General features: G+C 31.2%; 6 protein-coding genes across 13 annotated transcripts; 4 read left to right on the top strand and 2 right to left on the bottom strand.

Annotated features, from left to right (window-relative positions):
• Positions 1-6,483: 6,483 nt before the first annotated feature.
• Positions 6,484-8,338, top strand: LOC114185916 (cationic peroxidase 1-like). Its single transcript, XM_028073871.2, has 4 exons — positions 6,484-6,767; positions 7,162-7,353; positions 7,485-7,650; positions 7,831-8,338. Exons 1-4 carry the CDS (start codon positions 6,534-6,536, stop codon positions 8,211-8,213), a joined length of 975 nt encoding a protein of 324 aa, XP_027929672.2. The 5' UTR covers positions 6,484-6,533; the 3' UTR covers positions 8,214-8,338.
• A 6,677-nt stretch (positions 8,339-15,015) lies between these two features.
• Positions 15,016-15,882, bottom strand: LOC114184069 (uncharacterized). The gene has a single exon (XM_028071307.2). It carries the CDS (start codon positions 15,750-15,752, stop codon positions 15,204-15,206), a length of 549 nt encoding a protein of 182 aa, XP_027927108.1. The 5' UTR covers positions 15,753-15,882; the 3' UTR covers positions 15,016-15,203.
• Positions 15,883-24,850: 8,968 nt separating this feature from the next.
• Positions 24,851-31,829, bottom strand: LOC114183081 (3-ketoacyl-acyl carrier protein synthase III). Its single transcript, XM_028069933.2, has 8 exons — positions 31,420-31,829; positions 31,065-31,213; positions 26,607-26,743; positions 26,242-26,347; positions 26,042-26,160; positions 25,787-25,851; positions 25,477-25,702; positions 24,851-25,294 (listed from the first exon to the last, which is right to left on the bottom strand). The coding sequence occupies exons 1-8, from the start codon at positions 31,575-31,577 to the stop codon at positions 25,073-25,075; spliced, it is 1,182 nt and encodes a 393-aa protein (XP_027925734.1). The 5' UTR covers positions 31,578-31,829; the 3' UTR covers positions 24,851-25,072.
• An 8,823-nt stretch (positions 31,830-40,652) lies between these two features.
• On the top strand, positions 40,653-44,057 carry LOC114183151 (WEB family protein At2g38370-like). Of its 3 annotated transcripts, none has more exons than XM_028070061.2 (2): positions 40,653-41,071; positions 42,356-44,057. In XM_028070061.2, the coding sequence occupies exons 1-2, from the start codon at positions 40,874-40,876 to the stop codon at positions 43,850-43,852; spliced, it is 1,695 nt and encodes a 564-aa protein (XP_027925862.2). In that variant the 5' UTR covers positions 40,653-40,873; the 3' UTR covers positions 43,853-44,057. The 3 variants fall into 3 exon arrangements, with proteins under 3 accessions (XP_027925862.2, XP_027925860.2, XP_027925861.2); XM_028070059.2 differs by having other exon boundaries at positions 40,654-41,071; positions 42,350-44,057; XM_028070060.2 differs by having other exon boundaries at positions 40,655-41,071; positions 42,353-44,057.
• Positions 44,058-48,327: 4,270 nt separating this feature from the next.
• Positions 48,328-50,898, top strand: LOC114183229 (saposin B domain-containing protein). Of its 3 annotated transcripts, none has more exons than XM_028070162.2 (6): positions 48,328-48,514; positions 49,142-49,261; positions 49,463-49,608; positions 49,718-49,915; positions 50,109-50,168; positions 50,426-50,898. In XM_028070162.2, the coding sequence occupies exons 2-6, from the start codon at positions 49,147-49,149 to the stop codon at positions 50,567-50,569; spliced, it is 663 nt and encodes a 220-aa protein (XP_027925963.2). In that variant the 5' UTR covers positions 48,328-48,514; positions 49,142-49,146; the 3' UTR covers positions 50,570-50,898. The 3 variants fall into 3 exon arrangements, with proteins under 3 accessions (XP_027925963.2, XP_027925962.2, XP_027925964.2); XM_028070161.2 differs by having other exon boundaries at positions 48,509-48,576; XM_028070163.2 differs by lacking the exon at positions 48,328-48,514 and adding an exon at positions 48,679-48,950.
• Positions 50,899-53,936: 3,038 nt separating this feature from the next.
• Positions 53,937-57,496, top strand: LOC114183600 (uncharacterized). Of its 4 annotated transcripts, none has more exons than XM_085673935.1 (7): positions 53,937-54,162; positions 54,263-54,362; positions 54,642-54,740; positions 54,927-55,072; positions 55,220-55,417; positions 56,670-56,729; positions 57,060-57,496. In XM_085673935.1, the coding sequence occupies exons 3-7, from the start codon at positions 54,647-54,649 to the stop codon at positions 57,276-57,278; spliced, it is 717 nt and encodes a 238-aa protein (XP_085530061.1). In that variant the 5' UTR covers positions 53,937-54,162; positions 54,263-54,362; positions 54,642-54,646; the 3' UTR covers positions 57,279-57,496. The 4 variants fall into 4 exon arrangements, with proteins under 4 accessions (XP_085530061.1, XP_027926479.2, XP_085530063.1 ...); XM_028070678.2 differs by having other exon boundaries at positions 54,631-54,740; XM_085673937.1 differs by lacking the exon at positions 54,263-54,362 and having other exon boundaries at positions 53,978-54,162.
• The last annotated feature ends 14,593 nt before the right edge of the window (positions 57,497-72,089 follow it).

The following is a 72,089-nucleotide window of genomic DNA, read 5'->3' as shown; positions in this document are numbered from 1 at the left end:
GTAACATGACTTACTTGCCTTCCTTCAATTCACTAACTTCCAATAAACCATCGCTTGCGCAATGCATGCTATGGACTGTCATCACCTTCATTTGTGGCCAAAAGAGGTTATGTGCACTTGATTCAAGAACAAAACCCTAGTAAAGCAACTCAACTTTGACTTCTCTTTGTACTTATATAAAGCTCACAAAATAGGTTTCATGCCATAAACTACCGTAATAGTTCTTTAAACAGGTTAAGTTAAAATAAAATGAACTGATTTTGATTTGATTATTTGATATTTAGATTAAACTTACATGTAAGCTTATGATTGATTTATTTTTAAATTAATAATTATAATCTAAAAAATAATATTATTTTATGCGATCATACAAATTTTAATATATATACAAATTTTTTATGTGGTTTATGTTTTCTAAAAGGGTTAAATTGCTTTTGTCCTTCAATTTATGGTAAAAATTAGAATTAGTCCCTTTTTAAAATTTTGATCAAATTTAGTCCCCTATCTTTAGAAATACGTGAATTTAACAAAATATTGATTGAAATTATTTGACGTTTCAAACGTATTTCAGATAGTATTTAAGTTATTTATACCGTTTAACATATTTTCGCTTTAATGTTAGTTGAAATGTTATCATGAAATGTGTTTGAAACGTTAACTAAACTTAATAAAATGTGGTTAAAAGAACTAAATTCATGCATTTCTATATTTTGGGGACTAAATTGGTTTAAAGTTTCGAAGATAGATTATTTCTAATTTTGACTGAAAGTTAAGGAACCAAAAATATATTTAACCATTTTTAAAATACATATATTTTTGTTTTAAAATATCTTTATTTTGTTATATGTTGAGTTAAATTAAGGGTTAAATATATTTTTGGTCTCTGAACTTTGAGGTGAATTTGGGATTCGTCCTTATTAAAAATTGATACATTTTGGTTTCCAAAGTTTAAAAATTAATGAATGTAATCATACCCAATTACCATATATATATATATATATATATATATATATATATATATATATATTGTATGTGTCAAACGTATTTTTTAATTAATATTGAAACGGAAACGTGTTAAACGATGTAAACGTGTTTAACAAAACTGAAATCTTCGCAGCATGACACAACTTCAGTTTATTTCCGTGTCAAATTGAAGATTTTGGTGAGTGATTAAACTTAATGAAAGTTGTCTCCAGGTACGATGACTTTCGACTATTCACATAAGGCATTACTACTTGATACGATTTCAATTTATCAACAATGAAATTGTCTTAGCTTGATATTATTTTTTCATTTCAAGATTTGTCAACTTGCCACAACTTGTGCATATTCAAATTTCTTTTAAAAGAGCACCATTATGATAATTTCATAATGAAATTACACATGAATAATAAATTTCCCTAATAAATGCCAAGTATTAAAATAGATTAATTTCCAAAGCTATCTTAATAGTAAAAAAATTATGTAGGCAAGACTCACTCTCCATATATAAGTTCCTTTTAGAAAAAAAAATATATATAAAATTCATTTTTTCATAAATTAAACTTATTACTGATTTAACTTATATGTATAAACTAAATGTATAAATTTCTTATTTTTTTAATAATTTAATTTTTAATACTTAATTTTAAGTTAATAATCTCTAAACAAGTTAGTTTCGAACTTATATTATACCAATCGGACACTGCAATTTGTTTTAAACTTATGTAAGCTGTGTTATCATTTTATTCTTTATCTCCTAATAAAATAAAATAATTTTACATTAATAATCTAACGTATTCCTTTTTTGTATATTATTTTTTTATATGTTTTAATTAAGTTTTAATAAATTTATATGTTTTTAATTAAATTTATTTTAAAATTTGTATTATATTCAGTACTTAAAATTTTATATTTTTTAAATAAATATTTATCATTTGATTTTATTGTCAAATGTGGTAATGTAATGTGTCATTTTGTACTGCTTATGTGTCTGGATATTAAAAAAAAAATAGTTTAATTAAATTTTGTTTCATAAATTTGAGTAGTTTAAATTGAATCTTATTATTAAAAAAATATGTTTTATAATTTTTTACATTTTTTTTAATTGAATATATATAGTTGATTAGGTTGGGTGACTTTTTTTATTTGAAAAAAAAATTAAGGAATTGAGTGCTTTAATCCATATAAAAATAAAACATTTTATGATTGGCTGGATCTTGACCTTGGTGGTGAATCTTTCTTCCTCTTTCACTACTTGATATAACAGTTTGATTTTTCCGTCTCAAACAAAACACTGAATTTAGACAATAAAACCACTAACATCAAATCAGTCCTGTAAACCTCCAAAGTAAAGACAAGGGTTTTAGAACTTTCTTAATAAATACTTAATTAAAAATACTTAAATTTATAATAAACTTTAAATTTTATTAACCTACATTTATTTTTATTTTCATATAAAAACACATAAATAACGATGATACAAAGTAAATCAAATTAGTTGAAAAATATATAATTTTTGTTACTCAATAAAATATATTCCTTTAATAGATACTCAAATAAAAATATATAAATTTATCACGAACTTAACGAAGTATTTCATATTTAATATAATTATGTATTTTGTACCATTAAATTTATCATATCATATTCTCTTTCTATATATATATATATATATATATATATATATATATATATATATATATATATATATATAATGTATGTAAACATATTTTCTATTAAATCATGAATTTCAACGTTTGGCTCTCCTTATAATCCAAAATTACGAAAACGAAATACTATTGGAACGAAAATAAAAAATGATTTAGCATGCACATTGTTCACTTCATATGGTTTCAAAAGTTTGAAAGAAACCAAAATAAAGAAAAAAAAGTTTTCAAATATTTCGGTGAGATAATAGCTGGAATTGGAAAATTGGTGGAAGAATTGTAGGGAAAATGCAGCTATAAGAATAGTAGCGAAATATGAAGGCATTTAGAAGTCAAAGTAATGTATGAAAAGGGGCTTTTTCCACCCTAACATGCCAAAAAAACAATTTCATCATTCTTATTATATGCATTCGGTCCAAATGATTTCGTTGTATCCTACCCAGAGGACATTTCTGTATATATTTAGAAATACACATTTCCGACTCATAATCAATTCTCAAGTGATACATAGGTGTTGAAGAATTAATTCTCTAATACAAAAACAAAAACAAATTATTTTTTATTTAACATGAAACTTTTATCCTTTAATTAATTTTAAAAATTAAACACGTAATGATTCTACATTAAAAAATTAATTTTAGTTATTTTTATCTTAATTTGACGCAAAATCAAATAAGGATGTAATCGATTGTCTACCATTCGATTCTGTCTTGCAGTGAACTCATTCAAAATCGATTTCTCCTTCACCAGAAACAATCTTCTCATGCGACAACCATGCCATAATCGATTTTCTCCCTCACCAAAAAGACTCACTCCACCTACTTCAAGGCATAATGAAAATTCAACATAAAAATAAAGGGTAGTTGTGTAAATTACAATATGATGACTTATTTTCTTTTCTCATCCTCAAATCATCCCTAACAAATCAATGATAATCAGTAGAAATAAATGGGCACATCACGTACTCTTCCATTCACGGAAACAGTAAATTACTAGAAATAGTATAACATCAGTAAACTAAGGAATATGTGTAACCATCAAACATAAAAGAAATATTTAATAAGCCATATTTAAGAACTTGTTACTGCCACAAATCCAATGTTTTTGAATTTCAATAAAGATATAATCGCATTAAAAGAGTGATGTACGTAATTTTGAATTTTTCTTCTTTTCAAACCTTTAATTAGTTATACATCTTCTTCGTAAACTTAAATATGTGTTGATTAATTCATGATTTTTCTTTTCTTTTGCTAATAAAAAAAATAAAGATTCATGATTTTTCAAATTTGAGTTGTTCATTATGAATATTTCTTAACCTTTTAAATTTTTAACAACTTTCTCTTTAATTTAATTTTATATATTTATTGAGAAAATAGATATTTAGTTTGGGTCAAAGTTGACTTAATAAATAAAATTCAATGTTAATTAGTTAATTACATTATATATATATATATATATATATATATATATATATATATATATATACACACTTTACTGATTAAAAAACATTGAATTTGTGCCATACGTGTAACAAAATAAAATCAGAGATTAATAATTTTTAACCTTTTTTAAAATATAAAAATATTTCTGTTATTATCAAACTCAATGCTACATAAAATAAAGATTAAATAAGGTTATTGACATAATTGATATTAATTTTGTTTATTTTAATATTTATATTAAGTTAGTATCAGTTAAATTGACAATAATTTTATTATCTTATTATTTATTTAAGTTAGTATCAATTACACAGACACTAATGAAATATATTTTTAATATTTACTTAAGTTAGTTTTAACTAAGTCAACACTAATTTATATGTGATGAATATACGTGTCTCTGTGATTATAATTAAAAACTATAGATCGTTTTAATTCAAAAGTCCAAATTTAAATATGACAAATATTATCACTTACAATTTTTTATTTTTTATTTTTTATATAAATCTCTTCGTACTCTTCTACTTCATTCCCACTCATTTCATCGTCTATTTCATTCATACTTATCTTTCTTCCCCACTCATATCATTTATCCATATTAATCTCTTACGTCCGTTACAATTTTTTTTTCTATTTTTTGCTTATATATCATTTGGTGGGAGATAGGACATTATACAATTTTTTTTTTAAATTATATTATTGACATTGACTAAGCTGAAAATTAAATTAATGTTAAAAATATAACATTTTTAGTGTAAACTTAACTTATACTAAATTAAATAAATTTTAAAATAAAAACACATTAACGTTGACTTGCTCAACACCAAATTGCTTTTGTTGTAAATTAATTTAAAAATTAGTGTTATTTAGAATCGGCCTTCAAAAATCGAAACTAATAAATTAACATTTATAATTTTAGAATTTGTTACACTTGTGGCACAAATCCAATGTGTTTTTTTTTTTATCACCAAAGTGTATATATATCTATATATAATGCAATTAACTAATTAACATTGAATTTTATTTATTAAGTCAATTTTGACCCAAACTAAATATCTATTTTCTTAATAAATATATAGAATTAAATTAAAGAGATAGTTATTAAAAATTTAAAAGGTTAAGAAATTTTTTAATGAACAACTCAAATTTGAAAAATCATGATTTATTTTTTTATCGGCAAAAGAAAAAATAATAAAGAATTAATCAACACATATTTAAGTTTACGAAGAAGACGTATAACTAATTAAAGGTTTCAAAAGAAGAAAAATTCAAAATTACGTATATCACTCTTTTAATGCGATTATATCCATATTGAAATTACACCACTTTCAGAAATTTTCTTTCAGTTGTAAATTTCGTTAACCCATCCTTTCGACAAGTCTCTAAATTTCTAAAAACCTATGATGCACGGATGCAATACAAGTATCGTCTAAATTTCTAAAAACCTATGATGCACGGATACAATACAAGTATCGAATACGACACGTATATAATACGTCGATATGTTTATTTTGAAAATAATAAGATACGATACGTAATATATGAATATTAAAAATTTTAGAATAATTCTTAAAAACATAATAAATATGTGATTGTAATTGTCTGAATCCAAAATAAAAGTATACGTTCTAAAGTTGTTAACATAATAAATATAAATTATTATCATCATAAAAGTATCACTACAAGAAAACTCTTAACTAATAATCAATTTTAGTAATCAGAAGTATGTTAGAGACCAATTTCCTAATTAGAAACCAATTTAGAGATCAATTATTTTGGTAACCAAAATCTTCATAACTAATTTTATTGACCAATTTAGAAATAAATTATTTTGATAGTTAAAACCTTGGTAGCTAATGTTAGTGACCAATTTAGAAACCAATTCATAATAAAAATTATTTTAATTATCAATTTAGAGACTAATTATATTTTTTTGTAACTATTTTAATTGTCAATAATTTTTAGTTTATAAGTTGTTACCTAAATTGGTCACTATATAGTGATTAATTATTTTTTGTCATTAAAATTTGTCATTATTCAAATATTTTTTTGTAGTTTACTACAACTTTATAAATTAGATACTTTATTGATAAGTGTCAATAAAGTATCCTAAAGTATCGAACACGAATACGTTTTAGACATAGATACGTGATCAAGTTGAAGTATCGGTGCATCATATCTTAAAACATATAATAATGTTTTATTAATTTAGTATTTTCAATGAATACTAACAAATGATTAGTAATATACATAGAAAAAACTAATATATATTTGATGAATGAGTCCTGATTGGCTACTTGCGCATGCATATATTGACTAATAAAGAAAAGTAGAAAAGAAAACCTCTTATATAAAGGTGACGCATGTTAAGACCTAATCACATTCAAAATCCCCTCTCTATCTGTTCTATACTTCGAATTTCTACTTAGAGTTTCCATTTACAATCATGGATACTACTCTTTTCTCCATGAACAAACCAACAACCTTAAAAATTCGCTTCTTCTTATTCTTATGTTTCTTCATTGGGATAGTTTCATCCCAATTGTCCTCTGATTTTTACTCCACAACCTGTCCTAATGCACTTTCAACCATTAAGAGTGGAGTGGATTCTGCAGTCAGCAATGAAGCTCGCATGGGGGCATCCCTCCTCCGTCTCCATTTCCATGATTGCTTTGTTCAAGCAAGTCAACTTATACCCTCATCAATCTTCTTCTTTTTTATGTTTTTCTAACCTAAACTTTCATGTTCCTCATGCACACACGCATGCATGTTTTTATCACAGAAAAAACCTTGAATTATATGACAGTGCTACTTTACTTTTATTAAGAAAAATAAAACCTTGATGGTTGAAAATTCGTAGCAGACTTCGTAGGTAGTTTTTTTCCTAATAAGGTAGCAGGTAATCACCAAGTCAACGTAGAATCTTCTCTCTTGAACACATATATCCACTGTTATATAAAGTATTATAGCTGTCATCAAATTACTATAATTATAGATGTCTACAACAATGTGTACCTACGTTAATATTTACATGATCTAATTTGTTTAACACATAATTTGATTAATTTGTTCAGGGATGTGATGCATCAGTGCTATTAAATGATACATCAAGTTTCACAGGTGAACAATCAGCAGGACCCAACGTGAATTCCATAAGGGGTTTTGGTGTAATAGACAGCATTAAGTCTGAATTGGAAAGCTTGTGCCCTGGTGTTGTTTCTTGTGCTGATATTCTCGCTGTAGCAGCAAGAGACTCAGTCGTTGCTGTGAGTAGTATATATCATAACATAACCCTAGATAATAAAAATACAACTTTTTTTTTCTTCAAGTTTACAATTTTCAATAATTAATAAAGTTAAATATGCAGTAATATTGAAATATGTGTGTCTTATTATAGCTTGGTGGACAAAGTTGGACAGTGCAACTGGGCAGAAGAGACTCAACCACAGCAAGTTTCAGTGGTGCAAACTCAGACTTACCTGGTTTTTCTTTCAGTCTACAGCAACTTATCGATGCTTTCTCCAAAAAAGATTTCACCACAGAAGAAATGGTTACCCTGTCAGGTATATATATATATCTACAATACTAAATTATTTTGGACCAAATATATTTATAACCTACCAAAATGCAACGTTTATTTCATACATGTAAACTAATTATCAAACACTTTGAACAGTGAAATATTTCATTATATATAGTTACCATGCACTTCATGTTCTTCCATTTTCTAAAACAAATTTCAGGAGGGCACACAATTGGGCAAGCTAGTTGTTCAACTTTCAGAACAAGGATTTACAACGACACCAACATAGATTCTTCGTTTGCAACATCGTTGCAAGCAAATTGTCCTAGCGTAGGTGGTGACAGAAATTTGGCTCCTCTTGACACCTCTCCGACCACCTTTGACAATGCTTATTTCCAGGATCTGCAGAGCCAGAAGGGTCTCTTGCACTCAGATCAAGAGCTTTTCAATGGAGGATCCACTGATTCTCAAGTAAATGGTTATGTCAGCAACCCTTCAAGTTTTCAAACTGATTTTGCCAATGCAATGGTGAAAATGGGAAACCTTAGTCCACTCACTGGGTCCAGTGGCGAAATCAGGACCAACTGTTGGAAGACCAATTAAGATATTGGGCCTTGTTGTACTAAGTATTGTCACTGTTGTTAGCAGTTCAGGGATAATCCCATTATGTTTCTTCAATTGTAATGTCAATTTTATAATATGAATCATCAATGTCTAGTTTTGTTTAATTTTGACTGGGTTATCTCTATGATACAGTTTGGTTTCAACAAAACAATAATTTGATGACTACCAGAGAAAAAGGTTGCCAATTTTTGTTCTTAAAATTGGAATTTTCTTCCCTTGTTTTGAGTTTTAATTAATTAGTTTAGTTACTTTAGATTGATGAAAGTTTCACTTTAGTCTTTTAAAGTGCTTATAAATCAAATTAGTCATGTTATCAATTTTCTACAATAACAGTGTTAATTTTGACTTACACGATATATCGAACTAACCAAATTAATATAATAAATCGATAAGAGACGAACTTCATCTATCAGAAACATTTTAAAGGATCAAAACAAAACTTTAGACTTAAAGTACCAAACTAAAATAAAATAAACGATCAAAAAAATTAATATTTGGTCCAACTTGCAAAATAATTTTTCAACTGAAACTAAATGCATGTTTTGACAGCATTAAAGTATTGAATCCATTTCCAAAAAATTTTAACACGAGTAAAAGTATAATATCTTTGTAAATTATGTTAATGGTATGAAATATGTGTTCGTGTTTTTTTCTTTTTTAACATGTGTGCAGAAGTTAAAATAATTAGTAATATCCAAATATCAAAAGTGTGGAGCCAAATATATATCCGACCTTAGCTCAGTTGGTAGAGCGGAGGACTGTAGTTGGTGATACCAAATAGTCATCCTTAGGTCGCTGGTTCGAATCTGACCTTAAAGTATTATAAGATTTTTTTATTTATTTTTTATTAAATTTAGTATATTAAGATTCTACTTAATAATATAGTTTATTCATTATCTTTATTATTAAAAGGTGTTGTGATTAGGGCAAAGATCTAAAGTTATATCTCCACTATTTTAATGTTATATTTTATTTCATCTTTAATTAAAACAGACCAAGTATAAAAAGAAGTCGTAGGTTGTTTTTGTTTTAGCATATATTCATATATTGTGGCAGCCTCATGCATGCATGGTATTAATACAGATGCATGATGCTTTCCTTTGTCGGAGTATATGGCTCCACTCTACTTAAAAAAACAAATCCAAACGTAAATTAACACTACCCCAAACATTATCCACATACATGAACCACATTCTAAACCATACGTGAAACCCAGACGGGAAAAGGAGGGAACTCAACAATAAACATATGGACGAAAAAAAATTATAATAGCAAGGATTAAGAAAATTTAAAAAAATAGGTATTTTATTTAAAATTTATTTTTTGAGTTTTTTTTATGTAAAATTATTTATTAATTTTTATAATTAATTTTATTTAACATTTCTTTTTCAAACAAATAAGACTAATCCATTTAATCTTTCTTGAAACATCGTTGACACTGGAATTGTTAACATTATTTTATAATTTATATACACATTTTGAAAAGAATATAATCTTTTTATATAATTAAGAATGTCAATTGGTTTATCATTTTTCCAAATCTATAATTTCTTTAAAGATATTTAATTATGAAATTAAATCAAATTCATCACTATCCAACAAATTGTCATGTTTTAAAATTTTTCAAGGTTGGAGTATTTTTTACTAAAAAATGTATAATCTAGTGACTTTAATTTTTTAACATTACATTATAAAAAAAATTCTTCATATATTTTAAATTGTTCAAATCTACCCTGAAGTGTGGTAATTTATTTATCTACAATATAAAAAAAGTAATCAATTCTAAACAACGATTCTTGAAGAGATTTTACAATTTCATTCTCAATGTTTTTCATCAAATTGTTTTTTTTTTTCGACTAATATGTTTTTCACAAAACTTAAGTTATTCTCAACTTGATAGTAAGTTTTTTTCCCTAAACTTGAGTTATCTTTCTACAGAAAACCTAACTTTGAATTATGCTACAATTAATAAAAGTAACCATAAATCTAATTAATAGTTTTGTAGAAAAATTTCAGCTTTTCATCAAAATATATACAAAAAAAACTCTTGAAACTCGTAAATCTAATTTTAGTACAAATTCAAAATAGAATAAAAATTACAGCAACACAAATAGAAAGGAAAAACATATAACCATAAAAGAGGATAAAAAATTGGTACATACGAACAATATAAGAGATTAAAAGAATGTAATCTGCCAAGACCCTTAAAAAAATTATTCTTAAAAGAGAATAAAATAAGGATAGGCAAGAGAAGTTACAAGGAGATAAAAAGAGAAGAGAATAAAAATAATTAAGTATTCTCTTATTCATAAACAAAATTATAATTTACTAAAAGAAAATTTAAATAATGTAATTTTCTCAAGTAACATAGGGACTATCTATATCAACTTACACAAATCATTGACTAAATTCTAGTTCATGATTTTATTCTTTTTATTTTTTTAGTAATTTTAATGTTTTTAATCTCAAAAATATCAAGAAAATTCCAATGCACAATTTTGTATACACTTATTTTTAATTCATCTATATCTTAAATTTTGATGTATTTTGTTTCCTAAACTTTAAAAATAATAAATATACTATTTTTAACTAATTGTGTTAAACTTTTTGACGTGTTTCAAGCTGATATTTAAATTGTTTCCATTACATCGTTTAACATATCCTAACTCAAATGTTAGTCAAAATGTTGTTTAACTCGAAAAAAAAATACTGTAAATTATTAAGAAAGCTTACACCAATTCATTTTAGTTTGAAAATAAAAATATATTAAATTTTAGAATAAGAACAAATTTTAATTTTGCATCCAATTTAAAGACTAAAAACTTATTAAACATATTATTTTTATAGTTCTTTAAAGGAATGAGGAAAAATCGGACCAAAAATTTTATATATATATATATATATATATATATATATATATATATTATGTGTATAAATTTGGAAACTAAACTAAAATCATTAATTTACCAAGATGTAAAGACAAAAATTGCAAAAATAAAGTACCAAAATCACGGTTCAAAAATGAAAAGATACCCAAAATTCAGAACCATTCAATTCAATACTTTTCTGTAGCTTTTTGGTTGGAATATCTAAGTATTTTGCCTCAACTTAATTAGGTGGGGACCTAAAACAACAATAGATGGGTTGTCAAATCTCACAACTTTCTTTCTACTTTAGGATCAACCAAACTTCTTTCTCCAATATTTAAATACATCAACCTACTCTTTCTTTCAATGTAAAAACTGTCCTATGATTTGCTTAAAACAAGAAGAAACAAAATAAACAAAATACATATATAAATAATAGTAATAATAATAATAATAATATTATGATATTGTAAAACCACTTTAGAATTGTTAACCCGTTTTCATATTTTATTTTATGATTAAAAGAAAAAGAAAATATGGATTTAAGAACATTATATTTTTCTTCTTCTGTTTTTTCTTCCATTTAAATTTGTTTTTATTTTTATTTCCTCTTAATTAATAGTAATTAATAGATTTTTTTTAAAATGATTAATAATTTGAATTCTAATGATCATATTAGCTATAGAATAGATTATAATTGGAAAAGGAATATCCAAAAATGTGGGTTATTTCTCTGAAACAAGTATAGCATATATATTACCAAACACAGGCTATCACACAATGTCTTTTACATGAGTTGTGAAACAGTTAAGGAAAAGAATTTGGCTCTGCAATTGTATCTCTTGTTCTATTGCACCAGAAATTATTAGATGCTCTTAAACTATACCTTACGCATCATTGTGATCAGTTTTTACAAATGCACACGTGGTTAATTAATACTATAATCATTTTATTTTTAGTTTAATAACTTAAATATATATCACTTACAAATTAGTCGAAATAATGAAACAGATGGTGTTCCATACTAATAATTTCCTAATTGCTTTCTCTTTTCTTGATTTATCAATTATGAAATGTTCAATTTATTAGGTGAAAATTAACTAAATATACAATATATTGACATCCACATATATATTAAATACAGCTGAAATTAATGCATTGCAGCATTTCAAATGTTTCTGCCCTCTAGTCATAATTTTGTCTGCAATACTTGAATATTTCTTTCCATTTTTTAGAATTGTTGTTTACTGTAGTTAGTTATTAATTTGTAGTTTTGACACAGTGAACGTGCATCTACCTACAATATCCATAACTGTATCTATAAATCTATATCTATGTTATATATATTTTTATTTTTTATAAATATATTTATACAGTGGTGCAAGAGTGGTCCATGTGCTCGTGGGCAACCTGGCCAGGTCAAGTCACCACAGTAGTTGCTCTGCCGACAGATTAGATTAATGAATGTTGGCTATCCCTTAATCTTTCCTTTCTGCCAACAACAGTTTCTTCCCATTTTTTTCATCATAATAAAAAGGGTAAACATATTTAAGTTATTCAGCTTTTACGAATATATTTTAGACCATCATATTCAAACTGCTGCAACTCCTTTGCCCATAGTTTTCTATGAAATCACAAGAATTTAATGGCGTGTAATTTGGTCGCACTTATAACCATTGTAATGCAAGTATTAATTAAAGTCAAGCAACTTAAAATCTACTCGCAACTTCTCGTTGAATGTAAGTATGATTAGACGTGAAACCAAATAAACTTAGGCAATATTTGTTTTGTTTAAAGTTAAAAAAACTATTTTTGTGAATTTCTATGTATGACGAATTCCAATATACTGTATAAAAAGAGGGTTGCTTCTAAAACAAAAAGTAGTTTTGTGTCTTCTGTACTCTAAGATAAAATCTCGATAAAAAAATTACTCTTAAAAAACATCATATTGCTAGAAGAGTGCAAATTTCTAACAAATGTTGACGTATCTGACATATATAACAGAGTCAAACGAATTTCCAAAGCAAAGTTTCACCCTTTAGTTATTTATTGCAGAAAAGCCATATATATATATATATATATATATATACACACACATGCATGTTTCTCTATGACTAAGGATATTTTGTATGAGAATCCGTGAGACACGAGAAAAGTTGAAGAAAAAAGGTAACGCTAATACACAATTGCGTCCTTTACAAACACGACAGTACCACAAACGAAGCCACTTTGAAACGGAGTAGAATTCGTGAGCTACTCCGGCCAATTTAATATAGCATGATAGTTACTTTTACCTGAATGTGCTTTTTGCAATGAATAATCACTTTGAGAAAGACAAAACTGAGAAGTAGTTGATAGGATACCAATATTGGCCTTATTTGGGAAGACAAAAACAAAATACAAGCTTTTTATTTATTTTTCTTCTCAAACATTCATGTTTCTTCTGTTCTCATCCGTTTAGCCTTCTGAAACCACAACACATGCATATATAAAAGCTCTCATGCAGCATACCGATTTGCCTACAAATCAGAATGCTGACTTTGTTTGACCCAACTCAAACTCATCACATGTGTTCTTAATTATAATCTCCGTTTTTTTAAGAGACAAATAGTTCAGGTTAATTACAAAAATAGGCAAATTTAAAAAGAAAGTTGAAAATAGACAAATCGTGTAATCCTTACGATTCCATCGGAAAGAAATCATGTACCCCTTAATGTTTTCTTTAATTTTGGTGGGTCAACCAGTCAAATCTATAAATTGTGGGAGCAGACGATCTTCATCCAGAAATCGCATGGGGCAGATGTTTTCGGTGTTGTAATTGATTACAAAAAGGATGTAATCGATTACCAGAGTTTTTGTAATTAATTACATACTTAATGTAATCAATTACGAGAGAGTTTAGGACATTTTTATTATTGATTACATTTTCAATCTGATCAAAAGAGTGGTAAGAAGCGTGATTAATATTTTATAGATGATGAAAGTCGTAAGATTTAAGATGAGAAGGCGACGAACATTACCCATGTCCCATGTCTTCTTCGAATCGATCAACCTAAGTATCTAGATTTTCAAATCAAATACCAACAGAAATGCGAAGATCGTAGATCTCATACATTTACTTGAGGCCAAATCTTAATCTCGTTCAACTAAAACCACTCACTTTGGAGTGACAAACCTAAATTACAATATTATATACTATTTCGTACAAAAATTGGTATTGTAATCAATTACATTTAATTCATAATGAATTACAGAAAACATCTTCAATGACCAAAACTTTCAATGACCAAAACTCTCTGGTAATCGATTATAACGTTGTGGTAATCGATTACAAAAATCCAAAATCTCAGTTCTAACATTTATAATTGATTACTTATATTTCATAATCAATTACAACTGAAATCATTTAGGTGTCACACAATTTGAGTTCAAAATGGTGCTGGGCACAATTTCTTCTTCTGAAAATGTGAGGACCGCACAATTTGTCCATTTTCAAAATTTTTTAAAATCCCCATTAACAAGACAGATTTGCCTAAATTTGAAAAAAGAAAATTCCTATAATATCCTTTGTTATCTCTATGATGAAGTTTTTTTATAAGTAAAAAGAAAACAAATTTCTCTTATAAACTGCATTCTTTCATGTCTATGTTCAAATTAATTTTCCCGAAAAAGTTTCTAAGCTTTTCAAAAGTACTTATTTTACGTTATTAATTTACCTTTTTCCTATAAATAGAGATGAAGATCTTTATCTAAACAAACTACTTACTGTCACAAAGCGGTAACAAAAACCAACTTAACAATAACCCACAGATGATACTGTTGTTCTTACTTAAAACTATGAATTTTTTTTTTCGCCGCATTCTAAAGGCAAAGAGAGAGTACATGTTTTTAACTGCATTATGAGTTTAACATGGTACACCTTAGAAGCAAAACTTTTATTTGGAAGAAACAACTTAAGAACAGTTCTATCCTAAAAAATTGGCTGCTCCTTAAACATGCATGAACAGAAGAAGAGCACAGCAAAAAAACATTTACACATAAAACTGTAACCAGAGAGCAACACAGCACCTTGGCGAAATCAAAGGCTTAATTACAGTAAAATTCATGACCTCCTGCTTGAGCCACGGAAGCTAGCCAGAGTGCTTGTGGAACGAGAAAGGCCGAAGCAAAGTGTTGAAGTGGGCGAAGAGGCACCCTCTTCTTCGTCCTCTCCCCTGAGGTCAAAAGATGAACCAAAGCTTAAGAACCGCCTCCGAGCGTGCTTCCCGACAGGGACAACCTTGGAAGAATCAGAGTGTGACCAGAGAGAGGGTGATGGAGAAGATAGAGAAGAAGATGATGAAGAGGGTGATTTCTTGAGATTTATCTTTGGGAAGAGTGCGAGGAAAAGTTTGGATCTTGAGCGTTTTTTGAGAGGGTTGTTTTTGTTGGTGGAGTTGGCGTAGTAGGAAGGTGGAGGAGTGAGAGGAGGGAGAGTGTTTTGGGAGAAAGTGTACTTGGGTGTGCCGGGTTGAGACTCCCACACGAAGGGAACTGCAACGGCCATTCTGAAAGAGGGTTTCGACAGTGAATTTTCCTTTGAGAGAAGCCTGCTGAAGAACTTGTCATCTTGCTTCATCTCCAGCACTGTCTCGCCTTTGCCACTGAACATCTTTCACTATAACTGTGTCACCTGTGTTTCACTGAATCTAAATGGGTTTTCTGAGAACAAAAAACTAAGTATGTGGAGGTTTTGGACCATGGTTTTTGATTTAAATAATAGTATTGTATACGTAGGTGAAGTCAGCATTTGAATATATCTTTTAATATCATGCTGTTTAATATCAGCAACTGCATTATTGACAGCAATTGATATTATATCATACTGTATATTTCATATCACAAACCCCATTTTTTTACCTTTTTCCTTAGCTTATTCCTGAATTCAATATTGCTAAATCGTATTCTAGAAAAAATTGACCATTATTTAAGAAGGTTAGTTCCTTTAAATAACTTACACTTGTTGGCTAACAATATAAAAAAAAGGCACTAACATTCCATCAAATTCCGTGGTAGGCATGTGCCTAGAGCAAGTAAATTAGTTAACAAATTTAATTTAAACTCTTAACTTCAATTGGGTCCATTAAATATGAGAGGCTCATTAATTAAAGTTATATATGCATAAATATAGATATAGATTATATAGACATTTACTTCCCTAAATGAAGTGCTTGATCAGGCACGAAACAGCCACAAAACATGCTACATTTACGGCTGCAGATCTTCTACCTCCAAATTCAAACTTGGAATTGGCACTAGAAAATGCATAGCCCTTAATAAGAGAGACAATGTTTGAATAAGTAGTAAATAGATAGACCTAACATGGGGCACACGTGCCACATTAAGGGACACCCCTTCTTCCTCTTGTATTGTATGCATTATTGTACTGTAATTTACTTGTATTTTTTTTCTTGTACTACGAGCTATCTCACATGGTGCTGGTTCCAGGAATTTACGCAATTTATTGCAGAGTGAAGAAAGCTATGGCCAGTAGTAACAGTTTATTCAAAATAAGGAAAAAGAAGAGGATACTAGACAAACATGTTTAATAGGTTGTGACTATGAATGGGACTGAACTAAATGAATTGTGAAGAAGATCACCTACCCGTGTGGTCCAAGTTCATCATTTATGACACAAACTGTGTGTCCTGTATCAGAGAGTATTATATAGGGTGAAGGGCATTGCTCATTGTGTTTGAACGTGACACGATTGTCTTTAGGGTTCTTGCAAAGTTTATGAGTGTGAATGTCATAATTAGCTTGCGAAACTTCGTAATTAATAGATAGGGATATTTTGAAAATCCTTCACCGCAAATCTATTTCCTTTTTCAAACAAGAAACAATATATAGATATGCAATCACTCGAATCTTTTTCCTTCTTCTCAAACACTTTTCTCTGTCAAATTTACATTCCATCACTGTGATTGTTGGTTCAGTCTTTCGAATGTTGCAATTCATGGATTTGGTGATTTGAGATTTTGGTGAAAGGTTTGTAACTTAGCTGAGTAATTGGGATTAAGAACTGTCAGTGGATAAGTTTCCCAAATTTTATTTTGGACCTGCCGATGAATGTTATTTAATATTAATTTCCACACTAGTTAAATATATATATATATATATATATATATATATATATTTATCAATATGATACATTTTTATTTATTTATTAAATATTTATTCGTTTTAATATTCATAAATTCTTTTTCTTTAATTTATGGATTGGACTCGAAGTGTATCAAAACTTTCATTGGAGAACAGTTTATGTACGGTGAAATACTCTTTATAGAGAGAGCAGTCACTTCAGAAAGTAAATTGTGTATGTATAGATAGGGATGGCAACGGGGCGGGGCGGGTACGGGTATCATGATCCCATCCCCATCCTCATAATAAAGATTCATCCCCATCCCCATCCCAAACCCAACGGGTATACAACTTTTGACTCATCCTCATCCCCACCGGGTAACGGATATTTTCTTATACCCATACCCATACCCATTTTTTTATTGTTCCATATATCAATTAAATATTTTTTATAAAAAAAATTTAAAAATCACACCAACGGAATCATGATACTATCAAAATATTCAATATTAAAATAACATACTCTTTTTGATTTTCATGATGTCAAATATTAAGAAAAATATTATCATAGTATAAATCTCAAATTAAAGTATCAAATAACAACTAAATAAAATTCAAATAATTATATAAAAGCTAAAAAATTACACATTACTAAAATTTTATAATAACCAAAATATTTATTAATTTTACAAATGATCAGTGGTTTCATTTGCATTCGATCCACCTACACATAGAAAAAAAATGAAAAATTAGATATGATATAATAATTGAAATTGAAAATTTTAATTACTAGAATATAATGTACCTTCTTCATCAGATTCATTTTCACTCATGAGAACATCTTTTCCTTTTAATTTTTTAACACCTACAAACACCAAACGTAGAATATTAGATGAGAATTCACAAAAAATACTAACAAAAAATATTATTAATAAATTTGAGTAACTTACCTAGATGGTTTGAGTTCCATATCCAACTTCTTGTACACATCAAAGCCTCTATAGTATTATCATGAAACAAAAAATAAATAATAAATAAAATTATCATAAAGGAGTAAAGATAATTAAATGTGTGACCCAAATTTGAGAATATCCATTTGAACATAACATAACGGAAAAAAAAATGTATAATTAAGATTATGATAAAAGGAAAAGTACCTTGAAGATCTGCTTAAACCTTAAAGAACAAGCCAAATAATTAAAAGAGAGTAAAAAAGTGTATAACCAAAGTAACAAAAAGAAGAGCTACAAAATAAGAGTCAAACATTTTCATGAAAATAAATAAATAAATAAAGATAATCAAATGTGTAACCTAAAAATTATTTCATAGAATGAAATTGAGGAACACCTATTTGAACATAACCATGTACAGAGAGTAAAAATTATGTAATAATAAGAAGAAGAAAAATTACCTTCAAAATTAAATCTTGAAAAACAAACCAGACAATTGAGAGAGTAAACAAAGTGTATAACAAAAAACAAAGAGAATGAGAAATATGTTATATATATATATATATATATATATATATATATTATATTATATATTATATTATATTACTATGTATATATATATTATATGTGTGGATATCTTATGTTTATATATATATATATAATTATTTATATATATTATATTATATTATATATTATATTATTATTACTATGTGTATATATTATATGTGTGGATATCTTATGTTTATATATATATATATATATATATATATATATATATATTTATAGATATATATTTATTTTAAGTATATATTATATTATTATGTATATATATTATATGTATATACGTACATATTTTATGCTTTTATATATATATATATATATATATATATATATATATATATATATATATATATATATATATATATATATATATATATATTTCTTTTAAATTTTTATAAATTTGTAATGTTATAAATTTGTTTATAAAAGATCTCACTAGTTAAATGATTAATTTGTTTTATACGTATATATTATATATATTATATTATATTATTATGTATATATATTATATGTATATTATATTATATTACATGTATATGTGTAAATATATATATATATATATATATATAAAAGTATATTTTATTTATATGTATATATACTATATTATATTATATTATATTATATTTTATGTGTAAATATATTATTTATTTATATATATTTTTTAGATTATTTAATAAATTATAAATAGTTTAGTAATTTAAGCGGGGACGGGTATTTGGGCGGGTATATATATATCCCCATCCCCATCCCCATCCCCAGTTGAAAATTTCGGGTATTACCCATACCCATACCCAGTCAAAGCGGGGATTCCCCGTCAAAATGGGGACGGGTTCGGGTGATACCCACGGGCACGGATTTATTTGCCATCTCTATGTATAGAAGAAATATCAGTGAGTTTCTTTCTTTCTTTTTTTTTTAATAAAATCTATTTAAAGTTTCTTTATTGGAACTTTTTTTTATTGAATTATCTAAAATAAAAAATAAAATTATTTCAAATAATAAAAGGGTATAAAATATTATAAAAACAGTATTAAGCAACTCGCATAAATATCACTAGCGTCTACACAGGCGCGAGTGTGTATGCATCTTTTAAATATGCGTGATATTATATTAATAGGTGATGATAATGTAATGTTATTAAGTTAATATATAAAATAAAATTATAAATTTATTAAAAATAAAGTGAAATATATAAGAAAAGATGACAGAATAATTGTTGATAAATAGGAAAAAAAGTTTGTAAAAATAACGATCAATTTTCAAAAATTTAATAAATAATTATATTAGAAAAGGTAAAATTAGTATTTTGAAATGTGGAGACAAAATAGGGAATCCTCTTTATTATTGTTATAGATAAAAAAGCTCTACTATATATGACAATTCAAAGACTACTTTGAAATAAATAAGAGATACTTTGACACCAACTTTTCAAAGTACATTCATTTCATAGTTATGTCATATATATATATATATATATATATATATATATATATATATATATATATATATATTCATGTAAATATGTAATATTTTGAACAACATTTTACTAAATATAACAAACCAATCTAGTAAGATTATTTTACTAATTATAATTACATAATTGATAAAAAGAACAAGCTTAAGTATATAAGTTATATATTTAGAATCCTAAACAAAACAAATTAAGCATTCAAAATATAATTAATCATTTATCAATTAGGAAAAATCTTTACAATATGAACATTACCAAAGTAACAGTTACTCCCTATCAACCTTCAACAATATCATCCATGCTCATTATTTTTACCTGTATTATTCTCTCTTCAGGCAAAATATAGGTGGACAAACCATAACATAACACACAACAAGGTAATGTAGAATAAATTTACATACTACTAGTTTTAAACACTAAACTGTAAATAGGCATACACCTCACAAGTCATACATCACACTCAATTAGGGATGTCAAAGCGGGGGCCGGCCTGCCAAAAAAAGGGCGGGTCGGGTTGGAATTTCCAACCCGTCAACCCGTTGTAACCCAACCCGCCTAACCCGCCAGTTTAGTGGGCCAAAACGGTCAGCCCATCCTGGCCCGCCAACCATTTTTTTAAAATTTTTTTATGTTTAAAATTAAAAATAATTAAAAAATAGTACTTTTTTTTGTTTTATATATATATATATATATATATATATATATATATATATATTAGATTTATAACAAAAATTTAAAAAAAGTTAAAAAAAATTAAAAACAAAAAATAGGCGAGTCAACCCACCCTAAGACGGAACGAGTTACAAGATCCAGCCCGTTTATTGGAGGTGGACCAGCTTGGCCCGACCCGTTTTTGGCGGGCCAGGCCAAAACGGGTCGGGTTGGCCCGTTTTGCCACCCCTACACTCAATCATCAATGTCTAAAGAATATCATATCTACAAAGGTCATCATGGCTCTTTCACACACAAATATACATCTGTCATAACTCACTCATACCTCTCAGGGGCAACAACTATATCATGGTTGGGCGGCCACATCCCCTACCAAATAGTATGACAGGGTAAATCCTATATCTGTAAGATTCAATCTCGTGCCAAATCTACATACATATAATAATATCCTCCAGCTCTCGCGTATCTTTCTATATGAGTCCAATATTAGTTGAGTCAAGATAGTCTTACTCCAACTATGATGTCAATACACTTCACTCATCATCACACATAATAGTATTCCCACCCTATGAATCATTACATTCTCATTCCACATCATTCATATCAAACCATAATACAATTTTCAATTATTTCAAACTATATTAAGCATTCCAATCATCCTCTTTTTCACATATAAACCATCCATTATTAATTGATCAAAACATATACAACATTGTAAAAGCTAAAATATGAAAATTCGTCCATTACACAGCTAGAGGGAACTCCTTGGTGCCCAACACCCTAAGCCTTTGGCACCCTTGAATTAAATTATAGGTGGTGCCTAGCATCACAAGGCCCAACACCAATCTCTCTAGAACTCACTGTTAAGTGAGTGCCCAACAATTTTAAGGTGGCGCCCAACGTCCTGGAGGATTGGAACTCACTGTCAAGTGAGCATCCAACAATCAGGAGGTGGTGCTCAACACCTTAATCAATGGTGCTCATTGACTTCAAATTTAAACTTAGCACATGATAGTTTTGTGATACCACACAACACCATACCCCAACATATCTTCTCTACAATAGGTTATCCAATCTTCCTATCTAGGTGATTCCATATCTTCCTTTGTTCATAATATCATGTTCAGGTTTAAAACAGACCTCGGGTCGAGCAAATTGGATAATCCTATATAAATGAGTTCCACAAATAAAAGTTTCCAATCAATCAAATAACTAAATCAATTCAATATACAAAAATCTCAAATTCATACTCAGAATCCACATGTCAAAAATAAATCAATCAATATTAATAAACTAGTTTCTCTTACCCAGCGTATAAAAATCCTTAATTCAAAGATACTTCTAAAGCTTTAGTTCTCATAAGATGCTCTAACTACCTACAAAGATATCAAATCACAATCTAAGGATATCATAACAATCACAACTAAATAGATATTCACTTTGAGTTATTTTGAGTCACATGCATAAATCCTAAAATCAATGTATCATAAAATGCTAAACTAAAAAATAGAGTAAAAATTGAACTTATCTTATTTTAGATTTTGATCGATCAAAAGTGCAGATATTCCATTGTGGATCTACTAATAATCTTTGATCGTTAAACATCAAACAGATGATATTCAAGTTCAAAAAATTAGAGAGAATGTAGAGACCGTAAAAAAAGAAATTGTGGAAATATAGTGATTTTTGTAAAATAAACTCAATTATCATAAAATATATTTATAATTAAACTTTTTATGAAAATAAATACAGTTAAATATTTTCTTTTCTAAGTTGACATGACACTAAGAAAAAAATATCAACTTCATATTTTTTTCAAGGATGAAAAGAAAGTAAGTTATTTTATAAAAACTAATGATTAATTAACCTTTAACTTTTAACTTAGTATTTGTCTCCCGGAAACTCTTAAAAACATTAGTTAATTTATTTTCGTCTTCTTTTATTCATCCTTGAGGTTAAGTCTAACTAAATTTTAACCGGAAAAGATTATCGTTTAAGTATATATTTCCTTTTTAGAGTAATAAAAAAAGTATAACTTCAATACAAAAAGTTTAATTTTATTAAATTCACTTAAATTATTTTAACTATTGAAAAGATAATATTTTTTATTTAATTAAATGTAAAATATATCAATAAGTATTATTCTCATATGATTATTATACAAAAGAATAATTACACAACAAAACACGTAATGGAAGATATTGAGTATGCCAGTGAGGCAAATGTCAGAAGTGTCCCACAGTGAAGTGCCCCAAACAAGTCCTCAACTACATTCAATTTTAATTCGTAATATCACTTTCACATGAAATATATGTACGAGGCATAATGTCTTTCCAACACTTATTTTATTTGCAGTTTATACTCATTTATTTTATCATATATAGATATTTTTGTGGGTGTTTCAGAAAATTTATGAAAATGATTATGATATGTTTCCAAATTTTCTTAAAAGAAATTTCAATAAACTCTTCGAGATAGTTTATGAAAACAATTCATAATTTCTACACAAATGTATTATTTAAGGAGGACGAAGAATTGGGTGGGTAGTATCTTAAATAATTAAAAGAGCTATATATCTTAAATTAAAATGTTGAGTTGAAGTTTTATATATCTCAAATTAAAATGAAACATTTAATAGTTAATTATAAATAAATGTGTCCATATTCATACGAAGAAAAAAAGTTCTAGAAGGAGAAAATCGTTCTCATGTTCATTTTCAAGCTCCTAATTTCACACACTTCAATGTTTCTGGAGGTCGACAAGTATCATGCCACTATTAATTATATCTTATCTTCTAAGCTCTCATGTCTTATTTCTTCAACAAAAATTATTGATACTAGCTGGAGCATAAGATACGACAAAACATACATTTGAATTGAAAAAAGGAAAAAAGTTAATGGAACAAAACTTTAAAATTTGTCTCTTCAAGTTGACTTTTCTTGTATTTTTCCTCCGACCAAACACAAGAATTTATATTATACATTATTGGATTTTTTCCACCAATTATGTTAGGTTTTTAAGGAGTGGTATCACTGGAGGAGATACAATACCAATGATATCTGAGTCCAATCACATAAGACATTGACATCACTCTCAACCTAAAACCTTAAGACAATGGGTTTATGGACCTTGATTCTTATATAGTGCTCTACTTTTTCATTTCTGGTCAATGTGAGACTTAGATTCACACTTAAATACCTAACAAATTAAGCATATTGTAAAATGAAAGATGTGATGAGAAGATTAATATATATATATATATATATTATAAAGGAACTGAAAAGAAAAGGATAACCCAAAACAGAAAAAAAAAATACAATTTTATATTAAACCCAAAGTATTACTCTATTTGAAAATAGATAAGATTCTGGATCCAAATAATAAGGTATTTTGCCTGCACACATTACATAAGAATGATTTATGTATTGAAAAAAAAAAATCGTATGATATAAAATTTTATTGAGCTAATCACAGTTCCATTACCACAGTTAGCGAATTAGGGAAATTCCATAATAATAAAAAAGAAAAGAGCTTCTACGTCATGTGCAGTAACTGTCAACTAACAACTAAATCGGTCACTGTACCTTCATTAAATTTGTTAAGTCCCTTTTGGTTTATGTTTTTCTTTTTTTCTTATTTAAACGAGGATAACGATTTATGACAATGATGAATGGTCCAATTGTTGCAAACATTTAAATTAACGTGTTCAATTTCTATCAATGAAATAGTGGAAACTTTTTCTTGAATAAAATGAAGATATTAACTATATTTCTTGAGTTTCTTGAATGAAAATGGCAGGCCTTTTAGCAAGTTGCATGTTTTCATAAGTTGACGATTGATGTCAACTTAGGCATAATTTCTGTTCATTCTGTTTTTGGAAAAGTTATTATGTATTTTGTTAAATGATTTAATAATATTGGAATCACAAAAAACAGTATAGAAACTACAAAAAATTGTTTGAAAAACTTAGTACCATTGAGAAACATAAATAGTGAGCCTCGTTTAAAATAAATCTGAATGACAAATACATGCCTTGGTAAAAGAAAAATTGGTAGTTGAGAAAAAAATTACACCAAGGAGAATGTAAAAAGTAAAAGACAAAATAAATTGATGAGAAAATGTTAATGATATCTATCCTTTGCTAAATTCCCCAGAACTCATGTTCTACAAATGTGTAAGAATGTGAAAGAAAAGCATTCAGCACCAACGAACAATCGCCGAACCCCAAGTAAGACCGGCGCCGAAGCCGGCGGTTGCAATGGTGTGGCCTGGCTGAACCTTACCACTTCGAACTGCTTCATCTAAAGCCAAGGGAATGGAAGCTGCACTTGTGTTTCCATAGTTAGCCAAATTTGATATCACCCGTTCTGAGGGGAGTTCTAACCGAGTGGCAACTGCATCAATGATCCTCTGGTTTGCCTGCACTTATTATCAAGGAAGTCGCGAATGTAACATCGTCTTAAAGAACTATATTCATTTATTTTTAAAGTTTGAAACCAAAATGTATCAAAGTTTCAGACACTAACAAATTTTGATTTTACATTAAAGTTCAGGACTAAAAACTTATTCAAGTATTTATTTTATAGATAATTTCGGCGTACCTGATGGAGAATTAGCCAATCGATGCTAGATGCAGGAAGACCAGCCTTTTCAAGGGCATATTCAATTGACTGTGGTACACATCGCACAGCAAAGCGAAAGACCTCTTTGCCGTTCATTTGAATGCATGAATATGAGGATGGCTTCGGAGGAAAGCTTCCAAGCACAGAACCGTTTGAATCCAATGCATTATCTGACTCGTTTTCTCTGATGGCAGCATTCAAGTGCCTAAACCAAGGAAGAGTTTGTGCTTGATTACATAGCTTAGAGGAAGATAGAAAATCACTCGAGAGTAATGTGAGAAGCACAAACCTCTGACCATTGCCATCACTATGCAAATCAAAACCAAATAAACCATCTTCTTCACTGTTGCAGCCCTGCAATGTAATGATTGTACAGAGCAAAGGCGTAAATTTTTAAAAAGATTCTAAAAACTAGTATTTATCTTGAATAAAGATAAGACAAACATAAGCAACAAAGCTAAGTGTAATAACCAAGAAACAAGATCCAAATTTCTAACTGACATTTGCCACAACTTTCGAAAATACCACGAAGATATACAATTACCTGTAGCAGTACAGCACCAGCAGCATCCCCAAAAAGAATACAAGTCCCTCTGTCAGTCCAATCAACATATCGTGAAAGAGCGTCTGCTCCAATAACTAGAACATTATTAAATCCCCCTCCTGCATTCACACAATAAAGGGCAATGGTTATTTTCACCATATTTAGGAATGATTAAGCCAACAAAAACAACCAATTCATACCCCTAATGTGACAAGCAGCTGATATTAAACCCAACACAAATCCACTACATGCAGCTGTAATGTCATAAGACAATGGATTTGTTTTGCAGCCAAGTTGTTTTGAAATCTGCAAGTTGTAACGACAATAAAATTATAGGAGAGGTTCCATAAAAGAAAAGAAGACACCCATCTTGGAGAGACGAGTACAATAATAACATAAAATCATTTCCAGAACAATTCTGCAGCATCATAATTGCTCAAATATGCCACTAATCCCTTAACATGTGCCAATGTACAGACACACACATAGAAATTACAAGCAAAAGGATAAAGATGATAGCAGAATGTAAAGAATTATTTTCGATACAATACATCTTAACTCCTACCTGTGGAGCACTACCAAAAAGATCCTCTGGCGTTGATGTGCACATCAATATTAGGTCAAGATCATCAGAGTCTACCTTTGCCATCTCAAGTGCTTTCCTAGCTGCCTCTACTGCTAAAGTTGTCAAGTTATCTTTGCCTGCAAGCACAGCAACAAGCAACAGAAAGCAAGCATATCAATATACTATAAATCTTCCAAAACTAAGCAAGTTTCGACAGGATTATCTTTTGAAAGCAAGAATTGGATTTATGCAGAAGGCAAAGCAACATAAATTGAAGCTTCACCCTCTTGAGATGCTAAACTTTGCCTGGCCAATTTATCATAAAGAGACTAAGTTGAGAGCAGCGAAGTTATCAAATTAAATTCTAACCACTGAACTGTACCTATCATCTGTTTATAGCAACTACACTAGAATGAAAGATGGGTCTAATGTCATTGCAATCTGCATGTGACTAGCCTAAAGTGCATGTGGTATAGTGATGGCATATGAGACAAAATAATAGCACATTAAAGAAAACCTCTCCAGTCTCATCCCATCTTCATGTTTCAACAATTCAACCAACATCAGTAATGCCTAATAATAATAATAATAATAATAATAATAATAATAATAATAATAATGTAAAGATCCCCCAAGTACAAACAGTATCATACTTTCAGTTGTATTTAGTATCCCTTTCCTTTTCCCTCCCTCATCTAAGTGATCCAAACCAATCATTTTACTTCAAAACTTCCTCTTTAATCAAAGGCAACTTGGATCCCAACCAAATACTTAAAGATGGCAACTTGGTTGCTGTTAAACATGTTGTAAGAGAGCCCCAAAATGAGCTTCAGATTCTCGGGATCACAATTTTTTATGACCCTTTTTGGTTACAATGTAGAAATTGTTATATGAGTATATGTTGGAAATTTCATATGGACTAGTAATAAGGCCGAATTATAATATATAAGTTAGGTGCGGTTCTCAACATAAGTTGGTTTGTGAGGCTGAATTAGACATAAGCTCACTTACTAAGATGGTATCAGAGTCATTCAGAGCCTATCCTAGTCAAGTTCTTTGGTGCTATTGTGATGTTATCGGACTCCTCCTGTTAGATCACTCATAAATATTTAATCTCATATTTATTCTTAGATGTGGAGGATGTGTTAAAGATCCAACATCGACTAGGAATAAGGTCGAATTATAATATATAATTGGAGTACCATTCTCATCTTACAAGTCAATTTTGTGAGGTTGAGTTGCCACAAACCCACTTACTAAGATTTTGTTTTCGTTTCCAACTATATATGCCAAACAGCTGATTGCAGTAGTCCTCATTTGAACTAGAGGTTGAGAATAGATGGAACTAAAAAAATTATGTAGATAAAGACTACGTAGAAAGGCTTGGTAGTGCTCCATTTCTTATTTGGGTACAAGGTTTAAACTTAGCAGACATAACAAGTGTGGAGAGGAGGGTTGTAAGGAACCTCCAAAAACAGAATTGAAATTTATTGATATTTTTCTCTCCCCTTCATGTCTGTTCAAGGCTTATATAACAGTTCAATACATCACCCATAAAAGGAGGAACAAAATAACTGAATGCCTATGTAAAACAAAGTTAGCAAACTAAGAATCATACAAAACTTAATCTCTATAACATATGGGCTTCACTATGGTTCTATTGGGTCTGTTTTAAACTTCAATCCCGACACTTCAGTAAATTCTTCAATATTGGCAACATTTGTCTCTCTATCAAGGGTGATAATGAGAGTGATCAAGATGGGGAGTTCAGCTACAAGAGACTGGAAGAAGAAAGTACTCATCGAAAAGTGACAGGAGAAGTAGAGATCTTTTCAGCCACAAGCTCCGCAGAACAACTAGCATGAGAGAGACACCAAGTTATGTGGCACCGAAATATGATGGGAGATATGTATAGTTTTGGAGTTTTAGTTCTTATTATTGTGTTAAGGTCCATGTCATTGTGTCAGGCAGGAGTCTAAAACATATTCTTGCATCGCCCACGATACTAGAGAAAGGTAACTTATTAAGTTGGTATAAACATTGGGGTCAATCTGCAACATTATAGAACTAGCAGATGAACTTGAAAGAAGATTACAAGAAGGACCAAGCAAGCATGCTCATCAACTTGGAATTCACTTGCTTCCAGAGCTGCAGCAAGATATGGAGGATGTTGTTAGGATTACGAAGGAGGAGATGGACCTTCCCTCCGTTTCATTTTAGTTCTTCCCTTCTCCACCTTCCAAGTAAACAGAAAATCAGAGAGAAAAGATAAGGGCAAGGCAGATAGATTTTGTAATGATGAAGGTTTCTTCAAAAGTCCCCTGCTCATCATGTTAGATCAGGTATGATGAATGCACTATGGGATGGATCGCTCAAATATGTTTGCATTTGGTGTCTGAATACTCTTGTATTGTTAGATTTATGTTGAATGTATATTGGATAAGTTATTTATGATTCTACAACAGAAATTGCATTAAAATGATTTGATGACTCAATTTCCACGGATTTCCTCAGAGTGGCTAAGAATACTAGATTGTCTCCCCTAAGCACAGCTGGATTGTGTATATCACGGATACTGGTTAGCTTAACTCTTCATTGTGATGGATAAGGGGAAAAGGTACCTCTTAGTTACTGTTACTTTTTAAGAGACTAAGTTATTTGGTAGGTTTGCCCTGACTTCTTGACAAAAATATGTTCTTACAGCTATAGCTTAGCAGAGATGGACTGACCTTGTTTGTTTGTTTTCCATATTTAGAAAGCATTTACTTTTGTTGTGATTTTTACTCTTGTCAACATACGTATCCTATTTAGCAAATTTAGAAGCAGTAGTTCATTTGAATCAAAATTCTAAATTCCATGATCCACCAAAGATTTAAACAATTCCTCTTGATGAGGCTGGAAGCCATGCATACTTTTTGTTATCTTTTGAAAAAATGGTACTTTCTAAGAAAAAGGACTTAAAATTAATTCAACCTCACAAAATTCATTTGTGAGGTAAGGTTTATACTCACTTATATATTATAATTTAATCATATCTCTATTCGATGTCAGGTCTCCAACACACACCCTCATGTAGAAGACTGAACTTTCGAGCATGATACTAGATATATATGGGTGGTTTGATAATAACCCAATAGCAAATGACACAATAGATCAAACAAACCTCATTAGGATAGATTTTGATATCATCTTAGAAAATTAACTTTCAGTCTAATTCAATCCTTGCTCCAATATTAATGAGACAATACAACCCAACACAAACCAAATTTATTTAATTCACATCATGATCTTTTAAATGTTCGGGAACCATCTCACATCACACACAGATCACCCCAACTTAAAAGCACCCATGGAAATGTGGGACAACATGAAGGGTTGACTCCTTCTATATATCACAATCAGCAAGGGTCCTACCATCCTCCAACTACTTCCTTTAACGATCAACCTCTGTTGGTCTGGTGGGATGCCCTCCTTACCCTGAATTTTCCCTTTCACATTGTGAATGGTGTCAGAGAGCTCTGGTCTTATCCATCAGAGTCTTAAATGGCAATCTACATTCCTCCTTTGAGATGAAGGACACGGTACTCCTTCTGAATCTTATAGTCAGCAAGGGTCTTCCCATCCTAAAGTTGGCGCCCAGTGAAGATCAACCTCTGTTGGTTTTGGGGAATAGCCTCCTTATCATGGATCTTGGCCTTGACGTTGTTTGGAATTGAACTAAATTATTGTGTTAAGAAGATGGTATCCTATCAAGAAGTCCATTTTCTAAGTCTATTAAATTGGCAGTTTATGAACCGCTAATTATAACAATTGTTTATGAAATGCTAGTTGTGACAAGAGGACAAAACAGTTGCACCACACCACTTTGGATTTGATGATCATCAACCAACCACACAAAGATTCATTGCAACAATGGTCTGTCTGATATTAGGAATTCAACAACTAAGCTGGTTTTTGGTTAACAAACAATTCCAACACCTAATAAATGGTATGAAACTGGCTGACGTTAAAAGTACCACGTGTTCATAATCGATTCATCGCGTAGTAATGAACCACAGAAGTCATAACAAAGACTAAAGCAAGCCACTATTGAAGCAGCAACATTAACTCCCCCGCCCCCAAAAGTGTGATTGTTCTAATCCTAAGTAAAAGTATGAGTCACAACATCGCTGAAACAGCAGTCTTCTCCATGATTTTGCAAGCCATACGATTGAAGTATTGAAATCCCTAGGCTTCCCATTTTAATTCATTAGATCAAAAAACAAACAACTACAATAAAGTAGTGAGCACATGTTTTTTAAAGTACAACCAAGCACACAACTTGCATGCAGCACTTTCAATTGCAAGCAAAGCAGGCAGTGTAATCTAATCAAATCCTAACCCCTGTACCAACCTATCTGTTCATAGAACCAGAATGAAACATTGGACTAACCACTAACGCCATTGCCAATGACTAACCTGAAAGAACCCGTCGTCTACGAATCCCGGTTCGAACAGATATCCATTCATCAGAAGTATCAACAATTTGCGAAAGTTCATCGTTAGAAATCTCAAGAGCTGGCACAGCAGAGCCACATCCGACTAACTTGCACCCTTTGCTGACAAGCCTGCACACTTCAATTATACGAATGATAGGAAAAACAAACAAACGAATTATTGTGATCCCAAATAGCAATAACAAACCTAGAACTAGAACCAAGGTTTCAAAGTCACAATGGTGCTAGCCTCTACAGATGGTAAAGAAAACCGAGTTGGGTGTGATTCAAAATCGAAACTTTAACCGAAATAGATCAAGCAGAGAGCAAAAATCGACCTGGGTGTCGAAGATTTGGAAGTAGCACGATTTTCAGCTCCTTCGATATTTCCAAAGCAAACAACTTTGGCGGAGAATCCATTGGCAGTAGCGAGTGGCCGAACCCTGACTCTGAAGTGGGGAACCGAAGGCGTGAAGAACCCAGATGCATTCGCCATTTACAACAACACGAAGAAGAAGAAGAAGCAAGTATATGTGTGGAACAGCAACAAGGGAATATGCGTAAATAAATGTGTTGAGATTATGGCTTTGTAGTATATAAATGAAGCTGTGAAGAAGAAGAAAGAAATGAATGCATCGCAGAGAGCGAGACGGGCAAACAATGATCTTCGGCAGCGAGCGATTACGGATTGGATTTGAGGAAACTCCAATGTTGTTTCTCTATATTTGACGGTAACTCCAATGTTCTTATTCTCGTGTTGTCTGCCAATTTTATTTTCACATCACTAAATTCTCCTACTTTCTTTTCATCAATTATATTATTATAATTATAATTATAATATTAGTGATAGTAAATAAAAAAAAAATGTTATCATAATTATTGTCCGATTGCAACCTGACTGAAATTTTTATGTTTATTTTAATAACTATGATTCTCATATCAAATTTTTATAATTTGTTTGATGGCTACATCCTCAGGTTAATATGAAGTTATTTAATTTGGTTTTAGTTGAAAAATCTATTGGAATTTTAACGTTACACAAAAATTAAGTATTTTAATTTTAATTATATATTTTTTTAATTTTATTTATGGTTGCTCTCACATAACTAGCTGATTTTTACCCCCAATAAATGTATATATCTAAAAGCAGTAATAAAAAAGTTCTGAAAAGAAAAGAATGGTTTGTATTGGCATATTCTAAAGTAGTTGACCGGTGAAGCCGTTTAAAGTTGGAGTTCGTGAAATTTATATTGAGGCGAACCAACTAAGATCGCAACTAATTAAAGAAAATTAAAGTGACGGAATTATTGGTGTGTGAGGCTTTGAAATTAAAGTTTATTAAATTATTAAGAAAATCGAACAGAACAAATAGTTGGTGAATTACAAGATCTGGGAGGTTAAAGACTGAAGCAATTTGAAAAACCCAAAGATTGATTTAAAGAGAAATTTATTTTCTTATTTAGATTTTTTTTTTCTTAATCTTTCTTACATAGATTGAAAATTAAAAAAAAATCAATCAAAGTCACTTACTAAATATAAATATAATTATGCATATTGACAAATTAATTAACAACTAGTATATTTATATATATATATATATATATATATGAATATTGTATTTTTAATTATTTTGAAGTTCGATTGTATCCTAGCTATGATACTTATAATATATTTTTATTTATTAAAAATATCATAATAATTTTTTAGTGTATTTTAAACAAAAAGGGGATTGTCCTTTATCAATATCTTCTTCTTCTTTTTTTAATTCTTTCTTATTTTGCCATGTAGAACATATTCATGAAAACTTTTAAGAAGATATTCAACACATTCAATTAAGAAGTATAAAAAAAACAATAGTCTCAATTTGTGGTGCATGAAGATGGGTGCTTTGTTGAAAGAATATGAATTTTAAATACTTCTCTCAAACAAAATGACACATCTAAAGGAGATTGTTTTGAGAATTCATGAGAAGATTTATTCCCTAATTCTTGACTCTCAAATGAAATTCTTTATAGGATTGTGAAAGACAAATCTACTTATAGATTGTGTTTAACTCTTCATAAATACTTTGTGACCAATTTTTTTTATAATAAGTTGCTTAACAATAATTGACTATTTAGACTTCATATAAAAGACAATTAATTTTTGAATGAACACATTGATGAGATGAACTTAATGGATTAAAGAGATCAAGATGGAAGATAAAGATCTTGCAATGATCCTTCCATTATGGCTTTCCCTTTGTTTGAGAATTTTGTTAACTTTTTTTAGTATGAATGAAGATTTGCGTTTGTGATAGAAAATTTCAACATAGGATTGTTAAGGATGGTGATGAAGTTGGTTCGTCAAGGTTAACAATGCTTATTGTTGTCCAATGGTAGAAAAACAAGAAGATAAGGAAGGACAAAATCAATCAAAAGGGACATCTACAATTAAGGTAAAAAATTAGGTTAGTGGAAGAAATATTTTCCCAGAAGAATGGTCAAATATTTTTTGACTGATTTAGCATCTTTTGAACATTAGTTGTACTTTACATATGTGCCCAAAGAGGAATTGGTTTGACACACATGAGAAGATGTTTGTGGTAAATGTTTTGATGAACAATGATAATACTTACAAATTCATAGGCATCGATTTGTCAAAATTCGAATGCATGATAAAATACTAAGGAAATTATCAAACGTTCATCATATTTCATAATTGATGAAAAACCTTGTTTTAATGGGTGTATTGCATGCTAAAAGGTTCAAGTGCAATGTTAAAGTTGGCGATGTGAGTGTTGGGGAAGTTGAAGGTTGTGGTAATGCATGGGAACAAGGTTAAGAATTCATATATCCTAAAAGGTTCCACTATGGCAAGTTACATTATGATAGTTTCCACATTGTTTGTCTCCTTTTGCATTTGATAGTATTGTGTAACATTTATTTATGAATCACTTAGGTGAGAAATGGATGGTAGTTTTGGATGAACGTACATTATTAGCCAAGCACCATGTGACAAGAAACATAGAAAGTATTTTCCAAAGGCAATACATAACATGAAGATCACATTAAATTATGTTCATTCTAATTGCTAGAGTTCTTCCAAAATTTCATCATTGAAAGTAGAGCTGTCAAAACGGGTAACATGGCCTGGCCTAGCTCGACCCGCCACGGGTTGATCACTTAGTAAGCCAACCCAACCCAGATCACTTATTAGCGAGCCAAAAAAATTTGAACCTGATCCGGCCCACAACAGGTTGATGGGTTAAACGGGTTGGCTCACAGGCTTACTTAATTAAAAAAAATACAATTTTTTTAAATTTTTTTTAGTCAAAACTAAATTATAATTATAATTAAAATCTAAATAAACTTAAATACAATCCAAATACAAACTAAAATTACAAAAATACCAAATTATCTATGTGTTGACTAAAAAAAACAACCTAACTTGACTTAAATGCAAAGTCCAACTTAACAAAAAATACTTGTGTAACTCTTTATTTACGGGTTGGCTCACCAACCCGGTTCACCACGGGTTCAACCCGAGTGAGTCGAGTTCTAAGTGATCCAGGTCAAAAATCAACCCTTATTAAAACTTATAAAAGAATTTCAACCTAACCCGGCCCAAACCCATGGTAGGACGGGTTGGCTCACAGGTTTTAACCCATTTTGACAGCTCTAGTTGAAAAACATTAGATTTTCCTTTCTATCGGTGATGATTATTCATGGATGATTTGGATCTTCACAATAAAGTAGAAATTTGAAGCTTATGTTTGCTTCAAACATTGGTCTACTTTTATGCTTAATTATATTCATAAGAGGGTTTGATGTTTGAGGTCAAACAATGGATCAAAACTTTGCTCTAAGGACAATGAAAACATTTATAAAAATAAACGCATTGTAAGGCAAGACATTGCCCGTCATACTCCACGATAGAATGAGATAACTGAAAATATTTAACAAAGCCTCATTTGAAAGAGCAATGTGTATGTTGTTTCGTTCATGTTTGGATAAAAAGTACTAGATCAAATAATTATCAAGTGAAAAATGGTAAGTTAGAACGTTGCCCAACATATTATCATTTAGATAATGATAAGAAAGATCATAGATCCAATAAGGAAGTTCTTATGGGCTTTAGTAGGGGTGTCAAAGTGAGTTAGCCTGATTCACATGGGTTAGCTCACCACAGGTTGAACTAAAACTAAGTCAACTCAAACTTAACTCACTTTTTGGTGTACCTAAAATTTTGTAACCTGATTCAAACTACCATGCATTAGTGAGTTAGTGGGTTGACTCACTATATTTTTTTATTTTTTATATATTTATCATAGTATAATCATAGTAGATTGACTCAATTCATTTTTGTATAGCAATACAATTAAAGTGTTCACCTATTTCACCAAACATTATTATAAAGATAGTAGTTGAAAATTAAAGTGTTAACCTATGTAATTTGGCAAACAAATAAATTAAACATCCAAAATATTAAAACATTATTGAACGTCATTATAGTATTTTAAAATATCAAATTGTCAACCTACATAATTAGAAGTAGTAAATAATTATAATAAAAAACTTATGAAAAAAATGGTAAAAAGCTAATAAAGGATCGTTGTTCGTGGGTTACGGGTAAACCCACCTTCAACCCAAATCAAACTCATTTAACTTGTGGTTAAGTGAGTAAGGTTTAATTTGACCTGCATTTTAAAAAAAAAATGAATTTTTCCAACCTATCACAACTCAAACCCGACTCACAAGATCGATTTTGGTTGACTTACGAGTTATAACTCATTTTAACATATCTATGCTTAAACGAATACTTTTCTAACAACTTAGGCACCCTTATTTATAAAAATCTATTACATGAAATTAGGGATGAACAATGGTCGAGTTAGATCAGATTCGGATCTAACCTGACCAATCTAACATAATCCAAATTTATTATATTTATATCCAGTACACCTTTAAGAATAAGAGGTCATTATCCTATATACAACACATCTATTATATTTAAATAAACAAAACTTAAATTATTCCTATCTTTCTTCATTGATTTATGATTGAGCTTCACAATTTAACTTGAGGATCTAAATTAGTTAACCATATTTATATACTTAAAATTCAATATTTTTCGATACTTATGAAGTCATTGAATCAACCTAATCTAATTAAATAACAACAAATAAGTTAAATTAATTATAAAAAATGCATTTTTTTCTTAGATCTAATTTATAATTTGTTAAGGTCAATATTATCATAAATCATTCTTTCATGTTTGATTGGAGACAAAAGAAAACACTTGATAATGGCATGGATTCTAGTTCTTAATCATGAATACACATTTGTCGATTCAATTGAATAATGATAACAATTATTACTTCCCAAACTGATTTCACGTGAACTAATTAACTTCAAATATATTTAATTAAAAAAGGCTTAATTATTCGCTTAGTTTTAAGTTTGGTTGGAAAGTTTTAATTGTTTCAATTGAGTCCTAAATTTTGTTAAAACGCTTCAATAAAGTCCTTTCCAATAGATCTTCAAAAAATGACGTTAGGAGGGTGGTGATGTGACAAAGTGCAACATATACATGTCTAATTTTTTAAATTTGATATGCAAAAGCAGTTGTTACGTGTCAACTTTTTTCACTTTATGAAGAGAAGATGTTTGCCCTAATAAATGATGTGTCCATCTTGCATCTCAATCAACCTTTTTTTCTTTTCACGCACATTCCCCGCTTTCTTCTTCCTCATTATACAACTGACACCAAAGCCAAACACCCATGGCTTCTTCCTTGCTCAACCACTGAGCCAATGTCGTACCCTTGCAGATTTTTAGCTCATATCCACTTAAATTATGGCACCATTTTCAATTTCCCACCACTTTGTCGCCTTCGTCTTCCTCAAAATCCAAGTTTTTGATCCAATTTCTTTCTTTTCTTTCACAAATTTTTAGAAAGACCTTGAGTTTAAGTTAAGTTTGGAGCTTTATGGCAATGCAAAAGTTGTCAATTGGGGTGTTGAAGTCCTTCTTCATGGGAATGATGGCAGTCAATGGAGTTTTCCGTAATAGTTCATATGGGTTTTCTTTTGGATCGCATGAAGAGGAATTTAAGATTGTTGGTGTTCAGTTTAGTGATGAGTGATGGTGTCTGATGAACCATGGAGTTTATTAGAGAGGATAATGGAGTGCCACTAAGCGTGGATGAAGGGCTCTTCTATGTGATTTTATGTGTGAATTGATGGAGAGGAATGGCGTGGATATAAAAAATGAAGGTGAATAATGGAAGTATTTCTTGATGAAGGATTCAAGAGAGTGTGGTGTAATGGGATTGTGATAATGGTGAATTGAGGTGCAACCCTAAAAGTATGGAGGCATTGTGTATAGGGATGACAAATAAATCCGCCACGTGGGAATTGTTCGAATTCATCCCCGTTTTAATGGAGAATTCCCACATTGATTGGGTGTGAGTATGGGGAATACCCAACTTTTTCAATTCAGTATGCATATGAGGATGAGGATGTACATATCTGCCTATCCCCGTCTCTATACTCTCCATAATACCCGTCCCCGAATTATTTTGGTCCCCGTTTAAATTATAAAAATACTTATAGTTTATTAAGTAACCTTACACACACACACACACACACACACACACACACACACACACACACACACATATATATATATATATATATATATATATATATATATATATATATATATATATATATATATATATATATATACACACACACACACACTACACACTTTTTATCTTTTATTTCTTCTAATTGTTTGGTTTGTCATGAAATTTTTTCGCATCTCCAAAGATATTTTTCGTCTTATCATATGTTTCACACAATTATGTTTAAATGATGTATGTCAATTAAATATTTTTTGTCTCACATTTGAATATTTGTACTTTGTTTTAATATTTTTATTTATTGTATATTTTTCTTTTCACATGAAAATGTTTAACTCTGTCAATTTAAATGTTCAATAACATAAACCTTTCATTTATTAGGTTATATAAAAAATTTATCTTCTTTATTATATTATTATTATTATTATTTTCATTTGAAGAACTTTTTTATTTCGTTAAAACAATTTTCGTTATCTCTTACCATTGCTAAAACAATTTTAATTTTATCATTTTTCTTTGTACGATTTCATTCAATGGTCTCTCAAATTGTTTCTAAGACACATTTGATAATTTTTTTAATATTTTTATTTGTTATTTTTTTTATCATGTAGAACACTATTTTTCTATTTTTTATATAATTATTTTTATTTTCTAATTCACTATCATATATGTAATTTTATCACTCTAATTGTATAAATAAATTTTATTTACTATAATATAATAATTTAATGTAATTGTCATGAATTTTTTTTATCACCATTCAACATATATTGAAGCTCAAAAGATGAAAGATATATACTAAAATTCTATTGTTTTTAAATCTTTAAATTTTGTGTGATTTTGATAAAGTGATGTATTATTACTTTTAGAATTTTAAAAAATTGAAGTAAACAAACATTTAAAATATTTTTTAATTTAAATATTTATTTTCTTTTTATATTTTTTGAAAAATATTTTTAAATTTTATTAACTAGGTTTCATTAACATTTGTAAATTTAATAAATGTTTTTGTTCTCATGAAATTTTATTTGGTATTTTAATTTGAAATGTATACAATTATAATTTCTTTCTAAATATTTGAAATTGAAGAAACAAGTCTCCTTTTAATATTGAATATTTGACTATATTATGTTTCTTTTACCATAATTTTATATTATTTTATAAAATTAATTAATTGATTTTGAATCGGTGAGGAAGCATGTACGGGTACGGATACAAGTATATAATCCTCAACAACAACAGCACTGGCTAAACCAGGATATCGAATTTCATCCCAACCCAAATTAAAAATCCTTACTCGGAAATAACGATCTCCACAAAACAGAGTACATATATAATGCACGTCGTCCAAATTATATAAATCTTCAAAATCAGCCGATATACGAAACAATCTGTTCCTAATTAACTTTTCTTCAAAATCCATATGAAATACATTCCCTATTGGATCGGTAAACTAATTAGTTCCAAGTGACAACTTAGATCCCCATTCAATCATAAAACCTTCTTCGAAGGAAAGATATTCCTAAATAAATTAACAAAAAAAATATCACTCGAATATACTGAGTGAAATCAAAGAACGAAAAGATCTACACAAACAAAAAATACGAATCAATCACGCAAGCAGGATGAAGAACAATTAACCTTACCTCACCAGGATGAAGTAACATAATCGAATTTTGGAAGAGATTTTTGAAACTATATTTACCGGTGGATGAAAAAGAAGGAAACATCTCTGTTTTTCGAAACAAGGGTGCATTTGTTGCGATCAAACTAGATTGCCAGAATCATAGACTCCTTAAACGTATTTTGAAAAAAGCATTTATTAGATTTGATAACTTAACTTTTACAAAAACCCAATTTTTTTTTTCAAATACTACAAAAATATCTCGAATTTATTACAGGAATATTTTACTTTTTACAAATAATAAAATATTATTAACTAATAAACCTACCTAAAAACCAAAGTTAATATACTCGATTATTATAAATAAAAATCATCTCTAAGTAAAAAAGAAAAGAAAAGATCCGTACGTATACACGGTCAGGACCTAGTTTGTTTTCTGAAAATGTGTAAGAGATATCAAAATATGTCCCGTCCCACTTTATTGCAATCCCTACTTCTAGTTATGTATGAAGTAGAATTTCACTCACATTTTTTAATATTGTTATTAACCCAAATTTCTGTCAGAAAATATTAGTATGCCACATCCGCAGCTCAACTACAAAATAAGCATGTCTACTTCCACACCACAGTTGATAATAATTTTGACGTCGTTACCAAAAAAGTATATGATTGAAACGTTTTAATAAAATTTAAAATTCAATTGAAACAAAAATCAAAGAATCGACTTGAAACTTCTTAATAAAAAATAATGCTAAATGAAAAATCAAACCTTAAAAAGAATAATATTTCTTACTTACAGGATCACCGGCCAACTAAAAAAACTAATCACAAACTGAAAAAGTCAACTTTTAGAATTGCATCCCCGAAACAGCGTTGACTACACCAATTTGAATACCAATTTTAAATTTAACAATCTAACCAGCGTAATCAAATTTTCAAAAGCACGCACGCTTTAAAGTTGCAACGTCAAAATTTTCAAAATCAAATTCAAGTAAACAAACACTTCTGTGTTAGTTACCGTTCACACACTTCAACCGTTGAAACTGCGTGGGTGTGGGGCCCACACTACAACACTCACATTAGTTACACGTCTATTTTATTAACTTCAAAAATATTAAGCTTAATCTTTTTCCATCGATTATTTATTTGTCTATTTAGTCTCTTATCAATAAATATTTAATTCAGATTAATTTTAGAGATTCAATCAAGTTTTCAATATTTAAAAATTAAATAACATGATTTTTGTTTATAATAATACTTTATGGGTATTTTGGGAAATTCATTCTGAAACGTTCACTTGAACCTTTTTTCTGATTTCTCCTTCTCACTCTGATTCTACTGTTCGTTGCCAAGCGCATGAGAGCGACAAGACAACATCTTTGTGTACTAAAACACAACACAAACACTCACCTTAGTTACTTGTCGCTTTTCTTCACTTTGTGTTTTTTTGTCGCGTGCTACAAATTCTAGCAAGCACGAACGAGGCTGTTTTTGTGCTGCTTCTCTTCTGCTTTTGTTTCCGTTTGTTTGTGCAGGTGGCGATGGAAATGGGAGGTTCTGACGTGGCCGAAACGACGACGAATCAAGGAGAACGGAGTTCGGAGAAGAGTTTGAGAACGGAGGTTGATACTTCAGCACCCTTTGAATCGGTGAAGGATGCGGTCACAATGTTTGGGGGTATTGGTTACTGGAAACCCCTCCACAGTAAGATTAATACGTGTGTGCCTTCTCATTCTGAGGTAGTCCCTCCCTCTCTCTCTCTCTCTCTCTCTCTCTAATTGAGTTGTGGCATTGCTACGTATAGCACCACACAAGCTGAAAAATACTGCCATTTCGTTGTTTTGGTATGTTCCTCTCCCTTTTCAGTGGAAAAGGTGGTACCTTTGTTGATGGAATTTTGATGGGTGTCTCTGTTGTTTTACTTGCGTGGAGTGGGAGAAACTGGGGTTCTTTTGTTTTTCGTTTGATTTTTGTGTGGTAAGTTGTGATATGTTGCAGTGTATGGACCCATTTGTGTTGTTTCCTTAATGTTTGCTGTCGAAAAATTGTTTTGTTGTTGTCATTCTAGGTTGTTTCTCCTTGTTTCCTTTGGCTCGTGGGTTAAGATTAAGGGAAAGGGACTCTTAAGATTGAGGTTTCAAATTATGGCTGCAGAGTCTATTTTTGTGGAGTTCTTGGTATTGCAGGAAATTGCGGCTACAATTGTGGTCGGAGGCTTCAAACACCTTCACATTACGTTCAAAATTGTGGTTGTGAACTGTTTTTAAAAACCTTGTTCAAGGTTTAAAAGATCTAGAGACTTTTTCAAGGTTTTAAAAATGATTTGCAGCTGCAACTGTGGCACAATTTCAAGGCTTTTTGGGGTCTCTGGTCATAAATGGGGCCGCATTTGTTTTACTTCTTTTTAGTTTTGGGCAAAATCATGACTGTAATTGCAATTTAGAACCTTGGACTTACGATTTAGTTTCCAGTGAGGAGAGGAACTGGAAAAAATAAAAGCATCTTGTTTTGAGAAGAGAACTCTTAGTTGGAGGGAAAGTATTTGGGGTCCTTATTTTCCCTTCCCTCTAAACCTTTGAAGCAAACAACAAATTTTATTCAAATCCCTCTCTCCTTCCTTCTTTTTATATCTGTGTTGTACGAGGATTGGATCCCATGAACTGTTGTTTAAGTCATTTATGGGGAATGCTGTTAAAATTCAAGGAAAAAAGTTAAAAAGGCTATCTTTGTATTAATTTCTTGATTGGTAAATTGGAATGAAACTATTGGAGTTTTAAGGACAAAATTTAAATACTTCAAGTGCTTTGGGTGTTGTTAGCCAATTAGAAGTGAAGTTTCACTTCAGTAATGTGTTGATCTTTAACCCAAACCAAAATTATGCTAATTACCATCTACGTTTTGTCCTTGGCATTATACTTACTATATTTGTTAATCTTGGGTTTTTCATTAAATTTCCTTTTCAAGTATTTGGTTGAGCTAAATTTTCAAGTATCTCACCCATCCCCATCTTTGGTTAGCAGCAGCACTCAGCAGAGCTCAGCGCTGAAAAACTGGAGGAGCAGGCTTCAGTGTTGGAGAAAGAACTGATCTTGAAAGAAAGGGAAACTCTTGATGTGTTGAAAGAATTGGAAAGTACCAAAAAGCTTGTTGAAGAATTGAAATCAAAGATACAGAAGGAACAGTCTGAAGTGAATTTGAATCTTCAGCTTGGGGAATGTGATGGAAAATCAGTTGTTGAAGAGAATGAAGAAAAGGAAAACCAAATGAGTCAATTGAATGTTTTTCAACCTTCCAACCAAGGTTTTGCTTCCCATCTTCCATCTGCGCCGGGTGTAATATTACAGGAACTGAAGCAGGCCAAGTTGAATTTATCCAGAACTACTGTTGATCTGGCTGATGTTCGAACTTCTGTAGAATCGCTTAATAAGAAGTTAGAGAAGGAAAGAATCTCACTTGAGAAAACTCGTGAGAGGTTAGCTCAAAATACTTCAAAAATATCTTCTCTTGAGGAAGAGCTAAACCATACCAGATTGAGGCTGCAAGTAGCAAAAGGTGCTGAAATCAAAGATGCTTCAGAGGATCCTTCAGTTATTACTAGAGAGCTCCAGCGACTGAGTTCTGAGGCTGAGAATTTCAAAATAATGGGAGAATCTGCAAAAGCAGAAGTTCTGAGAACTATGTCTGAGATTGAACAGACAAAAACCATGATAAGAACTGCTGAAATCAGATTGGTAGCAGCCAGAAAAATGAAAGAAGCTGCTAGAGCCGCAGAAGCTTTTGCCCTTGCAGAAATTAACGCATTGTCTCATCATGAAAATGAGAGTTTACCTGGAAATCAGATTACCCTTTCATTTGAAGAGTACACGGCTCTGAGATGCAAAGTACGTGATGCAGAGGAACAATCTAGGAAGAGAGTTGCAAATGCAATGCTTGAAGTTGATGAAAGAAATTTGTCAAACATGGAGATTTTGAAAAGGGTAGAAGAAGCTGCAGAGGAAGTTAAAACCAGCAAGAAGGCCCTTGAAGAAGCTCTGGAAAGGGTAGAAGCTGCAAATAGAGACAAGGTAGCGGTTGAAGAGGCTTTAAGGAATTGGCGTTCGGAGGGTCACAAAAGACGCTCTATACAAAACTCCACCAAGTTCAAAAACTCTTGTTCGTCTCATCATTGGAGAGATCCTCGGTTACTCGATGTTAATGGATTGCATCTGGTGAATGATGAAGCCAAGCCAGTTCTAAAGTCAACCCTATCAATAGGACAAATACTTAGCCGAAAGCTGCTTCAACCACAAGAGTTTGAAGCCGGAGAAAGAATCTCAATGAAACAGAATGTGTCTCTGGGTCAGATGCTTGGGAAACAAAACATTGATCCACCAATTGACAACAGACAAGTTGAGAAAGAGAAAGTAACTGGTCGTAAGTTGTTTTCTACCAAGAGAAATAAATTTGGATTTGCACGATTCTCTCACATTTTGTCAAAACAGCAGAAGAATAAGAAGAAGCCAACCCTGAATTTGAGGTGATACATTCATCGTTTGAAGTCAAAAGCTAGACTCTAGTTGCATCTTTTATCAGTGCTTGTCGGATTTGTAATGCTTGCTTAAATAGAATCTTGTATTTTAACTGTGTTTAACTATTTTTAAGGTTGCAATTCTGCTTGTATAATGTGTATTGACTTGTAGAGATGATTCATATGAATTCATAACCTCTTCAATCGTGGTGTTGTAATTTTTCATTTGCCTAATGTTTTTTTTACTGCTATATTTATCCACAGTTCTATAAAAAGCTAGAGTAAGAATAATAAGGCCTTCATGCATTGAAGCATCGTTCTCACAATAATGTCAAGCATTTGATTGAAAACGAAATGAGATCAAAGATTGTGAAATGCTTGGAGATTTTTCTTATCTGAATTAAGAAGTAACAATAATGGAGAAATAACGTTTTCAATTATTTGTGAGTCTAGCTGTTATTTTTCATATTTGTGAGGATTTTTAGCTGTTTACAATAATTCACATAACTTTTTTAATCAAACATGAATTAACTTCTTTGTTAAAATTTGTTAGGATTCATGATTATGCTTTTTGATAATTACTTGATGATGCTAGAGTGATTCTTAAACTGTGGATTATTTGGCTTGTGGTTTTACTTCACATTATCGAAATTTTTTCTCAAATAATACTTTCTAAAAATAAATTTATCAAATTGTTGGAAGTTTCATATCGACTAGAGACAAGACAATTTTATAATATATAAGTGAAGTGCAAACTTCATTTTATAAATCGATTTTGTAGAATTGAATTAGATTTAAAATTCGTTTCTAATATGATATAAGAGTCATTGTTTAAACAAAGTTATATAAAATTCACATTTTTACTTCTTTTTACTTTATATTGTTTGAATATTTTTTTTATTATCTGAGCGTTATTGTTTACTGAATATTAAATAAATCTTTATGACTAATATTTTAAATAAGTGTTTTTAATAAAATGTCATGTGAAGATAAGTTATTAACGAATTTTAAACATTAACCTAATTAATCAAAGTTCATAATCATTTAATAAAAGTTTATTTGGAACTGATATTTTTTTTTCAACAGTTAACTAATGCGTTTTGAAATTGGATTGGTAATCTATGTTTTGTAGTTTAATGGATAGTAAAACCTTGAATATTATAATTAGTGTTCCATTAGAAAATGAGAGCGTTTAAAATTTTGAAAAGATCAAAATTACGATCATTTTAAGATAAAGGGAGAAATTTGCTTACTCTGTTGTCGATTTTTTTTTTAGTTTATTAAGATAAGTATGAATGTCATCTAACCATAGTGTTATTAAATACAAATTTTTCATTACATAACTCATTCAAAACATAATTTTAAAGTGTCTAACCATGACCCAATTTGTTTATAAAAAACATTTTGCCTAACATATCTTAGATTATAAATTTGAAATTTACTACTAAGCGATTTATTGAAATAAACATCAAGAATATATGTAATGCTTTTCATATAAAACAGTCCCTTAATTTCAGGCAATTTAATGAATTTTTTACTTTAATGAATTTAATTAATTTTTTACTTTAATGAAAATGTCTATTAAAAAATTATTTAACTGACAAATATAATTTTTTTAACATCTCAGATTCTTTATCTTATATTTAATATAGATGTTAAACTCTATAAAAAATATAGTTAATTATGTAAACATTTTTCTATAATTTTAAACTACTCAAAATTATGAATGTGGTTCGAAAAAACATTATTAATAACCAGTTCATCTAATATAGTTAAGCAACTTTTGTGCAATTAGAGCTAATAATAAAATTTGAACAACGTTTTTTATGTATTAGATATACTGTACTAGGCTAAAACTTTTCTATGGCATTTAAAAAAATATATATAATTATTGATTTGTTCCCAATTTTTTGTTAAGTTCAATTTGATACCCATACTTTTAGTTTGTTCAATTTAATACCCAAATGTCTAAAATGATTCAATTTGGTCATCTCCGTAAAGTTGAAGTTAACATCGTGTCCGTACAGGACATTGTCAAGCCATGAAATTTTTTATTTTTATTTTTTAATTTTAATTTAAAAAAAAATAAAAACGGCCACATGTCAGATTATCATCGTGCCACGTGACAGCTTACAATCATGACACATGATAGTGGTAATAGTTATTTTTAATTTAGTTCTCTATTGAAATTTTTGGTTCAATTTAGTACCTCAATTCTTTAAAACGATCTAATTTTGTAATTTTCAATTTGAAACCAAATTAGTAACTAAGTTTAATTATAACTTATATATACATGTTAAAATAATTGTTTTGAATTTATACACCAAATCACTATACCTAAATATTCAAATTATTTTATTTTTTACAAGTGTAAAAAATTTCATGTGTAAAAAATTACAAAGGTAAAAACTGTAAAAAATAAAATAATTTAATTATTCAGGTGAAATGATTTGATGTATATATTAGAAAAATTTATGGTAACATGTATATATAAATTGTAATTAAGCTTATTTACTAATTTGGTCTCAAATTGGAGAGGACGAAATTGAATCATTTTAAAAAATTGGGTACTAAATTGAACCAAAAATTTAAATAAATGACTAAATTAAAAACAACTATTATCACTACCACGTGACAGGATGATAAACTAACACGTGACAGTTTTTAAATTTTTTGAAAAAAAATTAAATTAAAAAAAATTAAAAATTTCACGGCTTGACACGTGTCCTATACGGACACGATGTTAACTCTAACTTAACAAAGAGGACCTCCAAATTAAATATTTTTAGATAATTGGGTACTTAGTTGAACAAACCAAAAATATGAAGATAAAATTAAACTTAACTAAAAAATTGGATTACCAAATCAGTAATTATAAAAAAAATATATATATTGGATCAAACGGAAAAGGAGTAATTAGTAAAGTATACCACACCAAACCCTTTCATTATGAAAAAAAACAGATAAAAAAGGTGAGAACATTTCAAAATTTGAATTAAAACATATAAGAATTGAAATTTTAAAGGCTTTGTAGTGAATTCACTAGATAAAGTATTGACCTGTTTGGTTTTTTTTTTATAATAAAATAAAAATTCTATCTTAGTATGAAAAATTTAATTTTATTAATTTTATTTGAATTTCATTAATCATTAAGTTAATTAAATATATATTTAACTTTTAATAATTATCAAGTATATTTATTAAAAAAAATAATGTTAATATATTGATGTTAATTTTTCTTTAATAGTCACACTGAACCATTATTAAAAAATTCAATTACTTTAACTATAAATAAATTTTAAATAAAATTAAAGAAATTAAAATTTTTATATTAATACTATAATTTTTTATTATATTAAAAATAAAATATATTAATATTTATTAAATTAACCAACCATTTATCCAATTCTTAGTTATTGTTTGTAAAATTTTATTTTATTTTTTCTATTTGATCAAATAAAAAACACACTTTGTATTTCTCTATTCTTTTTCCCTTGTGTCCAAACATTGACAGTTAAGTAGAACGAACATTCAAATGTAAAAATAAACAAAAAAAATCAGCTATTTGTTATGGGTAACTGAGAAGGGTGTTTCTACATAAAAAATACCAAGTTTGGTAAATTTCTAATGTTTCACACTTTTGTCGGATCTCACGATGTTTCCTTTCATTGTTTGAACAATAATTTAATTTTTTCATAGCATATTTTCGTAAAAAGTACTAAATATTTTTTAGAATTTAACTAAAATATATTAATGGTGGAGATTTTATTTTCACTAATGTTGAATCATCAAGCACAGTAATATTATTAATGTTCATCGCATCTTAAAAGTTAATTATTCACAGTATACAACTTAATACTGATAATACATAAAAATATAAAAAAACTAAATTTTATTTTTTAAAATGTTACCACATTAAATATATATATATATATATATATATTCTTATAAATATTAAAATAATTAAAAAATATTTTTTACTCTTTCAGTGAATACATGATTAATTTCTTCTTTTTTCTTTCTTGGGCCTTCTTAGTACGTATACATTTAAATGCATGGCCAAGAAGTACAATAATTTGTTCTTTCTTCACATATAAAGAAAATTATTGCCTTTTAATCTTTGATCTATGCTATATTAATTCAAACCAGCGTTTTTTAACACATTACGTCTGATTTTGTCCATCAACATTGGATTCTAATAAACAATTGCAGGGACAAATTTTCTATTATTCGAAAAAAATAAAGTGTACATTTTTCAAATATAGAAAATATCAAAGTAGAAGGAAACCCCACTCCTAGTGATTGCGTAGAAATTAAGATTAATGATGTTTTTCCCTTCTCACCTTTCAGTTATCTGGTAGCAGTTTTAGACAGATATTTATTTTTGCACACGAACATAGCAGATCACGTCCCTTCATTTTTTTCATCAGAGCTAGATTCCCTCCTTGATTATGGCACGTAACGATGAAGTGTGAGGCACACATTCTTCTCCTGGGGGCTCCCCACATTGGAGTTTTTTTGTCGATTTTCAAGAAACTCATGCTCAATTAATATTGCTACCTACCAATGCAAGTGAAGATAGCAAACTAATCGCTGCACCAATCAACACGACACTCCAAGTTTCTTCAAGGAATCACTACCATTTAATTTCCATTCACTTGTTTTCAAATATAAGGTAACCTTTCTTCTCTTCATTCCTTGCTTGCTCTTTGCTTCTAAGGAAACCACTCAGAAAAAGTAGTAATCTTTTTCCCCTTTAGTTACCACCCACTAATGACTAATCCTCAAAATTTTTCATTTTCCCCGTTAGTATTTTCTTTTCTATTTCATGTGATGCATTAACTGTTGTCTGTTGTCAAGTTAATTGGCCCTGCTTCAGTTTTCTATAACTGTGTCGGATGACAACATGATTGTTTTTTGGTTCTTTTTCAGTTTGATCATTGGTTTTCAGGCTTATCATTGCCGACAAAATATTCTCAACTGGGATTTTTCTTTTCTGGGGGAAGGATGAACTGAATTGCATGTTTTGTTGGTTTGATTATGCCGATTTAATTGAGAATTGTGTTGTCTTTGTAACTTCTGAAGTACATTTTAAGAGTTTCACAGAGAAGGTTTATGGTCTCAACTCTTGATATGCCTTTTTCTGCTTTTGTGCGTGTGTGTGTGTAACTTTGTGCTAAACCCCAATTGTGTGTGTTAATGGCATTATATTTTGATATGCCCTTCAGTCAGGTTTTATTTCATTTCATAAATATTTGAAATATCATGCCTTTGTGATTTAAAAAACAATTCTTTTGCTTAGGAACCATGGAAGGGAGGATGGGACTGTTGTTTCTTGTTGTTGTATTGGGTGCTGCTTGGGCTTGTGATGCAAGAGAAGTAGCCAACCTTGATCAAACGAAAATTTATACTGCAAACACTGGTACTTCTGGTTCACTAATTTCATTCTTGGCTTTCTTACTCTGAGCTTGACTAATGAGCTTCAATTTTATCAAAAGCCTTTTTCCATTAGAAGCATTATGTTAAACCCTTTGGAACTTTGTTTTGAATAATTTTCTGTTAATATAGTTTTTAAATGCAAGTGTGCCATAAATGATGTTGTTGACCTAAATTCAAATTGCAGAACCAAAAGCAAAATTTGATATGTGTGCACTTTGTGAGGAATATACTACCAAGGCACTTGAATATATAAAGCAAAACAAGACCGATCAAGAGATCATTGATACCCTGCACAACACATGCAGCCAGCTTCACTCTTTCAAGCAGAAGGTTGGCCATCTTTTCAAGCAGAGTAGTTGTTCTCAATTGCTGGGAAAAATCAACTTTAGTTTCTCTCTGTGATCTCTATGAACTTATTTTTTTCTTCTGTATTGCACAGTGCATTGATTTGGTGGACTATTATACTCCTATTTTCCTCTCGGAAGTAGCTTCACTCAAGCCTAGAGAATTCTGCCACGAGATCAATATCTGCCAGCTCGTTGAACATGTTTCCGTGCAAGTTCAAGAAGATGCCTGTGGGTTTTGCGAAGAAACTGTTTCAACTCTGCTGGATAAGTTGAAAGATAGTGACACTAAGGTAAGTAATTTCATCTTCCTGCTATGAGCTGTGGCACTGTGGTGTGAAATTTTACTTCCTCTGTCCTGGTATGAGCAAACTTTTTCTCTAGCTTCAAGTTTTACACGCCTTTCATCTACTACAAAACTCTGATGGGTGTTGCATTCATATGTTTTCTTGAATAAACTGCTAACAATTTATTTCAAAATGTCAGCTAGAGATAATTGAGACATTACTGAAGTTGTGCAATTCAGTGGAGAAGTATGCAAATAAGGTGAGCAAAATCTGACAAATTCCTCCATTTTCCTTAACTTGTATTCAATCATATGAAGTTTCAGTTTCCAACTTTTATAATATTGACCAAATTAGATATTATAGTATCTGGATTGCGGATGTCATTGTACATCATGAACTAGGCCAATATGCATTCTATGAATTTTGCAGTGTTGTGTATAAAGTGTGCACTAGAGCATACTTTTCCTAATCCCATTTTGAATGTGATTATTCATTTGTCTTCCAAATTGTTTGCAGTGCAAGAGATTGGTTTTCGACTATGGACCCTTGGTTTTTGACAATGCTGAGAAATTCCTAGAGAATGTAGATTTCTGCACTGTAATACATGCCTGCAAATCTTCAGCAGTTGCTAGCGAACAAGCTTTTCTTTCAGACTCTTAATTATAGAAACAAAGCTCTACCAGGTTTATTGTTCCCTTTAAGATTTCCACATACAATGTAATAAGGAAGAGGGAGAGTACAAGTTCGAAGCATTGTCAGTGTAAAGTTTTTAGTACTAGTTTATCCTGTGTCAGCCAGCACATTATTAAAAAAAGTTGATACTTACTCTGTAGTGGTTGTGGTACTCTAGCATTTTTATTATTTGGCAATATGTAATCTATGTTTGCATGTAGTTCTTCAAAAGAAAATCTTTATGTATATTACGGTATGTATGCTAAAATTCTGAATGTGACAGTGTAAGTTTCAAATTGATCTTTCGTTTTTCAGTAGACACTTGTCAACAAATACTCTATCTGTTGTTCTCATCCTGTTCCAAGTTCAGATCAATCAAATTTATCCAAAAGTGAAGTTGACATCGATCAAAATCTTCCGAGTCACAAAGTTTGATTAGTCACAGCAGTTGCAGCAACATATTCTGCTTTTTCCAGTGGGCTGCTAATTTTGTTTTTCGAGCTCCATCAAAAACATAGAACCGATTATGAAATGGTGGTACGAAATATTTTTCATTTCATCAACCAAAACCTCCATCGTAAGAGAGATTTCATTTCATCAACCAAAACCTCCATGATAAGAGAGATTATGAAGTGGTCCACCCATTATAAGGTCCCTCCCAACTAATCCTTATCCACCTATTATTCTGGTCCTTACTAATCTTTACGTGAGAGAATTGTATATCATTAAATATTTTATCTTTATATTTAAAATGAGTTAAATATATTTTATTTCTATATTTTGATGTGAAATTGAATTTGTTTTTGTTCTAAATTTTAATATAGTTTAGTTTTTAAACTTTAAAAATAATAATATATTGTTAATTTAATCTAATTGTATTAATTATTTTTTATGTCTCAAACGGCATTGCCTTTGAACTATTTAAGAGCATGTTTTGACATGCTCGAGTTCAAATATTAGTTTGAAATGTCATTTAAAACGTAAAAAGAAATTTTAAATTTATTAGGTTAATTAAAATATATTCATTCATTTTTAAAGTTTGGACACCAAAATATTTTAAAGTTTAGGATATGCATGAATTCCAATTTTGCGTCCAAATTTAGAAAAGTTGTAACTATATTTTGGTTTTATTGTGAAGGTTGTAGTTGTGTATTTATTTAGTTGTATACATGTTTTTATTCTTGTGAAACTTGTGCATATCTATATTGATGATATACATACCCAAATATCTATGTGTATATGTATATGTATATGTATATGTTTTATGTGTATGTTGGGTAGATTTGTTGAGTGTTGTTGTTAATTGAAATTGTTTATAAATTGTTCCTTTATTGTACCTTTGTTTTTGCAGGCCCATTGCATAATAAAAGATTAAGGGTCTTTCTTCCTGCACCTCCAAAATTTCTTCTACACCTCCAAACTTTCTTAAATTCCCAAAATACTCTTTGACCATTTAAGGAAACCCGTAGACATCACACCCCCAAAATTATGTCGACTTCCGGAAGTCAAAATATATCACTGGAAGTCGACTTCCGGAAGTTAAAATGAATCACCGAAAATCGACTTTCGGAAGTCAAAAATTATCATCAGAAGTCGATTTCTGGAAGTCAAAAAATATTCCCGGAAGTCGATTTCCGGAAGTCAAAATATATTTCCGGAAGTCGACTTCCAGAAGTCAAAAAACATTCTCCGAGAGTTGACTTTCGTAAGTAAAAAAACAAAATTTATTTTGAATATTTTTAATTCTTTTCAAAATTTATATTTTTTAATTTTTAATGATTTTTTTAGTTTATTATTTTATTTATTTTTTATGTTTTCATATTTCTTAATATATATATTTTTAAAAATATTAATATCTATATATATAATTTTATTTTTATTTAATATACTAAAATATAAATATAAATATAAAAATAAGTAAAATTAAGATAATATTAAACTTTAAATAAAAAAACAAAAAATAAAAAATTTATTCTCCTTCATTTAATTTTATTTAATATTTAAATTCATTTTAAAATAATAAAATTTTAAATTAAAATATATATATAAATAAATAAATATATATAAGTCCACTTCCTATATATATATAAATATAAACGGATTTTGACTTCCGTGTATATATATATATATATATATATATATATATATATATATATATATATATATATATATATATATATATATATATATATATATATATATATATATATATATATATATATATATATATATATATATATATATATATTTATATATTTATATTTATTAGTGTGAAATACATGTACAGGAGATTCCCGTAATAAGTTGTTAGAAAATTTACATAATCAATTGCTGTAAAATAATATCTTTACAAAATAACTATCAAATCACAATCAATATATCTTTTTCTAACAGTAAACTAAAAGAATTTTCTTAAATACCTAAAATATTTTTTAAAATATTTAACTTACTAAACTAATCAAATGTTTCTGTTTATATTTCCATAAATTTTGCGATCTACAATCTTGAACCATTGATGAATTATCCTTGACTTCGTAGAGAAGGTGATACTGAAAAGTATAGTTACATATAAGAAATAACTTCTACTATGAAAGAGAGCACAAAACTAAAAAGAAAGGACAGATTCAAAACACTAGTTTTCAAAATCTTCAACTAATGCGTTTAGGTCTCAATACATAATACCTCACATGTATAAGCTACACAAGAATGAAAAATGTGTCTATGTGACCTACAATTGCGGAAATGAATTTCTATTAAAAATCTCATTCATGTAAAAGCTTATAAACAAGTGATTCAATGATCAATTTACAAGAAAATTTCATTCCAAAACCCATCAATTAAACCTTCCTCTTTCATGAACCAATTTAGGTATTTACTTAAATTTTATCTTCCTTCTTTTTCATCTACACTTATTTGCACCAAACATGACATTAATGGGCATAGGGTGTTAGCCTACACAAGGTTCTTATATTATTAATCAACTAAAAATTATTTTAAAAATGTTAAAATATTTATTGCTGTAAATATAAAGTCGTTTCTTGATATCGATGATATATTTGACTCTGGAAATTCTTTTCCCCATATATGGGGTTGCGTTACTTCTTTTAGTTTTTAATATAAAAGTAAAGTGAATCATGAAATGAATATGAAGGCATATGGTTAGTAACAAGAGGAAGCAAGGGATAGAGATCCTAAGCATAGATCAGTAGAAAACATACTAAAAAGTAACACATTTGTTTGATTAAAAGATTCAAAATTATGTATTATGTTCTTTTATTTATAGGACTGTTATGTAACATAGGTGAGTAACCTATATTCTATATATATACTCAAATTGAAAATAAAAAGCAAGAAAAAAGGTTCTTCATTACGTAAGAGTTAAGACTAATAAAGACTTTCCTTTGCACTTTTTCTGTTCTGGCTAAAGTCTTTGGTAGATTTTTGTTCATGAAAGCTAGACCCCCTCTTTGATTATGAACCATTCCTTGCATCAACCACAAGGCACTCCCAAGTTCCAGCAAGGAATCACTACTACCACCTTCCTTCCATTATTCTGTTCATCGTTTCTTTTCACAGAAGAAGTAATCTCTTTTCTCTTCATTCTTGGTTTAATTTGCTTCTTTCATCGTTCTGATCACTGGTTTAGGGTTTATCAAAGCTGACAAAATTATTCTCCACCAGGATTTTCTTTTCTCGGGGGAGCATGAACTGAATTGCATGTTTTTTTTGGCTTGATTATACGACATTCAGAGTGTTGCCCTGTAACTTTTGAAGTACTGAGGTGATTCAAGAGTTTCACACATCACAAAGATTTATGGTCTTAACTCTTAATTAGCAACCCATTTTCTGCTTCTGTGTGTTCATCTTTGTTCTAAAAACAAATATGATATCTATTCTTACTAGTGTCTAAGTAGATTATATCATGTGTGTTCACCTATGTTGTATCAAAATGGCATCATGTTTTGATATGTTTTTCAGAAATGGTGTTCTGGGAATTTTAATTACTTTCTATGTTTTCCCTGATCGATGTTATCGTTCTTGAAAAAAAGTTTTGTTATAGGAACCATGGATGGGAGAATGGCACTCTTGTTTCTTTTTGTATTGGCTGCTACCTGGGCTTGTGATGCAAGAGAACTGGCAAAACGTGGTCAATTGAGCAGTAATACAACAAACTCTGGCACTTGAGAACTTTTTTTTCACTAATTTCATCATTAAGTTTTTGCTTTTTACTGTTCTTCTTAGGAAATCCATAGAGTGGATGCAAGTATTGTAGATGAAATTTTGAACATGGTTTGAAACGCAAATGTGGCATCAATAATCTTGTTGACCTATTTCCAAATTGCAGAACTAAGCAGAAAACCAGATGTGTGTGCACTTTGTGAGGAATACACTTCCAAGGCACTTGATTATCTAAATGAAAACAATACTCAGCAAGAGATCATTGATATTCTCCACAACACTTGCCACCAGCTTCCCCCTTTTAATCAGAAGGTTGCTTATTTTCTGGATCTCTTGTGTTTTTGTTTAGATGTTGTAACTGTTCTTAGTGATGAAAAAAAATCAACTCTTAATTTGAACTGTGCAATCACAATTTCTCATATGCTATATGAATTCCTCTGTTTCTTCTGTATTGCACAGTGCATTACTTTGGTGGACTATTATGCTCCTCTTTTCTTCTTAGAAATAGCTTCGATTCAGCCTCAAGAGTTCTGCCACAAGATCCATATCTGTCATCTCATTTCATATATTTCCTCACACGTTCAAGAAGATAGCTGCGGCTTTTGCAATGATGCTGTTTCAACTCTATTGGCTAAGTTGAAAGATAGTGATACTAAGGTATGTAATTTCATCTTTCTGCTACTAAAATAAAGTTTGGTACTGCGGTGGAAATTTTACTTCATCTGTGTCCTGATATGAGCAAACTTTGATGGATGTTAAATGATTGCATGGAGATTTCATTGCAAATTATCTTTCTTTTGACTTAAAAAATCTATAGTTGCAGCCATATCACAAGAATTTTGATTATAATGTTGGGGTGGAAAAAAAAGAAAAAAATATAAAAGCTATCTTTTTGAATTTAGAATCAATAGTTATATATTTAGAAATAAGTACAGAGATAGATATGAAAGGAGGGAGATTTGAGTTGAATGACAGATAAGTTTTTTGTACTAATTGTTAAATGAAATTAAATTTCATATTAGAATTAAGTAATATATTTGAAAAGTAAATGCTTTGTATATATGATTCTAGAACACTGACATCCAATAATTATTTCAAAAAAATTTCTCATTTAAAATACTTTCCTTTTAACAAACGGGATAAGATATACAGATAAATTAAATTTTCTATGGTTTTGGTTTCCTCAAAGGTCTAATATATTTGCTTTGACCCTTTCTAATGTTGTAAGCCTAGTACAACTCCTCTTTAAATTTTTTTTAACTATTAGTATGAAATATAATTCCACTTGATCGGACACGTCTCATAAATGTAGTGCCTTATGTATGGGACACTGTTGGAAGTCTCATATCGACTAGAGATAAGACAATTTCATTGTATATAAGTGAGGTGCAAACCTCACTTTACAAGTTGAGTTAGGCTTAAGATCCACTTCTTAACATGGTATCAGAGTTATTTGTTTAAAAAAAAAAAAACTATTTTTTGTCTCACATGATTTTGGCATGACTCAAACAATATTAATAACTACAAATATAATAATTTTCTTAAAAATCTATAAACTTCTAAACTTATTACATAAATTCTTTTATGATTATAGAATTAAAGAACAAATCTAATGATCACTACTTTACTTTTTTAGATGTTAGATAGATAGATTAAATTCATTTTTGTATTAGCTAAATGTCTTTGATTATTATATTTGACTAATCTTGTTTATAAATGATTTTGAGTATATGTAAATATATAATGATATATAGATTTGTGTTTCCATATCCTATATTTTGGAGACTACATGTGTCGAAGTGTTTGTGTGTGTCGTATCGGTGTCCATGTCCTATCCGATATCCGTGTAATAATGTGGCTACATAGTGCTTTGTGAATAAACTGCTAAACATTTAATTTAAAATGTCAGCTAGAGATAATTGAGACAGCACTGAAGGTGTGCAACTCAGTGGAGAAGTATGCAAATAAGGTGAGCAAAATCTGACTAATTCCTCCATTTTCCTTAATTTGTATGCAATCATACGATGTTTCAGTTTCCAACTTTTATACTATTTAGATATTTTCATGCCTGAACCCTGGTAGTGATTATAGGATCTGGATTGACCAAGTTATAGTATACACTATGAACAAGGCCAATGTATATATGTGCACAACTAGAATTTTGCAGTGTTCGGAAGAAAATGTACAAAAATAAAAAATATAATTTTTCTCGTGATTTTATAAGGTTAAGTTAGGTTTAAAATTAATTTTTAATACATTTTTTACTTTGTTTTTTATTTATCTTTCAAATTGTTTGCAGTGCACAAGAATGGTTTTGCAGTATGGACCCTTGGTTTTTGACAGTGCCGAGAAATTTCTGGAAAACACAGATATGTGCACTGCCATATATGCCCTGCAAATCTTTAATGATGGCTGGCCAACAAGCCTTTCTTCTTTGAGACTCTTATGGAAACAACGTTCTAACAGAGTTGTGGTGTACTCGTTGCAGAAGATTGCCAAATACATAGCAACACATTGAGGAGAGTAAAAGTTGATACATTATCAGTATCAAATTTTTAATACAGCATATCAAGTTATTGTCTGCATATATCATTGAAAAATTCTAGACTTTCTATGTAGCGGTTGTGATACTCATGCATGTTTAATTATTTGACAATACATTTACAAGCAGTGATATATCCAGAAATTTTAATCACTGAGGAAATACTCATATATAAAATTGTTGCATTAAAAGTATACATTACATCTTTAGGAGTATAAATATGCATCACAATTGTTATAGCAAGTGAATGTGGATATATGTATTTTCTTAAAATACAAGTACAAAGAGTTATTATAACATCCTATATGCCGGTCCTATCTACTTCATACTTCGTTGTTGCTGTTCCAATTTATTTGTTCTTCAAGATAATTTGAATATATTTTTGGTCTTTAACTTTTATGAAAAATTGGAATAAATCTCTTTTCGAAACTTTGATTCAATTTAATTTTCCAGTTTTAGAAATGTTTGGATTTAGTACTTTTAATCAAATTTTATTAAGTTTATTTGACGTTTCAAACACATCTCTCGGTTAACATTGAAACAAAAATGTGTTAAACGGTCAAATACTATCGTAAAACGCATTTGAAACGTCAATTAAACTTAATAATTTATTTAAAAGGACTAAATTCAAACATTTTTAAAGTTGTGAGACTAAATTGAGTCAAAGTGTTGAAGAGAAACTAATTTCAAATTTTACTAAAAATTAAGAAACCAAAAACATATTTAATCCGGAAAAAAAAAATGGTAGTTTAACAAAATCTTTCTCATAACTAAATGGTGTCTTTGGTGCTAAAGAACCATTCCGGCCACAGAAATTTGATGGCTCAGATGACAATCTAGTTAAGAAATGTTTGTGTGGTGTGGTGGTGACATTCCATATTTCTAGGAGTTGGAAAATATAGATGAAACCAGGATCTAGGTTTGATGTAGTGTTCCTTTCCTAGAGAACCACTGGTTTCTATTTTGAAGCAACACCGTTTTCTGGTTCTGCTTGCATAGGGTCCACAAAGGTGTGATTTTCACATGTTCCAGTGAAAGATGGTAACGATATGGAATTCTATTCGATGTATATTCTTTATGTGCATTTGAATTTTTCCTTGGTAATAAATTATGTGATAATAATGACTAGTTATAGAAAAGAAAGATAAAAATAAAATAATTTGTTATAAATTTTAAGTCTAATTTAATTTAATTAAATTAATTTGTAAGATAAGATTTATATTTATTTTTATATTGAAAACTTGTTTTATTTTTATTTCATGTACTATTTCTCATGTTGAAAAGTGAACTAAATATAACTCAACGTTATAAAATCAGGTTATAATTTATATCTACTTTTATATTATAAATTTTTGTTTTACTTTTAAAGAATGAACTTTATTTTACCATCAAAATACATATTATTGTGTAGTGTTAGTTTCTTGTATTTTGCAATGAATAATATGAAAATCATACCAATAGGCACTACTAAAAAAACACTTTTTATGTAATTTTGTTTTGAATTTTTTCAGAAAACACTTATAAATTTTGGTATAAATAATAATTTACAAAAAATTGTACCATTTTTGTAAAATATTTTATAATTTTTCTCATAAAATTTTATATTTATAAATTTTATAATTTTATAAAAAATAATTATTCACACAAAATTTATTTGTTAATTAAAATTATTAAAAAAATGAAAAAATAACTTTTTTGTAAAATTTTATAACAAATTTACAAGAAAAATTTATGAAATATGAATAATTATAATAATGAGTGAGTTATAAATAGAATAGACCATAAAACATTAAGTATTGTACTAAAAAAAAGAAAATATAAGAGTAAACTATTATTTTAATTTGTAAATTGTAAAATGTTATCTTAATTAAAATTAGAAAAGTGTCGATTTATAAACTTTATTGTTAAGGAGAATGTCCCTTTATAATTTATGTTTGAATTTGGTTGTGTGGATTAGAGACATCCACTTCATCATCAATTGTCATTATTTCAATTGTGTGATCTAGCTAGCTCAATGGTTATTAAATATATGGCCCTTTGGCCTTGTGAATCCACAAATATTTCTAAAATAAAATTAATTTATGTATGAATTAAAAGTTACATCATAGATAAGTTAAAACAATGATATTATGACTCCAAATTTTTTGACTTCCATCCTTTATTTTTCTTATATGACTTAGTGTGGATTATTGATAAATATATCACTATTTTTTTCTTTGAAAAAATACATAACTCACACTAAGTCATGTTAGGAAATAAAGTATGAGAGTTAAAAAATAGGAATCATAGTATCAATGTCCAATTTTCCTTAAAACAAAATAACTTCTATAAGTTAATTTAATGTTAAAATCATATTTCCATAACATAAGTTATCATTTCACATAGAATAGACAATCCTACCAACATGACTATGAACCCTTTATCATATTTTTTATAAGACATTTATTATCGCAGTTAATAAGACAGTTCTTGAGGAGAAAATATTAGTTCATTATATATTAAATATTAGTTATTTTAAAAAAAAAATATTGAAACCACATTATACCTTTAATTGATGCAGAAAATAAATACTATATCTAATGAAAAAATTATTTATGTAATATATGATTTGGAGGACATTTTTTCTGTATGTCTTATGAGGTCTAAGAACATACGAAGGACAAATGTTAATTATTTTGTAGAGGAACCGTTGGACTTACAACCTTTTCCATTTTTTCTTTCAAACCAATCTATTGGTAGAGGAGTTGAAATCTCATCCTCTTTCTGTGACATCCCATTTAAATAGATTAATCTACTAAACAAAACATCATATAATTATAATATTAAGGAGCAAAGCTGACAGAAGAAACCAGAGTTAAGGAATGTACTTTAACAGTCATCCATAGGAGTACTTAGAGGGAATCTTAGGCATACAACCATGCCATAAACAAAACCAAATCTAAAGTTTAACAGTTGTGCAAAAGAAATGCCCTAAGAGCATGGAATTACAAGGCACTAGGGCCATAGAACTTCTTCGACGGCCATAATAACGGGCCCACTAGGCTGCACTGCTACCACCATCAGGTCTACCTCCAGAAGTATTTCCATCTACTCCCACCAATGGTGTTCATCGCAAAAGAGAAAACACAACAAGAACATACACAAAATGCAAGGGTAAGCTAGTGTAATTTGAAACTTATCATAGTATAAAAGAACAAGTACATAAACATTCTCAGGCATACAACACAGAGACACATGAGTCATGTTATGGCAAACAAGCAAGACACTATGACTCAATTCTCCGGATACATATACTAAGATCGGATTCACTGGACACTTGCACTTGTGGTGGCCTCTATTGCTCTGCAGAGCCATTTCCAAAGGGTTTCACCCTACCACACACAAGGTTAGCCTTTAAACGTCTAAGGCCATTATCCTGCCAGAGACTAGGGCCTCCCGCTACTCTCACCACTTGGGCCAGTTTGCTCTACTTGAGACTCGCTGACCCTGTAGAGCTTCGAGATGCAATCCTTACTTGAATCCATATCTTAATATATACACTACACACCACCATGAGACCTCCCCATGAGACCCATGGAATTACATCTATCACATACAAATTTCATGTTTATCATACCCCAACCACCACTTCCATCTCATACATTTAATTCTCATTTCACCCAACCATAACATAAGAATTCCATGTCATTACTCATACCAAACCTACCAATCGCAGTGCATATAACTCATACAGTTACACCATCATCATACATGTTCGAGGTAAATAGCCACACATAACGTAAATGGAGATGTAACACATAAATTTGCATAATTCTCGCCTAGGCTAGAAGTCCTAACCTAAGCTGCAGCAACTGTCTCGCTTAGGCTAGGCCTTCTCGCCTAGGCGAGGCCTGGAACAGTGGTGCTCTGCGAGCATCTCGCTTGGGCGAGACCAGCTCGCCTGGGCGAGACCGTCCTTCGCCCAAAAATAAAACACCTCGCTTGGACGAGGCTGCGAACAGAGCACACCAACTTCTCCTTCGAGAACTCGCTTGGGCGAGACAACGCATCGCTCAAAAACAAGGGCCTTTCGCCTGGGCGAGTTGCTCGAGTAGAACCTGGGTGAGTCTCAGGCGCTCTCGCCTAGGCGAGACAAGCTCGCCTGGGCGAGATTGACAGTTCTCGCCACTGTCCCCACACATGCAGCAGAGTAACAGTTCAATCCAACACCCAAAAACACATGCACTTAGTTTCAATCGATTACACATACTTCTCAAGCTTATAAACATGTGGCAAACCAAAAGACACCCAAAAACAACTTTGAACGGTTAAATCTAGCTTCCCTTACCTCTGTTTGAGCACCAAAAACAACCAGACCCTAACTATGTAGTACCATAGCTCCAGAAACTATGACAGTGAGCTGAAACGTGGAAAAAGAGGACAAAACGAAGTTAAGAGACTTAACCCCAACTTGACCCACGTGTTTTAAACAGTGTGAAGAGGAGAAGGAACGGACCAGGAGCTCTAAAGCTCAGTTTACCTGGAAAAGGATGGTTTTTTGCTAGCTCTGAGACGGATAACCTTGTGCCCTAACAGGACACCTTGTAGGGGACCAAAGGGGAAGAGGAAGCTGCTGTTTCTGAAAAGGGAACAAAAGACAATGAGAAGGCTGAGTGGGGTATTGGGGTCCTACTGTAGGGTTGGCCTTGGGCCTACGAAGAGGCCAGGCCCAAAACTTTATAACATTGAAAAAGGGGCTTACAATATCTCCCCAACAACAAAAAATTTTCGTCCTCGAAAAATTAGACTTACCATAACAGATGTGGGTATGAACTCCTCATGTCCTCCTCAAGCTCCCAAGTAAAGTCTCCTGTTCTCCGGTCCCAGATGACCTTCACAAGACTGGTGGCTCTTCCCTTCCGCTCCTTAACTTGACCATCCTCTATGGCTACAGGCTGTACCACTACCTGGAGATCCTCCCTGACTTCCACATCCTCCGCTTCCAACACATGTGACGGGTCGAACACGTACTTCCGTAACTGTGAAACATGAAAGACTAGGTGTAGATTAGCCAACTGGGGTGACAATGCAATCTCATAAGCCACGGGCCCTATCCTCCTCAAGATCTGATACGGACCCAAGAACTTAGGTGACAGTTTCCTTGAACAGATAGCCCTCCCCACACCAGTGGTTCGGGTCACCCTCAAGAACACGTGATCCCCAACCTCAAACTCTAGGGGTCTTCTCCTTCGGTCTGCATAAGCTTTCTGCCAACTCTGAGATGCTTGCAACCTGTCTTTCACTAACCTCACCTTCTTTGTGGTCTGTTGCAACAACTCTGGTCCAACCAAAACTGACTCACCGTCCTGGTGCCAACATAAAGGAGTCCTACATTTCCTCCCATACAAAGCCTCATAAGGCGCCATCCCTATACTCGTCTGGTAACTATTGTTGTAGGTAAACTCCACTAGCGGTAGCACCTCATCCCAACTGCCAAGGTGGTCCAAGATACAGGTCCTCAACAAGTCCTCCAAGGACTGGATCACCCTCTCTGACTGGCCATCCGTCTGAGGATGATAAGCAGAACTCATCCTCAGCCTACTACCCATAGCCTCCTGTAGCGTTTGCCAGAACCTGGAAGTGAACCGGGGGTCTCTGTCAGACACTATGCTACTAGGCACTCCATGAAGTCTCACTATCTCTCGGATGTAGAGCTGGGCCAACTTGGTCATAGACATTCTGAGATTCACTGCCAAAAAGTGAGCACTCTTCGTCAACCGGTCTACCACCACCCATATAGCGTCATGCCCTCTCACGGTGCGAGGCAAGTGGGTAACGAAATCCATAGCTATGTTGTCCCACTTCCACACCGGAATATCCAAGGGCTGAAGCGTTCCACCAGGTTTTTGATGCTCCACCTTAACCTTTTGATAAGTTAAACAGGCCGATACAAATTGTGCGACCTTTTTCTTCATGCCTTGCCACCAAAAGTTCTCCTTGAGGTCTTGGTACATCTTAGTCATGCCAAGATGCAGACTAAGACGACTCTTGTGTCCTTCCTCAAGGACCAACTTCCTCAACTCCACATCATCTGGTACACAGACCCTGCCTCTAAACCTCAGCACACCATCACTACCCAAGGCAAACTCCTTGGCCTGGTCCGACCCAAGTAGCTCTTTTACCCTTTGTAAACTAGCATCTTGTGCTTGCTTCTCCTTAATCAAACTCAGGAAGTCACTAGATATGACCAAGGTGCTACACCTAATGAATTCCGGCTCCAACTCAAACTGTAGCTTCATGTCTCTGAAGCTCTCTAGCAACTCCATCTCTTTTATCATCAAGTGTGCCACATGCACGGTCTTCCTGCTCAGTGCGTCTGCCACCACATTCGCCTTCCCTGGGTGATAGAGAAGTTTGAAGTCGTAGTCCTTTAGAAACTCTATCCACCGCCTCTGCCTCATATTCAACTCTTTTTGGTCAAAGAGGTACTTCAAGCTCTTATGGTCACTAAACACACGGAACTGTGCACCATATAAGTAGTGCCTCCAGATTTTTAAAGCAAAAACCACCGCTGCCAACTCGAGATCATGAGTAGGATAGTTCTTCTCATGAGCTTTTAACTGCCTTGAAGCATAAGCCACCACCTTCCTCTCTTGCATCAAGACACATCCCAGGCCCTGATGAGAGGCATCACAGTAGACCTCAAAGGGCTTACTCACATTCGGGATTATCAACACTGGAGCACTCGTCAGCCTCTGCTTAAGCTTCCTGAAGCTCTCCTCACACTTATCAGTCCACGCAAACGGTTGGTCCTTCCTGGTTAGCTGTGTCAGGGGTGCCACTATCTTGGAGAACCCCTCTATAAACCTTCTGTAGTAGCCAGCTAAACCCACAAAGCTTCGAACCTCCGTCACTGGCTTGGGACGTTCCCATAGTATCACAGCCTCTACCTTAGCTGGATCCACAGCTATACCCTGAGCTGAGATCACGTGCCCCAAGAACTGCACCTCTCTCATCCAGAAGTCGCACTTTGACAACTTGACAAACAGTTGTTTCTCCCTCAAGATACCAAGCACTATCCTCAGATGCTCGGCATGCTCCTCATGCGTCATAAAGTAGATGAGAATGTCGTCTATGAAGACCACGACAAACTGATCTAGAAACGGGTGGAAGATCCGGTTCATGTAGTCCATGAACAAAGCCGGGGCATTAGTCACACCGAATGGCATGACAACATACTCGTAGTGCCCGTATCTGGATCTAAAAGCAGTCTTCTCAACATCTTCTGCCCTCACCAGAATCTGATGATAACCTGACCGGAGATCAATCTTGGAAAACACCGACGCCCCATGTAGCTGATCCATCAAATCATCTATTCTCGGCAAATGATACTTGTTTTTGATAGTCAGCTTGTTCAGCTGTCTATAATCCACACACAGCCTTGAGCCGCCATCCTTCTTCTTTACCAACAAGACAGGCGCTCCCCACGGCGAAGCACTCGGCCATACAAACTGTTTCTCTAGCAATCCCTCTATCTGTTTCTTTAGCTCCACCAACTCCGTTGGGGCCATACGGTAAGGAGCTATTGACACAGGGCCAGCTCCCGGTACCAAGTCTATGGAGAACTCAACTTCTCTCCTCGGGGGCAAACCTGGTACTTCTTCGGGGAACACATCCTCAAATTCCCTGACCACTGGTATCACGGTGATCCTTTCTTCCTTCTCAACCTCTATCTTGGCAAAGACCATAAAGCACTGTGCGCCGTCCTGAATTTCCTTCATAACTCCATGAGAAGACAACAACTCAGGCTCCTCTGAGTTGGAGAACAACAACTTCTTCTCTCGACAGTCTATGAGAACATGATTGGCAGAGAGCCAATCCATTCCCAAGATCACATCTAGCCCTTGCAAAGGGAGGCATATGAGATTGACTTTGTATACGCGCCCCTCTACCTCAACTGGACATCTAGCACACACAGAGGAAGTCCTAACCAACCCAGATGCTGGGGTAGATACCACGAGGTCAAACTGTAGCTCACACACCGACAGACTCAACTCCCGCACACAAGACTCTGACACAAAAGAGTGTGTCGCTCCAGAATAAAAAAGAACACAACAGGACTTGCCAGATATCACACAACAACCAATCACAAGGTTACCTGAACCCGCTGCCTCTGACCCAGTCATCGCAAAAACCATGTCTGTAGCCTAAGGCCTGCTGCCTCCTCTCCTCTGCTGAGTCTGACCAGACGTCTGGCTCGGAGTCTGTGGTGAGGGTCGTGCCACTGTCCTCATCAGAGTGGGACAATCTCTACCAAAGTGGCCCTCCCTGCCACAATGGTTGCACCTGCAGAAACCTGATAGATGCGAGCATAAATTCTTCCCATGCGACCCTCCGCAATGATAGCACTGGATCTTGCTGGGCGGGGAAGAAAAACCTCTAGACCCTTGTGGCTGTGGGTGAGGTCTAGCATATGGCTTCCTCTTCTCTTCAACTCGTGGCCTGGACCCAGATGGTCCGCTAACTCTCTGCTGTGACTGCTGTTGGGCTTCCACCTCCACTTTCATTCGCTCCATGACCTTGGCCCTTTCCACCAAGGCCGCAAAGTCCTTGATGGACATCGGGGCCACCATCAACCGAATGTCTCCTCTGAGACCATTCTCAAACTTCCTGCAGCACCACTCCTCATCGAGCGGCATGGTAAAAACGCCCCAGATGCTTGAATCTCTCGGCGTACTCAGCTACCGACTTGTTTCCCTGCGTCAACTGGAGAAACTCTACCTCCTTAGCGTACCTCACGCTATCAGGGAAATACTCTGAAAGAAACCTCCTCTTGAAGGCTTCCCATGTGATATCCTCATGCTTCTCTTCCATCACTAGTCTCATGCTGGCCCACCAATGCTCAGCCTCTTCGGTGAGCATGTAGACAATGAAAGCAAGTCTGCTCTCATCGGGGCACCTCTTGGCATCAAAGATGCGCTCCATATCCTTCATCCACTGGTCCGCTTGATCGGGACTCGCCTTGCCATCAAACTTGGCGGGGCGGTGCTTCAAGAAGTCTTCCAAACTCCATTCAGGGGGTGGAGGTTGGGGATGAGGGCCATGCATCTAAGCACTAGCAGCATTCTCCCCTAACTGACGGAGAGCATCCACATGTTGCCTCTGAGCGTCCTCAGCAGCCTGCCTAGCAGCTTCCATCTACTGCATCATGAAGTTCTGTTGCTCAAGAGAGGCTTTCTGGCGCTGCATCGCTGCCTCATGTTGCTGCAACATGACATTGCTTTGCTGGGTCAAAGCAGCAGCCATGGCCTCGATCGCCCTAGCCAGATCTTGCCCATCGTCCTGAGGGGGTGGAGGAGGACGAGCGATACGCGGGGATGCCATAACACTGGACACACAGAAAGAACCATCAGAACTCGGTTAGATTGGAAACTCATCTAAACACGACAAGTGAGGCACAACGAAAGTTAAGCAAACACATATCCCACAGATATTAAGGAATGAAGGCTCTGATACCATAAAAATGTGACATCCCATTTAAATAGATTAATCTACTAAACAAAACATCGCATAATTATAATATTAAGGAGCAAAGCTGACAGAAGAAACCAGAGTTGAGGAATGTACTTTAACAGTCATCCATAGGAGTACTTAGAGGGAATCTTAGGCATACAACCATGCCATAAACAAAACCAAATCTAAAGTTTAACAGTTGTGCAAAAGAAATACCCTAAGAGCATGGAATTACAAGGCACTAGGGCCATAGAACTTCTTCGACGGCCATAACAACGGGCCCACTAGGCTGCACTGCTACCACCATCAGGTCTACCTCCAGAAGTATTTCCATCTACTCCCACCAATGGTGTTCATCGCAAAAGAGAAAACACAACAAGAACATACACAAAATGCAAGGGTAAGCTAGTGTAATTTGAAACTTATCATAGTATAAAAGAATAAGTACATAAACATTCTCAGGCATACAACACAGAGACACATGAGTCATGTTATGGCAAACAAGCAAGACACTATGACTCAATTCTCCGGATACATATACTAAGATCGGATTCACTGGACACTTGCACTTGTGGTGGCCTCTACTGCGCTGCAGAGCCATTGCCAATGGGTTTCACCCTACCACACACAAGGTTAGCCTTTAAGCGTCTAAGGCCATTATCCTGCCAGAGACTAGGGCCTCCCGCTACTCTCACTACTTGGGCCAGTTTGCTCTACTTGAGACTCGCTGACCCTGTAGAGCTTCGGGATGCAATCCTTACTTGAATCCATATTTTAATATATACACTACACACCACCATGAGACCTCCCCATGAGACCCATGGAATTACGTCTATCACATACAAATTTCATGTTTATCATACCCCAACCACCACTTCCATCTCATACATTTAATTCTCATTTCACCCAACCATAACATAAGAATTCCATGTCATTACTCATACCAAACCTACCAATCGCAGTGCATATAACTCATACAGTTACACCATCATCATACATGTTCGAGGTAAATAGCCACACACAACGTAAATGGAGATGTAACACATAAATTTGCACAATTCTTGCCCAGGGTAGAAGTCCTCACCTAAGCTGCAGCAACTGTCTCGCTTAGGCTAGGCCTTCTCGCCTAGGCGAGGCCTGAAACAGTGGCGCTCTGGGAGCATCTCGCTTGGGCGAGACCAGCTCGCCTGAGCGAGACCGTCCTTCGCCCAAAAATAAAACACCTCGCCTGGACAAGGCTACGAACAGAGCACACCAGCTTCTCCTTCGAGAACTCGCTTGGGCGAGGTACTCTCGCTTGAGCGAGACAACGCATCGCTCAAAAACAAGGGCCTTTCGCCTGGGCGAGTTACTCGAGTAGAACCTGGGTGAGTCTCAGGCGCTCTCGCCTAGGCGAGACGAGCTCGCCTGGGCGAGATTGACAGTTCTCGCCACTGTCCCCACACATGCAGCAGAGTAACAGTTCAATCCAACACCCAAAAACACATGCACTTAGTTTCAATCGATTACACATACTTCTCAAGCTTATAAACATGTGGCAAACCAAAAGACACCCAAAAACAACTTTGAACGGTTAAATCTAGCTTCCCTTACCTCTGTTTGAGCACCAAAAACAACCAGACCCTAACTATGTAGTACCACAGCTCCAGGAACTATGACAGTGAGCTGAAACGTGGAAAAAGAGGACAAAACGAAGTTAAGAGACTTAACCCCAACTTGACCCACGTGTTTTAAACAGTGTGAAGAGGAGAAGGAACGGACCAGGAGCTCTAAAGCTCAGTTTACCTGGAAAAGGATGGTTTTTTGCTAGCTCTGAGACGGATAACCTTGTGCCCTAACAGGACACCTTGTAGGGGACCAAAGGGGAAGAGGAAGCTGCTGTTTCTGAAAAGAGAACAAGAGACAATGAGGAGGCTGAGTGGGGTATTGGGGTCCTACTGTAAGGTTGGCCTTGGACCTACGAAGAGGCCAGACCCAAAACTTTATAACATTGAAAAAGGAGCTTACACTTTCAACTTCTTTTTTAAGGAGGCTTTTTGGCCCCACTCCCCTTTTCCATTTTTTTCTATGTAGATGAAATATATATATATATATATATATATATATATATATATATATATATATATATATATATATATATATATATATATATATATATATATATATATATATATATATATATATATATATTAATTTTAATGTATTTGATATTTTCAAAAATTTTATATATTTATTTAGGGTTATATAAGTTTTTAGTTTATGAACTTTGAGATTAAATTAATATTTGTTTATATGTGAAATTGTAATACTTTATAAATAAATGGATATAATTTTTTTTATTTAATTATGCTAATTTCTTTTTTTTTAAATATAAATAAGTTATATGATAATATTTGAATTGTTTATATTTTCTGACAAATTCTCATTTTAATATTTATTGAAAAACATGTTTGACTCATAAAAAAGATGATAATTGGTTAAATATCAATTTATTTTTAAAATCTAAAAATTAAAATATATCAAAATTTTAGAGAATAAAGAATTTTAATTTTACATCAAAGTCATGCTAAAATCATATGTAATAATTTTATCCAGGCCATCTCTAAATTATGTCTGAATTTACGGCCTAACATATTAGATGAAGATAGCGGTAGGTAAGATTGTGGAAACGTTTCTTGTTTAATGATATATATATATATATATATATATATATATATATATATATATATATATATATATATATATATATATAAATAAAATAAAAAATTTGTCGTTAACAACCAAAATATAAGTGAGAGAAGCATCAAGGTGCATCATAATAACATAACTATAACATTGTCGTAACCTATAAAAGATGAAACATAACTATATCATGACTTACCTATAACAATAATTCACTTACAACATCAATTTATACAAAATAAGTTACATTATATTTGTATCAACTCACTTTTCTAACATATTTTAAAATATTCAAAATATCAAATTATAAATTAAAATTATTTAATCATTTTTAAATGAATTATTATAAACTGATAATATATTTTAATATTTTTTTTATTTTCAATATGATATTAATCGTAATAAATTTTAAATTATCATATTAACAAACTGACATGTGTTTAAGTTTTGAATTATTAGTTAAATAATCATTTTAATATTTGAATAAAACTGACATGTGTTTAAGTGATGAATTATTAGTTAAATAACCTTATTAATAATTGAATAAAACTAACATGTGTTTAAGTGATGAATTGTTGTTAAATAATCGCACTAATAATTGAATAAAACCACATGTGCTTTCTTTTTAAACTTTTTTCGTTTAAAGAAAAAATAATAATAAACATGATGCAAATATTATCGGTTTCCTTTCAGTTAGGGTTTGGAATTTATTAACATTTATTATTTAATAATAAAATTCAAAGAAAATGAAGAATTAAAAAAACAAACTTATGTGTCAATCTTTATTCTCTTTCCATCTTATTAATTTTTTTTCATTAAAAGAATTATAATAATGCATATTTAGTTTTACACGGTTGGTGATTGAGTCATTTAATTTATATATCTCAATAAACGACTAAATATGAAAATAGAAATAAAAAGTTTATAGAAAAATCAAATAAAAGAATATTTACTATAAGAAAGTTTAAAATGATTTGAGATGAAAAAAGATATATATATATATATATATATATATATATATATATATATTAATACTTCATGAATTATTTAATAAATAAAAATGTAATAAATTTTTTATAAAGAACTAGATTACAAGAAATATTTATTGAGAAACATATATAAAACTCGTAAATTTATGGGTGGACGAAAAATTATTTATTTAAAAAAGTTAACATAAATTAGGCGTGGTTGATCATATAGATCATATATGAACCATATCAATATCATGCGATAAAAAAAAATTATATGTAAATTAGATGAGCGAAAAAAAAAATGTTTAGAAAAAGCACGCTAAAATCTCGTTCAGATTCATTAGCTATTTAAAATATTCACAACACAATTGCCACTTTTTTTTTCTTTTCCAAAGCCATCAAACTTTGAATTCTAAGGGATAAACCCAACGCCACTATCGTAACATTTTTTTAATTATCACTGCTCTTTAAAAGAAAAAGAATAGAGTAAGTTCATATAACTTTCGTAAAGCAATCAATAATTTAGAACGAAAAAAAAAATTAGCTACACCATCTCCACTTTAGGATGCAATTGAATAAAGAATTTAACCTATTTTTTTAATAAAAAAAAAAAGTTGCACATGAATTAAAGTGTACAGGTTGTAGCTAAATTTACTACAAATTTGAAATTTCTTATTTTAAACATCACAAATCCCCTTCATTACTTTAAATAAATTCTTCCAAACATATCATTATCAGAGTTGACACTTTTGTTTGTCCCTATCTAGGAATAAAGATGACTATGAAGCCTATTGTGATAATCACTAATAGATATTTTCCAAAATTAACCATTTTCTTAATCATTCCTTCATACAACATGTGATTAAATTTTACTTAAATAATTCATCAATATGTTTCTATTGAAGTCAACGATTATTCATTCTTAGATAAGATTGAATGTTCTTTTAATATAACAGACAAAGATAATTATAATATTTAAAACCAATTGGTACATAAAGAAAATCATGATATATATCTCATTCCTAACTCAGTTAATAACACTCTAAATTTGATCTTAGCTTTGTGCTTATCCATTATCCACCTCCTTTGATTTGTTACCTTCTGTTTATGGATCATTCAGTTGCCATTTATACTAAATCAACAATACCTTTGTAACTTATAATAAATAAATTTAAGCTTAATTTATTTTTATAAAACTATGATTCCCTCCTTTATATATTATAAATTGTTATATTCTTTTAATTTATTTTTATATTGAGATATTTATATCTCTTAATAGAATTGAATATTTAAGCTCCCGTCTCAAATCTATTGAGATGAAATTGTTAGGGTTAATAATCACAATTAAGATACTATTGGAACTTGAAATTTAATCATGATTTTGTCTTTGAAAGACGCCTCGAAAGATTGAAGGATGAAATGATATTTAAACTTTCTTTGACCACAATTTTTTAGTGATGTATTGTATGTATTAGAATATAAGTCCTCTAGTTAAGGTTTAAGGAGAATGATGGTTTATCCCTAATAGAGAGTTAAGGAAAATTGTTTTTGTTGCCACATATGACGTCAATGTTCTGATCCCAAATCTTTTCAGTGACATCATTAGAGTTAATCACCGCATCTGAGGTATGTCACTATATGA

Source organism: Vigna unguiculata, chromosome 5, assembly GCF_037176805.1.
Source record: "Vigna unguiculata cultivar grain cowpea cultivar isolate G323 ecotype 2 chromosome 5, ASM3717680v1, whole genome shotgun sequence".
Taxonomy (NCBI): Eukaryota; Viridiplantae; Streptophyta; class Magnoliopsida; order Fabales; family Fabaceae; genus Vigna; species Vigna unguiculata.
This window is presented reverse-complemented; position numbering and strand designations above follow the sequence as displayed.

What these genes read in the sequence shown, in the direction of transcription:
- LOC114183151 (XM_028070059.2), top strand. Translation starts at nt 40,874, where the DNA reads ATGGAAATGGGAGGTTCTGACGTGGCCGAAACGACGACGAATCAAGGA. An exon ending in GTGTGCCTTCTCATTCTGAG is followed by an intron (nt 41,072 to 42,349) that starts GTAGTCCCTCCC and finishes ATCTTTGGTTAG; the next exon opens with CAGCAGCACTCAGCAGAGCT.
- LOC114183081 (XM_028069933.2), bottom strand. Translation starts at nt 31,577, where the DNA reads ATGGCGAATGCATCTGGGTTCTTCACGCCTTCGGTTCCCCACTTCAGA. An exon ending in TCCAAATCTTCGACACCCAG is followed by an intron (nt 31,214 to 31,419) that starts GTCGATTTTTGC and finishes TGAAGTGTGCAG; the next exon opens with GCTTGTCAGCAAAGGGTGCA. An exon ending in CTGGTGCTGTACTGCTACAG is followed by an intron (nt 25,852 to 26,041) that starts GTAATTGTATAT and finishes ATTACATTGCAG; the next exon opens with GGCTGCAACAGTGAAGAAGA.
- LOC114183229 (XM_028070162.2), top strand. Translation starts at nt 49,147, where the DNA reads ATGGAAGGGAGGATGGGACTGTTGTTTCTTGTTGTTGTATTGGGTGCT. An exon ending in AATTTATACTGCAAACACTG is followed by an intron (nt 49,262 to 49,462) that starts GTACTTCTGGTT and finishes TTCAAATTGCAG; the next exon opens with AACCAAAAGCAAAATTTGAT. An exon ending in TGGAGAAGTATGCAAATAAG is followed by an intron (nt 50,169 to 50,425) that starts GTGAGCAAAATC and finishes AATTGTTTGCAG; the next exon opens with TGCAAGAGATTGGTTTTCGA.
- LOC114185916 (XM_028073871.2), top strand. Translation starts at nt 6,534, where the DNA reads ATGGATACTACTCTTTTCTCCATGAACAAACCAACAACCTTAAAAATT. An exon ending in TCCATGATTGCTTTGTTCAA is followed by an intron (nt 6,768 to 7,161) that starts GCAAGTCAACTT and finishes TAATTTGTTCAG; the next exon opens with GGATGTGATGCATCAGTGCT. An exon ending in AGAAATGGTTACCCTGTCAG is followed by an intron (nt 7,651 to 7,830) that starts GTATATATATAT and finishes AACAAATTTCAG; the next exon opens with GAGGGCACACAATTGGGCAA.
- LOC114183600 (XM_085673935.1), top strand. Translation starts at nt 54,647, where the DNA reads ATGGATGGGAGAATGGCACTCTTGTTTCTTTTTGTATTGGCTGCTACC. An exon ending in AAAACGTGGTCAATTGAGCA is followed by an intron (nt 54,741 to 54,926) that starts GTAATACAACAA and finishes TCCAAATTGCAG; the next exon opens with AACTAAGCAGAAAACCAGAT. An exon ending in TTCCCCCTTTTAATCAGAAG is followed by an intron (nt 55,073 to 55,219) that starts GTTGCTTATTTT and finishes TGTATTGCACAG; the next exon opens with TGCATTACTTTGGTGGACTA.
- LOC114184069 (XM_028071307.2), bottom strand. Translation starts at nt 15,752, where the DNA reads ATGTTCAGTGGCAAAGGCGAGACAGTGCTGGAGATGAAGCAAGATGAC.